Source organism: Notolepis coatsorum, assembly GCF_963971535.1.
Source record: "Notolepis coatsorum genome assembly, chromosome: 18".
In the NCBI taxonomy this organism is placed as follows: Eukaryota; Metazoa; Chordata; class Actinopteri; order Aulopiformes; family Paralepididae; genus Notolepis; species Notolepis coatsorum.
Genome location: NC_140182.1, coordinates 92,730,312 through 92,802,400, shown reverse-complemented (window position 1 = coordinate 92,802,400; position 72,089 = coordinate 92,730,312). Strand labels below are relative to the sequence as shown.

At 43.0% G+C, this 72,089-nt stretch overlaps 2 protein-coding genes across 5 annotated transcripts in view; both read right to left on the bottom strand.

Annotated features, from left to right (window-relative positions):
* celf2 (cugbp, Elav-like family member 2) overlaps positions 1-16,297 on the bottom strand; it is a 106,488-nt gene extending 90,191 nt beyond the window's left edge. For all 3 annotated transcript variants that reach the window (XM_084335412.1, XM_084335413.1, XM_084335414.1), the window contains exon 1: positions 15,987-16,297. In XM_084335412.1, the coding sequence (XP_084191538.1) occupies positions 15,987-16,063 (77 nt within the window). In that variant the 5' untranslated portion in view covers positions 16,064-16,297. The remainder of the gene's footprint in view (positions 1-15,986) is intronic.
* An 8,284-nt stretch (positions 16,298-24,581) lies between these two features.
* taf3 (TAF3 RNA polymerase II, TATA box binding protein (TBP)-associated facto) lies at positions 24,582-51,073 on the bottom strand. Of its 2 annotated transcripts, none has more exons than XM_084334342.1 (7): positions 50,737-51,073; positions 49,978-50,238; positions 46,166-47,958; positions 44,088-44,170; positions 43,349-43,625; positions 42,735-42,841; positions 24,582-26,087 (listed from the first exon to the last, which is right to left on the bottom strand). In XM_084334342.1, exons 1-7 carry the CDS (start codon positions 50,900-50,902, stop codon positions 25,973-25,975), a joined length of 2,802 nt encoding a protein of 933 aa, XP_084190468.1. In that variant the 5' UTR covers positions 50,903-51,073; the 3' UTR covers positions 24,582-25,972. The 2 variants fall into 2 exon arrangements, with proteins under 2 accessions (XP_084190468.1, XP_084190469.1); XM_084334343.1 differs by having other exon boundaries at positions 49,978-50,220.
* Between the last annotated feature and the right edge of the window lie 21,016 nt (positions 51,074-72,089).

Genomic DNA, 72,089 nt, shown 5'->3' with positions numbered 1-72,089 from the left:
GGGGACAGCTCTAAATGTAACGCACACAACCCACCACGAAAACCAAGGATGAACGCTTCTTCAGTCAAGAAGGCAGGACTGTACACTATCCGATTGCCATACCAAGTGGTGGACCGTAATCAGCACATCAGGGTTCTGATGAGGCCTCATTAAGACATTATCCTCCTGGCATTAACTCCAATTCAGCTCAATATGGCCTCATTTTATTGTTGCATTTCCCCTGATGAAGACAGACATGTTCAATCAGGCTCTGAATAGGCCCCATGTTAACAGGCAGCCAGCATCTGATGACAAGGGTCGCCCCATTAGCTCCATAATCACACCCAAGTGTCCCTGGTGGTTATGGATGAGGCGGCTGCTAAGTAAAGCTAGTGTGAATGAATAGTCAAAACTCCAGACAAGGGATCCAACCAAATCAACTCTAGTCTCACTTCTCCCAAGATGGAGCGTGAATGCAAATCCTCAGGTGGAGCTCATCGTCAGGAGCAGCAGCAATAGTAGCTACGAATGTTAAGATACAGAAACAATACAGAAGACAAAAGGCAGTGTGCCTGGCTCAACCTTGTGGGCTTGCTGCGCCAATTTAAAGCAGTCCATTATCCCAACCAGAAGTGGGTCAACATCGTGGCATTGCCAAATGAAGAGCATCCTCCCATTAGTAAACAGGAGACGAGTAATTTTTGTTTTCAGTCTATGCTTTCAAATGGCATCATTCTAGCGAGTCTTCCGCCAGGTCAGTGACCAGAGGCTTTCTGCCCCACTTAGTCTAAAAAGAGAAAGGTTAGGCTACCCGGCAACAGAAACCCTTCCTCAGGGTTTCCCATTAATTACCTAGACTGTGGCGGCCCGCACATGAACCAAAAAAAAGTTTGCCAATAGGGATGTATCAGTAGTAGGGCTTACAGATGTATGTTTATTATTTTGCAGCAATTCTTTGTCGTTGCCGCCATCTTTAATGTTACATCCCCTCACACTCCAGTTCTCAGGCTGCAGCTGGTTTAACAACGAAAGTAAACCGGCGTCTCTGCTGGCTGTGGCTCCAGGGGAGTTGAACAGTTCTGGCTCTGCTCGTTTATTTTTGATATTTTGGTGCTTTTTTGGTGGACAAACCACCGCACATGTGCACCGTGACTCGTGACGACACGGTGGTGGTGGGGCTGATCTCGGACAACGACGAGAAGGCCTACCGGGAGGAGGTTGAGGTACTGGAACGTTGGTGCCAGGACAACAGCCTGCTCCTGAACATTGGTAAAACCAAGGAGCTGATCGTGGATTATAGGAGAGGACCCTGATGTAAACAAGACGAAAGTCTTTCTCTGGTCTGCATCCCCTTAACAATTGCATGTATTGAGCCGTACTGTACTGTACCCATTCTGCAATCTGTTAAATAAAGTTTTCATTCATCACAGCTCAACTACTAGGAATGTGTGTCTGACTCTTAAGTGCAGGAAATATTCATCAGAAAGGGGGGACATGATGGAGGGAATGGAAGGAGCAGGGTTGAAGGGATTGATTGATTGAAAAGTTTATTAACAGATTGCAGAATGGGTACAGTACAGTTCAATACATACAATTGTTAAGGGGATGCAGACCAGTGAAAGACTTTCGTCTTGTTTACATCAGGGTCCCCCATTTTTAATTCATCATAACATATTGGAGTGTGGAGGAAGTGGACAAGGCATTAAGCAAACAGGACTGAAATGGGGGGACCCTGATGTAAACAAGACTAAAGTCCTTCTCTGGTCTGCATCCCCTTAACAATTGTGTGTATTGAGCTGTACTGTATTGTACCCATTCTGCAATCTGTTAATAAAGTTTTCAATCAATCAATACTGGGTTGGGCAGTGAAAGAACCAAGCATTTCACTGTAATGTAATAGCTAAATAAAACAACTTGAACTTGACTTGTTACATTTGCACTCTGGTTGTATGCCAAATGTATTCTGGTTGTACTGTACTTGTGCTGTAAGATGACAATACATTGGAACCGAATCGACAACGCTAGGGGTTCAGCAGGTGTGTTCTGAATGCCAAATATGACAACATCACCGTTGTGAAGGGCATATGGGCGAGTGGTGATATGCTGGGAAACCCGGTAATAATAAAATGTCACTCGGCTGCATTTAAACAAAGCCGCTCAGTATAGTCGTCCACTATGTTGAATGCGCGTTATGGTAGCTTGTTACATGCTAGGTAGCTAGCCGGCTAATGCTGGTTGACTTGTCATTCTCATCCGACTCGAAGGAGACGCGTCGCGTGCTGTTGTTCGCCCCCATGTCAGACCGCACCGATATCCGAAAGCGACGACTCTACATGCAATTATTTTCATCCACTCATGTGTTTTTGTAAGTTTGTCTACGTTGTCAAGCCGGCTGCCGGTGGCAGGAGTTAGTAGGTCTGCGCGCAGTGGTATGTCCACTTCCCCTAGATGGGCGTCATCTTCTAGAAAACTAGTGTTCATTGGAGGAGCTTAGAGCGCATCTGTACAACGATGACGTTCATTGGTTATGGTCTGATTATTATGTGGCGCAAATGGGAGGAATCAAGGGGGGAGTCAGAGTTCGGTTTGTGTCAGTGAGCGAATCAGCAGATTGCAGAATGATTTTTTTGTTTTGTTTTGTAATTACTAGTACTCGCCAGACTGGCGAGTGCTCTTCATGAATTACTCGCCAAATGTAAAAAATACTCGCAATTGGCGAGTAAAGTGGCCTAATTTTCTCCCCTGAATACAGTACAGCTCAATACAACAACAGTGGACTGGGGGATGAAGACCAGAAAAAGACTTTCGGCTTTTTTACATAAGGGTCCTCCATTTTCAATTCATCAAAACATTTAGAGACATACAAATATACAGTAGTTTCATAAAAATGCTAAAATGCTATTTATTGATTGATTGATTTAAAACTTTATTAACATATTGCAGAATGGGTACAGTACAGCTCAATACATACAATTGTTAAGGGGATGCAGACCAGAGAAAGTCTTTCGTCTTGTTTACATCAGGGTCCCCCATTTTCAATTAATCATATTTCATATCTAAATCATATAATATCTCATTGCTAAATATATGCAATATATAATCTAATAATCAAATAATCTAAATCTAATATATAATATAAAAATGCTAAATGCATGGGTATTTTATTTAGTCTTTAATGTTAGCTTGCAAACTCAAATACTGTCTTGGTAAGCCTCATAATGAATTGTTTGGGGAAAAAAAGAAAAACATCGTGATGTGTATCGTGTATCGCCGAAAGGTCAGAAAATATCGTGATATCATATTTAGGCCATATCGCCCAGCCCTACTATAAGGTACCTGTCACACGGCGGGCAGACCTCTCAGTGGCACATGCCAAATGTAAAAACTGCCCGCAAATGGCGGGTGGCGGGGTCCAATTTCGCTCCCTGACCGGAGGGGACTTGTGCTATGTAGAGCTGCCGCGATTACCGCATTACCGCGGTATCGCTGTTACATCACGGCCACCGCAGAGTAGGCTGAATACCGCGTCACTGCCGTTTTTTATAATAATAATAATAAATTACCCTCCTCTCGTTGGGCTTGCGGCTCTGCAGATATACCCTACTCATCTATCGAGGTTCCAAGCGACCCTATTGGGTACCAGAAAAGTCACGTGAAACATTGCAGACCACTGATTGGTCAGAAGAGAGACGCGTCACACGTTGTAGCGTCATGCAGTGTGTTACCACCAATCGGCAAGCGCATATTAGGTTTTTACTTCCTGAATGTCAGATCATCACAACACGGCTAATAACGTTAGCTTTAACCCTCCGCCGGAGTGGACTACGATCGCTCCTAAGGAGTACTAAACGAGACATAATGATTTTACTGTCTGCAACGAATGTTATAATAAAAGCCCTTCGTTCTATACACTTGTCTGATTGAAAACTTTATTAACAGACCGCAGAATGGGACAACTCAGCACGCTCTGAGCAAAGAAAGGAACTGAGATATGAATAGAGTATTGCTTGCCTTGCTATTGTCCGGTAAATACGCTGATGTTATTGAACGTATAACTATATAATGTTAATGCCACAAAACGAATGCCTTTATTATAAAGTAGTAACTTTATAGTAATAATAATAAGAAAGGGTCGGGGGGGTTAGGGGTAACCACCCCTGCCCGCGACACCGAGTGAACGGCGCACGACCAGAGGGTAAACTTCGAATCCGTGTTTCACTTTCAATAACTAATGCGTGCTTGCCGAATCCCAAACAATATTCATGCTGCAAAGTCATCCTCTAAAAATAGACATTTAGACTAGAGGCAGGCTATATGCTATAAAGAGTAGACTACTACTAAAAAAAAAATGCATTCAAACTTTTATTTTTTATTTTTTTTGTGCATGCGGTAATAACCGCGGCGGTAGGAAATATTTTGCAAATTTGTGCGGTAAGGAAATAATCAATACCGCGGCAGCTCTAGTGCTATGTATGACTTAGTCCAGGGGTTCCCAAACTTTTCAGGCCAGGGCCCAGAAAATAAGGCGTCAGAGAGCCGCGGCCCAATGCACATCGTCTGGCTTTTTTTTTTTTTTTTTTTTTTGCCAGGCGACCGATTTTTAAGCCAAATATCACTTCAATCCTATAGTTCAAGTTAGTTATTCATTTATATGTGCTATTTATGAGAGGGCTAACTTGTTGCAAAATAATAATGATAATAATAATAGCCTCATTAAAATACTATTGTTGCTTCGGTTGTTTTCAGCGTTTTATGTGCATAATCTGTTATTTAGTTTGAAATGTTCGTTGAAATAAGTAGATTTCGTTTTTGTTTATTTATTAAGTTAATATAAAACCATATAGTCACATTTTAGAATACAATAGAATAGAATTTTAGAATATAACTAGAAACACTGTCCTGGCCTGCTTCTAAGTTCAGTGGCCTGACAAAAAAAATTAAATAATTTTTTATTTATTTTTTAAATCATCTCGCAACCCATCCGTGGCTGCTCGCGGCCCACCTTTGGGTCGCGACCCCGACTTTGGGAACCACTTAGTCCACATTGCAGCCGGCTTGTGGGAGGCAAGAAAAAGCGTCCGTGACAGGGGAGGGTTGAATTGGATGATACGAAATTGGGATGGGAGAAAAATATAGAAAATGGGAGAAAAAGTGGATCAAAAAAAAAGTTGACTGGGTCATTTTGTAACGGTAGCTAAGCTAACGTTAGCTCAGGGAGACGCCGACAGTCACGCCGTCCTCCCGTGTCTCACTAGACTAGACCCGTGTTTACATGCGTGCAGGAGGGGCTGGACTCGAGAGCAGACGCCGCACCACCGGTGTCTGAGACAGAACTCAGCGACAGCGACTGAGATCGGGTTTTGACGATCGGTGAAAATAAAACATTATCACCGATCACAGATCGCATATTTATACTGAATATCGGCCGATAACGATCGGTGGCCGATCGATCGGGGCATCCCTAGTCAAATATATATCAGATATGAATTTTTTTTTAACGGTACCCAGCGTACAATTAGGGTTTCACACAGCGACTCGCTGGGGTCTGAAAGCTCGGAGTTGCTAATAAACATTTTAAATCATTGTTATAAAACGAGTGATACTCAGAGCGAGCCGTGTATTTCTGCCGTTGGTGTCACAGCGCATGCGCACCAGGCAGCCAAATAGCTGTGACACCAACGGCGGAAATACACGGCTCACTCTGAGTATCACTCGTTTTATAACAATGATTTAAAAGTTTATTAGAAACCCCGAGCTTTCAGACCCCATACTCGTATACTCGTTGGCGTTCAACGATTGGCGGCCAATAACGAGTTTAATCGTTGTTGGCAGTGAATGAGTTAAGGGAGATCCCCCCCTTGAAAGGCCCTTCTAAAGGTTTCTCTCCTCCACATTGCCTGTGGTGAATTTTTACCTATTTCTAGGTTTTAGTGAGTTCTTCCTTACCTTCGCGTGGGGTATGTCTGGGTACAATTTATTTTATTTGAATTTTTTTGGACTTCATAGTGTTTTTGTTTTGTTCTTGATTTATTGTGATGTTTCTTCTTGACTTGTTTAAAGAAGACGTGTCCGACCCATGGCAACATTAACAATTTGATTTACGAGTGGTGGAAAGAGGTGAACATGATAGGAGGAAAATAAGAGAAAAAAATAAGAGAAAAAGAGACAATGAAATGAATGAAGAGTTGGAAAGGTCAAGAAACTAAGAATTATATAGGGGAAAGTGAGAATACTAGTTGCAGATTGTAGTTGTACACATGGTTATAATGTAGCTGCTTGCGAAGCACAAATGTACAGAGACTCTCTGATGGATGAGAAATAATGCCAGTGACTGGGCATGAATGTGAATCGTCCTTGCAATCTTACCGCCGTCCAAACTACAACAAGAGGAGATGCTGGATCAATATCCTTGCTTCTGGCACAGCACAATTAAAAACACACATTTCCAGAGTCAAACACAGCTGTGAAATTGGAGCGCCAACATAACTGAACACTACTTCAACAATTAATGACATTATCCAGGTAAATGTTAATGATCACTCCAATCTTTAAGCATCCTTGACTAGTCTGATTAGCATGCTTTCCACTACATTAGTGTGTTGCTTGGCAACCATTCTGCTAAATGTCACTTAATGAAAATTATCGGCCGAAAATGGTTCAAAAAGGCACTTTTGGCCGAAAAGGGTTTTAGCACCGAAAGAATATCACCAAATGTCAAAGAACAGGGTTACGTTCGTAACCTAACGTGTTGTGATGACATAATCAAACGCGGCTTCAGTCATTACATGCGCAACGTGTAACGTGAGCTCTTCAGCTCTTCTACAGCCTGTGATAACTAGGGATGCCCTGATCGATCTGCCACCGATCGTTATCGGCCGATAATCAGTATAAATATGCGATCGGTGATAATGCTTTATTTTCGCCGATCGTCAAAACCGATCGAAAAACATGATCCAATTCTTAGCGGAGTTCTCACTCGCTGAGTTCTGTCTGAGAGCTGCGCCGTCTGCTCCTCCTCCTCCTCCAGCCCCTCCCGCACCCATGTAAACAAGCTCGGGCAATAGTCTGCTCTAACCTAGTTGCTTGCGACCTCCGTGAGCTAACGTTAGCTACCGTTACTGTTTAAACAGAATGACCCAGTCAACTATTCACTTTTAGTTTAATACACAAGGCATTGTTAACTGTATCTAGCCGGCTAGCTACTGATAGCAACAAATGCTCCAGCAAGTCTAGTAGTGCATGATAGCTCACGTTAGCTCACTGTTCAAAACGAAACGTCCCATTAAACTAAATAGTTCACTGAGGCGTTGTCTTAGCGTTATCTAGCAGTAGCTACAGATAGCTCCTGATATCAATGTCTTATAACACTGATTCGATGCGTATTCGAGCTGAGGGCATGTTGAATGTGATCAATAGGGTCCAGCTGCAGCTCCGGAGAATCCTGGCCGTAGCTGGAGGCTACTCGAGTACACACAGACAGTGGAGCTGTTTGCAGATAGCAAGCATTTTGACTTGTTGTGTGGCGGCGATGTCTCGCAGATAATACAACTACAAGTATGATTATATAATATATATATTTTATAAAAAAATTAAAATAAAATTATATAATATATATATATATATATATTTTTTTTATCAAAAACAATTGATATTTATTCCCGATACACGCCATATTAAAAAATGCAACTGTATATGATCCTATACGTTATGCATCATCATGCGCGGAGGAAAGGGGGGGGGGGTCGTTTATAATTCCGTGATAGTCAGTAAATACTAAATGCTTTATGTAGTATGGGTGATATATTGATCAGATCGGTTTGCAGTGAAATGAATAAACAATGGACCTGTCTCAAAACCCTGCCCTCTTTTCTTGATCCTCCAATCACAGCTGTCGCTTACCTCTGACTTCCTCGTACAAACAAAGTAACAAAGTTTGTACGAGGAAGTCCGAGGTAAGCGACAGCTGTGATTGGAGGATCAAGAAAAGGGGCAGGGTTTGAGATAGGTCTATTGGGCTGAAAATAACGTTAGTGTCCCCTTACCGTTCGCCGATGAGACTGGCGGTGAAATATCCCAAGTATAGGACGTCGATCGCCTAGGTCCATTTCCGGTTTGTATGTCGCATATCAATTATTAAGTTTATAAAGTGATCCATTATGTACATAGTGTCTGTCGGGAGCCTTGCGACAATGACGGCCGGATGAATTTAATTGACGCACACCTCCCACTTCCTGTTGTTCTAGTTTAACTCGCCCGACCATCCACCAGGGGGCGGTATTGAGCCGTCGTTGTATTGAGCCGTAGGGTCCAGCTGCAGCGCCGGAGGTGTATATATGAATTATGAATCCCATGGCGAAAAAATTAAATATTGATCTCAATATCGCTGTACAGCGTGGTCTGGCGGTCAAAGCATGGCGGGCAATAACGTGTTACAGCGTGAATGGCGGTGGATGTGTTAACATGCTTTATATCCTCGCCATTAATATATCCCTGTTGCGGTTAAAAACCTTTTTAACTAACGTTAGCGTTAAGCTAGCTAACAACTTCAGCTTCCGTTCCTCTTTCACTCGTCTCTCTTAGGTCGCTTTCACACTAGAGCTGTTTGGTCTGGACTATCGGACCAGAATTAGATAGTCCGCTTTTTTGGGTTTGTGAGAATGCGCGTCCAACTCGGTCCGCAGACCAAACAGGCGAACTCTGGTCCGCCAAAAAACATAGGTCTCGGTTCGCTTCATCGGACCAAACGCGGACCAAATATAGGAAGTCGCCTGATAAACTGTATCTTGGGTAGAAGGAAGAAAAAAACACCGGCTTATTATTATTACCGCGGCGCGCAGCATTCACTGCAAAACAAGCACACTGTAGCCTAAACATGTCTCCTGATAAACTGTATCTTGGGTAGAAGGAAGAAAAAAACACCGGCTTATTATTATTATTATTACTGCGGCGCACGGCATTCACTGCAAAACAAGCACACTGTAGCCTAAACATGTCTCCTGATAAACTATCTTGGGTAGAAGGAAGAAAAAACACCGGCTTATTATTATTACCGCTGCGCGCAGCATTCACTGCAAAACAAGCACACTGTAGCCTAAACATGTCTCCGATACTGTATCTTGGGTAGAAGGAAGAAAAAAACACTGGCTTATTATTATTACCGCGGCGTGCGGCATTCACTGCAAAACAAGCACACTGTACACATGGGCAGAAGACCAAATAAAACAGCTACTTGTGGGCACTCATAAAAACAATGCGGTGTACAAGTTGTTTAGCGAGAGGATGGTGGTAATGGGCTTCAATAGAACAATGGATCAATGCCACGTCAAAAAAAAAACTCTGCCTCGGCTGATCTGGAGTCAGACAGGGCTCGCAGTCCACGCGCACACACACACACATTTCCACTCTCTATTGTCCAATATTGTCAGTGTTATAAGACATTGATATCAGGAGCTATCTGTAGCTACTGCTAGCCGGATATATAACGTTAATACAACGCCTCAGTGAATTATTTAGTTCAATGGGACATTTCGTTTTGAACGGTGAACTAACTTGCGCTAACGTGAGCTAACAGGTAGCATACACGTCTCTACTAGACTTTGTGGAGCGTTTGTTGATGTCAGGAGCTATCGGTAGCTGGCCGACTAGATGTTATAAGACATTGATAAGACATTGATATAAGACATTGATATCAGGAGCTATCTGTAGCTACTGCTAGCCGGCTAGATGACGTTAAGACAACTATTTAGTTCAATCGGACATTTCGTTTTGAACCGTGAACTAACGTCAGCTAACGCAAGCTAACGCAAGCTAACGGAGATATCAACATGGGCTACTAGACTTCCTGGGGCATTTGTTGATATCCGGAGCTATCAGTAGCTAGCCGGCTAAATACCGTTAGACAATGCCTACTAAAAGTGAATAGTTGACTGGGTAATTTTGTTTAAACAGTAACGATAGCTAGGTAGCTAACGTTAGCTCAGGTCGAATGCACTATCTAGACTCAGCAGAGGAGGTCCGCCTCCTCTGTGTACTGTGTTTACAAACTCTACACGGGTACGGGCGGGGCTAGGGAGGAGGAGCAGTTTGCAGGTCCTGTGCGTCTGAGACAAGCGAGTGAGATATCCACTTGATCAGTTTCCGCGATCGGCGAATATGACTAATTATCGGAATTCCCCGATCGCATATTTATACTGATTATCGGCCGATAACGATCGGTGGCCGATCGATCGGGGCATCCCTACTTTTTTTTGGTACAGATCACCGGAGGGAAAAGAAAAATCACACCATAATCATGTAAATGGGAATAATGACGAAAAAGTTATCATTCTTTCATAAGGAAATTCACATCAGTCGCATTATCAGTTAAAAATGTTGTCACAATTAGAGCTTCTCTTTCAAATCATTCAGCCCTAGTATGAACTATGTTGGTTGTCCGTACATTTTCCGCGTATGAAGTTTCTAGTAGATTTAATCTAAACTAGAATCTGTTAAATGACTATCGTGTTCCAACACAAGTTTATTCATTGTCAGAGTGCATCATACAACATACAGAGACAAACCGTATTAGTACTCAAGTTGTGTGCTGAAGGGGGAAAAGGGTGCGTCTCTGCCAATCTAGAGAGACCAAAGATCTGGTTGGTGGCCACTGGCCAATCAATCCAGGCAGGGCCTGTGTGCTCCGTTTCAGACATTAACCAGCAGGCATGACAGTAATATAAACAGTCACACGGTATTGACAGTTTTATGAACATGCATCAGAGCTTATATAATAACGCAGAATGCCATTTGTTTGTAGAAAGTATGGATTCTGATCTCAACCTTCAACCACGCCGGGCTCCTGACAGTGGAGATAAAGGGCGTGATCATGAACACTATGTCAGTCTGGACCAGACTGCTTTCTAATTAAACACAGGGCCAGGGAGCACCGCACTAACAGCAGGTGCAGTGGAACAGGTGACAGGCCGGATCAGAGCCCTCCTGCTCCCGGCCCTCAACATCTGTCTGAATGGCGCTCTCACCGCGAGGGGAAAGAACCCAACAGCTGGCCTGCACAGCCCCTAGGACCAGGTGCCAAGAGGCCACACTTCACTCAGATCAACAGCTCCCTGTCCACAACAAAGGGATCACCACCACACTGAGCCCACATAGTGCCATGTCAACTATTGCTGCCAAAGGATCACACTTAAGCCCAGATAGTCACTCTTATGGCCGGGCTTCACGGAGTGCGTTCGCAGCCCAGATAGTCACTCTTATGGCCGGGCTTCACGGAGTGCGTTCGTGGCCCAGATAGTCACTCTTATGGCAGGGCTTCACGGAATGTGTTCGCGGCGCCATACATCTACTTATGGAATGTCGAGGATATTTTCATTATAAAATAGATGAAAAAAGCAGCTACGCCAGTGATGGGAGCCACGCATGGCGGCACGAACCTGCTCTGGGCGATGCAAGGCAGCACATTGCATGCCATTTTTATGGAGCCTCTGCATCAACAATTAAAACCTATAAACCAAGCTTTGACAATGGATTAAAAACCCATAGCATCATATTGAAACATAATTTGAGAAGCTCTTACAGCTTCCTTCAGTTTGTTTATATATTAGATATACAATATAATAAAAAGGCCAGCATAACTTGAAGTAGGCCTATGAGGTTTATCAGCAGGGAAATGGCAACACCATTTCCAGGCGCAAAGGAAGTGGCAGTTGTTATGGTGAAGTTGATCGTGATTTACAATCTAAGTGGAAAAATACCACCAAGATGTAGTGGGAGGAGCCCCACGGCCATGACTAGACTGTATCCCTATTTTACTGAACTATTAACTTTGAAGACAAAATAAATGTTTCATCTATTTTAGGTTCAGATGTGGATGTAGATGTGGCTAGTGAGGTTAGGGTAGGTTTATAAATGTTCTAGGTAAACAAAATCAACGAAATTGAAAACAAGAACGAGGTGAGATTTATCACAGAAGTGGAGAAATATCCCGAATTATATCAACCAAGTTACCCTTTCTACAAGGACAATAAAAATACAATAAAAAAACAATATGGAAGGGACTCACTTCTGTTGTTGAAGCATCAGGTGAGTGACACTTACCGATATTAAAGTCAACATTGAAAGTATGTTCAAAATATGAAATTCAGTTGAAAAGTGTATCACTAAGTCTTCAACAAACTCTCTCGTCACTTGGTACGTAACTGATGTAGCCCTGCTGGGTGCGTCACGCCGGATTTGCTGGTTCCTGCCACCGGCTGTATATGTAACTAAGGCTACACTATGTTCACTTCATATCACACAACCAGACAAATGAACATAGACTGAAATTAACTTTAGAGCTCTGAGAATGTATGTTTAGGTAATAAAATGCTTCAGAGTAAGTAAACTAAAACAACATGACATATCGTCACCTGGGAGATCTAAAGTTAATTTCAGTCTATGTTAATTTGCCTGTGTGTGACATGAAAAGCAAAGCTGTACATATACAGCCGGGAACCAGCAAGCCAGCAACATTTATTATTATTGCTTTAACCAAACTTTAAGGTGTTAATATCCACAGCCAGAAGATTTTAACTACGACTGTGCCCGTCTCTGAAATGTGCTAATGTAAACTAAACTGAATTCACTTCTTGGTATAGTGGTCTGCGATGTCGCCCGCGGCGCTGGAGACCGGGGTTCGAGACTCACTCGGGGCAATCCCTCAACAGGGGTCGAACTGTAACACAACGCAGAGATGGCAATAGGAGACCGGCTACAGTGGTGCCGATAGACCCGGATGCCCTGGGTGGACTGAGTTTAGGGGGATGAGTGTAACGGAGGTATCGCAAGTATATCCACAGAGATGGCAATAGGAGACCGGCTACACATATATAAAAACTACTATATTGCTGGCACAAATTCAAAGACACCTTTACAATCATCCTTGATTTGGAGTCACCATCATCTAACACATAGGTGTCAAACTCACGGCCCGCGGGCCAAATCCGGCCCGCCACGTCATTTGATGTGGCCCCCCAAGAGCTCAGGTAAAAAAAAAAAAAAAAAAAAAAAAAAAAAAAAAAACGTTTTTTTTTTTTTTTTTACATTAATATTGGGTTAAAAAATAGCAGTGTTAAAATAATTGTGGGTTAATGCGTTAATAAAGCTTTAACTTTGACAGCCTTAGTTATTACACATTCTTACACATACATGTATGTTGAACATCTGAGGTAACAAAGGAAAAAAGCCAAAAGCACTTACTCCTCAGACATTCTTTGACAATTTTACAGCCCAAAATACAAAAAAGATCCAGGCGGAATAGGTAACAAAGGGTTGAAGAAATATTGTCTGAACTGTCAGATGCAAACTGGCTGTGTGACATAACCGAGCATCTCGCTCAATTGAATAAGAAGCTGTAGGGACGCAAACAAATCCCACCCAAAATTTGACCAATATAGTTGTGAACTGAGCCAACCCTTATTTTGTTATTTTTGAGTACAGTTACAGTTGTGTGTTCATGCAGACACATAATAGCAATTTCATTACGAATTGAAAATGGGGGACCCTGATGTAAACAAGTCGAAAGTCTTTCTCTGGTCTGCATCCCCTTAACAATTGTGTGTATTGAGCTGTACTGTACTGTACCCATTCTGCAATCTGTTAATTAAAGTTAATTAAACTATCTTCCATTAGTTGGATGTATGGCCTCTGCAATGTTGTGTGCAGCCATTTGTTTTTGTAACATCTGCTACATCTGTCCCACGTGTTCTTTGCAGCTCACAGTTGTTAGTTCTGCCCCTCTTGACTGTGACAAAAAGGTTTTGAACAAACTTAATGTCATAGCTTGTATTTGATGATATTCTTCTTTGTTATTTACTTGACTGGTTTGATCATTGATTGGTGGAGTAATATGGGGTTCTGATAAACTAAAATTATTTGTTAAAATAACATAAGCTAACATATATTTTTACATTTATGCAAATTAATATCCAATATGTATAACTTGAATAAGTAATAAATACAGAAACACCATGTTTAACAATATGTAAATGTGTAGCTACATTTATTTTACATTACATTAACATTTATACGGTCTTTGGCCCTTTGAGGGCAACCATAATGCTGATGTGGCCCTCTGTGAAAATGAGTTTGACACCCCTGATCTAACAGGTAACTGAGACAGTCACAGTTCAGATGACTGAGGGCATAATCTTGGGTAATTGCATTGCCCAGCAATGACCCTGAACCTGCCACCTGTAGTCATGTATGCAAACTACTAGAATGTGATTTTAGGACAGACACAAAATAAAAACCAACCTGTCCATTTTAAATGGGAAGATTAACATTACATTGTGAGAATAACGTACTGCATGGTTAAAAGAAATAGGCAGACGTTAGTTTAAAATAGGATATAATGGCAGTAGCCAAATTGTATTAAACAAATGACTAAGTATTATGAAATCAAGAGACCAAGACCACTTTACTGCAAGATTAAGGAGCATTCGCAAGCAACAAGAACGCCGTGTTCCACAACTGCACAAGAAAGCGAGGTTGAATTCGCGTAACATACTATGAAATTAACTTGAGGGGCCATAACGTTACAAGCCCGTCCTGTGTCTTTTCTGGTTTGCATGCTCTGTCACAAGACTTCCATTAAAAAGCTCAATAATGTGGCCACCACGTGTTTTCGGTTGCTTAACACAAGCACCCCTCCCCACTCAACAGGAACCACCATTAGCGGAAATCTATAAGACGTAACTAGCTAACAAGCTAGCTAGCGCGCAGGGCGGTACGGAGGGAACCAGGAAAGCTGTTCCGTCTAGATGCTGGGTGATCTGTGTAGAACAGTCAAATACTTCTAAAAAATATAGAAGTTAGACGTCATATTGGCCTCACATCATGTTCAATAACATACGTACAAAGCAGAGAAACACACATCTATGAAGACTAACTAACGTTAGCAGCATTACACACCACGGATTGACGGAAATGAAACAAGGCAGCATAATGAACGTTAGCTAGCTTTAGGCGAATGAGTGAGCACAAGCTTAGCTAACGTTATCTAGCCAACGTTACTTTGAAGCGAAGATAATTATAATACCATTTCACCTAAATCAACCCCCCCCCCAGTTCCACAACACGTTGATAACAGTTTATGCTCAAAGTGCAGCATAAAACGAAGGTGTGTTTGTATAAGTAGCTACGCCTGCTTTGCCCTTAACGACACATAGCCAACTAAACGTCGACACACTAAGGTTTAGTTGAAGTTGGCCTAACGTTACTTTTAGTTTAATATAGAAAATGAACTCTGAAAGCACATGTCACTGGACTACACTGACTAGCTTTAGTCGTGGTGGTGTAACGTTAGCGAGCATACCATCCAAACCCCGCTTCGTTGTAATGTTAGCCAGAGGCTTTGGTCAAACGGAAGATAATATCGTTACGGTTTCTGTTTGTGGCGATTTCGAGACATATGCAAACAAGCAGCTTAGTGGTGACTGTTAGCTAATGTTAACCATATTGAGTTGTTAGTTACATTGGCTTTGTTGTAACGGAATATCGGCTAACGTTAGCTAGCGATAAAAAACAGTTGGACTTCACGTGGGCGTAACGTTACCACCGGGTGACTGAGCTAATGGAGCTAACTAGCGTTAGCATGTACGTTCCTTTAGCTACAGCGGCTAGCTAACGTTAGCATCTATATTCCTTTAGCTACAGCGGCTAGCTAACGTTAGCATCTATATTCCTTTAGCTACAGCGGCTAGCTAACGTTAGCATCTATATTCCTTTAGCTACAGCGGCTAGCTAACAATAGCATCTATATTCCTTTAGCTACAGCGGCTAGCTAACGTTAGCATCTATATTCCTTTAGCTACAGCGGCTAGCTAACGTTAGCATGTCTCTTCCTTTAGCTACAGCGGCTAGCTATTAGCTAACGAGAGTACAGTGTTGGTTGCGTTTCCTACTACAATGCCCCGTCGAGCCTTGGGGGGGGGGATAATGTGGGGAAATAATTGATAATTAGGGTTACTTACATTGTATCGCCCGAGCTCATTAGCCGACTTTCAGCCATGGAAGACGGATGGAAATCGAGATTGTACGCCGAAGTCATGTTCAGTCACACAACAACAACGCCGCCGTACTAAACAATGAAAAGTACGTCCACACTCGCAAGAGGTTCAACTCCTGCGAGACCGACCGCGAGAGAGACGGGGCAGGGAACAGGTGCAACGAGGTGTCTTCTTCAAAACGACAGGAACCAAGAATTCGACTCGATTCTTCTACCTCCTAAATTCTCTCTCCAATCCCCCCAAGTGAAAGAAAAGCAGTCGAGCAACTGTCACTGCACGGCGCACACTGAGCGATCTGCAGCACGGCAGAGGCGTGGTCTCTACAGAAGAAAGTCTGAACACCACGTTTGCTACTCGAGCTGTTTCACATCGAGACAATGCCATCTCAGGGGGGGGGACTATAACGTTACATTAATAACTCACGAATCTGAATTGATCATATTGTGTGCTGTTGTGAAATAATAATGAGTAAATCCATATCTGATGTGTGCGGAGAGAGAGTCCGTAAATGTCCAATATAATAGTCGTCACTGACTGTTAATTGTGTGAATCGTAATCCCACATTTGATTTTTGGATTGAACAAGAAAAGAATGTTAATCCCAATTGACTGAATATTTTATTCCAATGCACTGTATATAGATCGTCCAATCTATTCGAATCAAGGGGGGGAAACAGTGGGATAATTAAAATGCCGTTTTTGAATGTTGCCTCTCTTCCCAAAGGTCACAGGTCATGTTCCCTTTTGTGTTTTGTCTCTTGTGTCCCTTGGGGGAGGGGGAGCCTAGCTTCTTTTGTTGAGCTGGACTTGCAGGGCGAGGCCTCTGCACTGAGGGGGCTCACAGAAACCCGGTTGTCAAGTACTTCATTACCGCTCCAGCAGCTGCACAATCCAAAAATATTATTCATAGTGAGCGTTGAGAAATATCCCATTTATAAAATCCCACTTAATCCTTGTATCCATAGCAATTGCAAGGCAGGCTGGCATGAGTGTAGAGTATACTAAACAGAGTTTCAAAGAGGTTTGTATGCATAATGTGATGTGACCTATTTTACCATACATTCAGACAAGCACTGCATATAACATGCATAACCATAATAGGGCCTGCTATAAAAAGGTAGTCTCAACATCTCTCGAGAACTAGGATTCATTGAATATGGGGGGGGGGGGGGGACAATAATGCATCTCGTCTCAAGTTTCCACATATCTCTATTGACTCAGGGGATCTTATTCAGTAGATTTCTTATACAAGGAGTTTGACTCGTGTAAATAGCAGGCTCCATTTTGGTTTTGCACACCCCTGCGCAGAGACAAGGTCCTTAAACCTACCCATTTATAAAATGTGCATCTCCATGGATATTCTGAGACATGGAATGTCAGTAGTGGATTGCATAGGTCTAGTCCAAGTTGTTGCTGCCTTCCAATACTAGCCTCCCATTCTTAATCTCAGATTATTGTAATCCTCCACACATTCCATGCCTTTGTTGTTTACATCAAAGTTTTTTTCTTCCCTTCGCAGTGGAATTGTAGTCCTGCAAAATCAATTCATCCAGCATTTGATTTGCACCCCTTCCTGACCAAGTGTGGAACGGGTCATGTAAAAATAGGCCAACTGCAACACGAATGGATTACGTCACTTCTGTTTGTATATGTCGCCAGGAACTTGCTGGCATACTTTGCATCAGCTCTTCCTTTAATGACAGCATTTGCAGAATGGCGGCAGAATAATGCACCCTCAAAATGTCCCTTACAAAAAAGTATCACAGTATTTCCATAATTTTTTTGTCTCTACGATGATAGTGACTGAAGATATTACCATCTGTATCATGGTTTAAATTGGATTATACCATGGTTTTATTTAAGTACAAAACTGCTACCATGATGATACAGAACTTTTACTATGGCAGTATCACAATGAATTCTTTACACAATGGCCAGTAAACCATGATACTAGATTTTTTCGTAAGGGGGAGAAGGGGGAATTCATCTTACCCAAATACTGTAGAAGAAATTCACAGCATTACGATAACTAAGAACTAACGATAGCTACCTTCTCGGGATTTGGTACTACTGGCTTATGGAAATTCCTCAATGCTGAATGAATGTTCCTTCCTGCCCTCTTCAAAAGGTGATTCATATCCTATGTTGATTTTGACAGAGGGAGCACATTTTAGGCCTGGTTTGGGTTCACTGGGCTTCTCGGTACAGTCCATGTTCAGTCATGTCCAGTGGCCTCTGAGGGAAAACCCTGCATCGCTGACACATTCACTGCTCTCTTCATTTATAGTCCATGCAAGTACCTGTGTCCCTGTGGAACTTTGAGGAGAGGACATGGGCATGTTTAGATTTAATTACATAAACATGGAATATAATAATGACTTTGGATCCAAACACAATATGAAAACTGAGCGCTATTAAGAAATACACCACTGACTGAATAATGTTTGTTTTGTAAATATGAGTAATTTAGACAGGGACATTTTTATAGATTTACAAGATACCGTGTATGCTCTCCTCAGATGAAAGCATAGAGGTACTACACCCTATCCACACTCACAGGAAGGGAGAATGCCTCAGCTGGAAACAATACATCCTATAACAATATCCACCCCAGACAAAGAGGCATTACAAATAGGGGCTACTCCACAAAAGCCTATATTTGTGAATGAGGGGGCCAACCCCAACGTACCTCATAGACAAGTCTTCATCCCTGACAGAGACGCCGGCCGCAGAGGGGGGACAGCGCATGCTGTTGACGTACAAGCTCTGCACCAGGGCCAGCTCAGAGGAGTGTTCCAACATCGGTGCTTGGGGAAAAATCCACCTTTTTGTAACGGCCACTTTCTTCTTTTTCCCTCTCCTCTCTGTATTTCTCCCTTTCTCACTCTTGTCTCCTGCCCCCTCTTTCTCCTCAGTTTAGTGCAGCAGAGCGGTGCCCACCCCCTTCGCTGACTGGCGTGGCTGAAATAATCCTCTCTGACAGCTCATCGTGCGCTAATGCATTGTGCTGCCCACGGCAGCCCAGTGTGCAGGCTGTAAAGCTGTGGCCACATAGCACTCTTGGACTAATTGACACCCGTATTAAGAAGACTTTGGGGGAATTGGACATGAGTGATTTATTCCCAATGTCAGAGTGGGGCAAATAAGGGGAAAGATTGGCACAGTCGCCAGTCGAGCTCTTCCTCTGGTCTTGGCTCCGTAGCACACCCCTGTTCACATTTGTATGTATTTGAATCCTTCAACTGCTCCAAATAAAGGCCAGAGCCAGGTGCTCCCCCGGGAGAGGGTTTATCAAGTGTGGTGCAGTGGGACACAGCTCAACAAGCGTACCACTCATTCTCCCTTGGAATGGAGTCATGTTTGTTCTGCAGCTGTTCCCATGAAGCGCGGAACTGACTTTACCATTAAAATGACTTGATGTCAACAGTTTTGAGCTCTTTCTGGACAGTTTTCAGCAAACACCGGTTAAACATTCAGACCTAACTCCTGTCCAAACCACTCTCCAGTCATACCATAACTTCCTGTATAATCTTCTGCCAGACAGGGATGTGCATATGTCACATTCCCTACATAGCTGTCTGAAAAACCAGTGGACGAGAGAGAGAGAGTTGTCCTAGACAACCTCATGTCATTATTATACGAAAGCAGACCGGGGGGAAAGATGGTGTGCTTTTGAAACCGTGAGCAAACATTCTAGTCAGCCTGAGTACCTTTTAATAAAGGGAGGATTACACCAGTGTCTCCCTCTATGGCTTTCTGTTCGCCATCAGGCTGCAGTCAATCTGGAAGTGAAACTCCTATGATGCGAGTTACATGGCTGAAGTTGTTTCACTAATGACAAAGTCACTAGCCCACCATATTTGTGTGTCCATGTCCACGTGGTACATGGTCCATCATTATATAAATGTTCACATGTCATGTGCCTGTAACTGTAAGTACTTGTAGGTCGACTATGTAGAGTATAAAACAGGTCCCCGGACAGGGTACGCCGCTTAGTACTGAGTCTATAAACCATCAGTTGATACCAGGGTTCATAGTACTTCAAGAAACAACCCTCTGTTCTGCTATGGGCCACGTTAAATCTCCCGTTTACATTGAAAAAGACAATTTGCTTATAGTCAATACTGTTCTGGCACATGCAAAGCATTGTAGATGCTGAGCATTATGGACCACGTCCTCTCATAACTACTGCGTTTATGTTTTGCCGTAACAATAACGCCAAGCGACCGTTTGTAATGGGATTTTCCGCAACATCCTTCGCTTAAAACCCAGGGGAAATTAAATCTAGGTCTCAGTCCCTCATCTAGTCATCTCTCCTCAGAGCGACATGGTGTTAAGTGGGAAAGTCATCTGAAACCGGGTCATGTTAGTGTGTGGGTGTCATAGGGGAGGAGGCCAACGTGAAGGAGATCCTCTTCCTGTGATCTGAGCACAAATCCCCCACATTTCAGTCTTGCTCTTCGGATCTTTCCGCTGACATGAATATTTTAAACGCTGATGTTGAAATCCCATTCCTTGTGATGTGTTGCTGCTACGGTATGACTGCCAGTGCTACGGGCACCGTGTAGGCCTAGAGCGCAGCGCTGTCTTCCTGCTCTGATCACGAGAAGGAACAGATTGTGTAATAGTTCTAAAATGCTTAGTATGGGGAGTTCGATTCAATGATTCCATTCAATTTAGCCTCTCTTTACTTAGAGAGAGATAGAAATGTCCAGGAGGTAAAATAATGTATTATGGAATTGGCATGTGAATTCTACTGAAATAGATTTCTATTACAATGGATACGTTATGAACGCTGCCACTAAAAGCATAATAGACGCCTCATGGAAAGCCAATAGCAACCAGCCACATCCTGTGCACATCCGTTGTAATGTGAAAGGGGCTGTGAGTGACTCGGTTCCTCTTTTAGAGCATGCCTTGTGCAAAAATGCACCCATGCTTGTCAAGTGATAGTCTCAGTGACAGCATGTGTTTACAGAGCTGCAGGTGGTGGTGGCGGCCTCTGCAAGCAGCGACTTTCTCTTTTTAATGGCGTCTTCTCATGGGACTAATAGTGCCATCACCGCCTGGGACTCTGTACCGTGTTTTCTTCAGGGTTAAAACTGAAACCGACACGGCTCGATGCACTTTGTGTTTTTGTCCAGCGCTAAGCAGTGTTTACATGGCTTTGCAACTTTTGGTGGGGGGGGGGGGTCTGTTTACATTTGCAGAGCCTGAAATGACACCGTGCCATTCTTACAATCATTCTCTCTTATGTCATCATAAAGAAAATTGGTACTGGTACTGTGAAATGTGAGTCTAGAAAATAACATGTTTGCCCTGCCTTTGTAAACAACAACAACAACAACAACAACAACAGTGAAGCTTTCTAGCTTCAAATAGACTTCCAGGGACCCCCCCCGTTTCCTTTTTTTTCAGTTATGAAATTATGCCTTAGAATTTGTACACTACTCTGACTCAAAAACTAACTAGTACACCCTGTAGGATGCAAAAAATTAAGTAATTTCAGATATTTCACCTCCTTATTTGAATAGTATGCACTATACCTCAGTGGCCTCATATCCTGTTCAGGAATGACCTCAAATAGTTGTTCAGAACTTAGAATGTCTTGTATATGCTTGTAGTATTAAGTACTGGTCTAATCTTTACGCAAAGAATCTCTCTAAGGTCTTGTCAGCATTGGGTAATGCACCCTTGCAGGAAATATTTATGGTCTAACAGATGTTGGCGACAAGCTGTGACTTGAGACTTGACACCAACACGTGTGATTGGAGAGGGAATGAGAGTGAGTGAAAGAGAGGGAGATAACCATAAGAGGAAAAGAGATAAGACGGCCAGTCAAGATGTTTATGTCTGTAATCTTGACATCTCAATTCCCACAACTGAACTGACTATTCCTCAAGAGAATATTCCCCCCCGAACAGTTGCAAATAAGCAATGAAGAACCGACACACTACTGCAGACACGGAATGTGTAGCTACTGTGACCCCCCCCCCCCCCCCCTCCTGCTCCTACTGTTACTTCCTACTGCTTGTACTTCCACTGTGCCAAGTAATTCTGCAAGGACTGACTCTGAATGCAGTGTTGAAGGTCTGACTGCCTCCAATAAAATAAAAGACTACCGCAGAGAAATATTAAGTTTAATCACGTGTATCTTGGCCCCTGTAAGTGTAATTTTGTCATTGGCTCATTTTGCATGAGCAAGAGAAGTCATTTCACTTCCTCTTTTCTAAAGCCACAGCTTTTCACTTCCTCTTTGATAACACATTATCAGAGGATCTTTTGTACGTCTCCACTTGGGCCATCTGTGACATACAGACACACAACTATCTGTGTGTGTGAGGCAGAGATAAAGAGAGTGGGCGAGAGATCCTTTTATTTCACCAGTTTGCACCATGCACACTATTTATAATATCCACCTACACTTCTGTCTGCCGCCCACTCAGCCATCTGAGCACAGGCGATACAGCATAATGGCTGAATCACTCGGTTTTGCTTTAGCCGATGCTCCAACGACGTGAAGATTTAATCAGATAACATGATTCGAGGTGTCTGAAAATAATAAAGTTCTTACTATATCGCCTGGAGCAGTGCTTCTCAACATGGATTCCAGCAAAATGGGAAATTGTTCAATTTCACTAATATTTTATTTATTTGAGTTCGCATGAGAGAATGTATAAGTGACTCTTCGCTTCTAATATAGGTTTCACTCTCCCCTGTTATCTCCCCACCTCCTATATCATCTAACAACATATGTCCTCTCAGATGGTGGTCCCTGGGACATCTTATGAAATGGGGGGGGGGGGGTCCATCAATTTGGGGGTCTCACCTTGACATGAAAACGTTTGACGACCATTCATCTAGAGCAGTGGTTCCCTCCAGAAAAAGACTTGCTTTCACTATTTCATGTACTAAAAGTTAGCCCAATGAGAGAATATGCGTGACAACTCTAATCACAGGCTTCACTCTCTCCAATGTTATCTTGGTCTACAGTAGGCCTATAGATAACTATGAAATTCTGGACTGTCATATCTTCTTTGGATTCCCTGAGACAAAATGCTATCAAATGTGTATCAATAGTGTTAGCTGCGACTAACACACTGTTGTATTCTGTATTCTGCAAGTAACACAGTTCTGTAAAGTATCTGCAATTTTTGGAATTGGAGATGAAGCTTTTCCTGTTACTATGGAGATTAATTCCCTTATTGCAATCATTTTATTGGCACAGATGCACAATATAAAACGGTGGGAGATCTTGCAAGCAACACTTAATTTCCTGTAGAAAATACTTTCAGTTAAATGGTAACTGGAACAACAGTCAGGTTTCACTATTCATTGTTGTACTTTTGGTTCCTATACAAAGTTCAGTCTAAACGCGCCTCAGTGGTTATTATCTCATTACAGTTCAAATGACAGTTGTTGTTGTTGTTGTTGTCATGAGAACCCTGTAGCTTGATTTACAGAAGACAACACTGCAAGAGCTGACTGAGAAAGAAATCTGCTTATCTGATCTTTAATTAGAACAGTTCAAAGCATGCTGGCAAGATGAGGACTCTGCATGCATCTAGCCATAAACCTGGAGAGACATTTGTTCCCATTCTTACATTCATTCTTTGGAAGACATTCTTTTATGAGCATGCTGTGCTGAAAATGTATAGAGAACCCAGAGATGTAGAGGCAGCAACACAATCACCCTGCATGGAGACTGACACCATGTGGACATTCAGAGAAATGCAAAAATAACATGACCAGTGCTGCAAATGGAGAAACTCACGTTAAGAATATTTTATCATCTTGATTTGTTTGCAACAACTCAAAACTTGTAACAATCTTTTAAATTAACTTCACTCTGTTCACACTCTCTTCGACAGGTGTGGCAGGACACATGAGATGAGGTGTCAAGACAGCTTCCAGTAGCCTCAGAGATATCCATAATATTCTTACATCATCACTGCAGACATCATGGTGGGAAAATAACATGTGATTATAATCAATTAACAGGTGATAAGTCATTAAATAACAACCATGGCCAATTAGTTGTACATGGCATTGAGCCATATTGGCAGGAGAGGCATGACACGTCATGAGGCTGCTATGTATAGGTCAATGTACTACACAGCCCAACTGCAACAGTGGATCTACTACAGAACATGGACCAATTGACCAATCGCAAGCCCCGCCCTCATTTCTTGATCCTCCAATCACAACTGTTGCTATCAGGGGCAGGGGTTGAGATAGGTCAGTTCTGCAATTTAGAGATTACAATTACACGGAGTAGAGATGATCATATTGGTTTGTCAACAACTCGCGAATGAGAGGGAACAAATTCAACATCTCGAACCGAATGGTTTGTTAAAATATTTCCATTGAATTCTTTATGAAGTAAATGCGGTGCCTTTAAACAAAACAAAAACACTATTGGAAATTGTGAAATTGGGGTAAAAAGAGGCAAAAAGTACAAACAAGCTAACGATAACTGAATGAAAAAATTATACAGACAATCTTGTTTACAAATAAAATCTGGATACGTTATGCATGATTCACGTGCTGTCCGACATGATACAGCAGACTGTGGAGTTTAATATAGAAATATCAGCAAAATGAGATACATTACAACAAGCACAGCTACAGAGTTAACTCCAGGACAAATCCATATGAAGAAAAATAAAAAATACAAACTTTCAATTTTAAAAATGTACAGAAATTACAGAGAATCATTCAAGTTAAAAACCAATGTCCGGAAATGGATTTAACAAGTCAGAATCCTAAGAACGAAATGCACTTGGCTTGGAAGTTGGTATTTACACATTTATACACACACGTAATGCAGTCGTCTTTATATATACATGACATATGCAATGATACTGCAGGAATCCGGGGAGGGGGAGTGGGGTTGTTAAACAGGGCTCTGGCGTTCATTTTGGTGGCAAAAACTAACCGAACAGAAATAAGGACAACGGATGTAGACTGTTCTCTTTTCTTTCTCCCTGCCCTAAAGGACAGGTATACTCACTCTGCCCTAAAGGACAGGTATACTCTCTCCCTGCCCTAAAGGACAGGTATACTCACTCTGCCCTAAAGGACAGGTATACTCTCTCCCTGCCCTAAAGGACAGGTATACTCTCTCCCTGCCCTAAAGGACAGGTATACTCTCTCTGCCCTAAAGGACAGGTATACTCTCTCTGCCCTAAAGGACAGGTATACTCTCTCCCTGCCCTAAAGGACAGGTATATTCACTCTGCCCTAAAGGACAGGTATACTCACTCTGCCCTAAAGGACAGGTATACTCTCTCCCTGCCCTAAAGGACAGGTATACTCTCTCTGCCCTAAAGGACAGGTATACTCTCTCCCTGCCCTAAAGGACAGGAATACTCACTACCTGCCCTAAAGGACAGGTATACTCTCTCTGCCCTAACGGACAGGTATACTCACTCTGCCTTAAAGGACAGGTATACTCTCCCTGCCCTAAATGACAGGTATACTAACTCCCTGCCCTAAAAGACAGGTATACTCTCTCCCCCTTTGTTATAACCACAATGAAAAATAAATGATCTCCTAGAAATCATAATTGAACATTCCTGAAGACTGGGCTTTCCACAGATGACAAAAGCCTCCAAGAAAAACAAATGGGAAGGTAAACCATGGAGTCTGCAGGAGAACTGAGATTGGATATGTGCTGGTTTAAGTCTTTTTCTTTAAGTCCCCGTCCCCCGCTCTCTCTTACAAAAGTGACAATCAATCGTGGCTGATTTCATTCACTTCATTGAGTGTGAATGTCAGTCACAATTTAAATGTTGTTGTGTTGTTGTGTTTTTTTTTTTTTTTTTTTTTTTTTTTTAACTGCAGTGCCAGGAGTGTTCCAGGATGGCTTGAGTAAGCCCCCCCCCCCTCCAACCAGAAAAAGAAGAAAAAAAAGTCAAAAATATGTGCTTTTTTTGTTATTGCATAGTCTCAATGCACTTTGCGTTTCCTTTTCTTGTGTTTTTTGTCCTTCTTCTTGCTGGCACATTTGACACAGAACCACTGCTGGTCCTCAGGCGGGGCGGTAAGGATCCCAACACAAGGCCTGGGCAGGGGAGAGAACAGTCCAGTTACAGAGGGTGAAGAGATGGAGACCAAAAGAGGATTAGATTAATCCCATTTTTTCAAACCAGACAAAAACACCTATCGGTGAATAAATGCTTTAAATGCCCCTAAAAGTTGGTTATTATCGGTCAACAGTACAACTATGATCTCATAAATGAATAACATTGAGGATGTGCTGAGTAATCAACCTACAATATTGGTCAGCAGCCGATGTGCTGATTAATCAATAGTCAGCAGATGTGCTGATTAATCAACCTACAAGTCAGCAGCCGATGTGATGATTAATCAACCTACAATAGGTAGCCTATTAGTCAGCAGTCAATGGTTTGAACATTCCTGTTTCTTCTACCAATAAAATCACAACCTGTTCTATGGATTTAAAAGAATGTTCAATGGCATTGTACAATACATTTTTGTTTCTCTCCTAAAGTTGCCTTTAAACTACAAACACTATTGAACAGTCACGTTGACATTCAACAGTGCTTCTAGACCAGGGGTCAGCAACCTTTTTGACATGGAGTGCCTGTTTGAAATATAGTTGTAACTAGTGTGCCTCAACAATATTCCATGCATCGTAATATTTTTTCTCTCATAATCAGGTCTTTTTAATGATAATTTTTACATTATTACATCATTATTGTTATTGTTATTATTAACAATATTATTATGATGGTTGTATCAACCCTAAATCTGAGTTGGGGGGGGGAATGCAATGCAGACAAACAGCTGCATACAGTGCGACCATTTCACTCACATTTGCCCATTCATTTTTGGACACATCACACACCATTGGTGTGTGTACTGTACGTGTGCTGTCATAGCTCCACCTACAGGCCTAATGGAGAACACCAGGATGTGAATGGAGGGTGAATGTGAGGTATATCGTGTAAATAAGTTTTGATTGATCGCAAGACTACACTGTAAAAAAATATATAATAAGTTACCAGAACTTAAAAATATTGAGTTCAGTTACTGTGCATTAAGGTTCAGTTTTCAATCCATAATAAGTTAACAGAAAAATAAGTACACAACCACATTATTTCAACCTAATAAAACTATGTTTATTGTCATTGTTTTAAGAACACAAGTTGACTTGGCAATACTCACATTTTGAGTAAAAAAATGGCTTTTAACATGTGCAATGTTCAATGAAATAGAAAAATAAATAATACAATTTGTTGATTAATCCCACTGGTCACAATGGTGACCGTAATAATGTTTTTGTTATAAGGCTCTGCAAATGTTACTGAATGATTTAGCAATGTATTTCCAGCTAAATTGAAATAATAAACAAATAAAGGGTCTCAATTAAATATGTGGTAGTAAAAAGAACCTGTGGGAGGATTTCAACAAGATAAATGCGACAACAGTGCAAAATATTTCACTATAATATTTCAAAGCAAAAAAAAAAAATATATATATATATATCATTTTCATTTTTTTTATGCTGCCCCCTGTGCCTATGCAAATGCAGGCACGCGTGCCTAGGGTTGCCTACCCCTGTTCTAGACCATAGCTGTCAACATTGGCAGGAGACAAAACGTGTACATTTTAGCCCCGCCCCTTTCCCCGGCCCCTCCCACCCGGCCCCGCCCCCTCCCAATGGAGCTGCCTCGTCGCTGCTATCTGCTGGTCAAAACCTGTATGTACCCAGCCATTCGTTGCAGGGTAAACTTTTCCTACTTTAAGTGTAAATACTATGTAAATGATGGTTTTGTTGAACATTTGTATTTCACAGGAGAGAAACTGTATTCAAAGAAAGCTATTAAAATAGTATTTGAATCTAAATATACTTTCTTTGTGTTGATTTTACATTAATTCCATGATTTTACTCAAGTAAATATCTGTTACAAGCATCGGTTTTATGTAGAAAAATGCTGTTTTTAATCTAGATTAATCTAGATTGATTACAGAAAATTGTGAGATTGATTAGTTAATTTTTTTTTATCTATTGGCGGCGCTGGTGTATATATTATATATATATGTGTATGTGTATATATGTAATGTGTGTATATATGTCAGAGAATCAGCCCCTTGCGTCCTTAGTGTATAGCATATGACATGGTGTATGTTTGTTCATTGATGTGACAGTGTCTGGCAACATACTGTTTGTGTTATTTTTCTTTATTTTTTCTTTGTGTTTGTGATTTGTCTTGATGTGTGTTTGTGAAACTATAAAAGCTGAAAATAAAATATTATAAAGTGTAAATGCTATAAACATACAGTAAATTACATTTTATCAAAATATTAACCATTAAACAAAGGTTGTAATCTGTAAATGTATTTGATTTGACTGTAAATGTTATGAATTGAAAATGGGGGAAGTCCTTCTCTGGTCTGCATCCCCTTAACAATTGTGTATTGCGCAATACTGTATTGTACCCATTCTGCAATCTGTTAAATTTAGCAATTAATCAATGTATTACCATAGTGCCTTTATACCTTCATCACTGTAGGCTACATATTAATACTACAACTCGTTAAAGCTATAAAAAATACCTATGGTCATTAATTTAGCAGTGGGAATATCATTTTTGGAACAGTGCTACAGAGAAATGTGAGATAGAAAAAAAGCCAATGCGATTTTGTGTTTTTCCTCAATATCTCTGCAATGCCTGCGAGTTACCAGTAACTGTATTTGTCATACCATGACAATTCATGACAACTTTTAAAACGGATCAAATTTTATATTTATAAATCGCATTCAGGAAATTGGGCGTCAGAGTGAAGGCATGCTCTCCGTGGAGGAATGGGAGGAGGGGACGCGTGAACCTTACAGGGGAGGCGCAGAGCAAACGGCTGTTCACCAAGACATTTACACATTCCTGCATCACATACAGTAACTTTGTATTGTTTTATCCACAGAAGATTAGCAAACCCTTTGTTCCAGAGACAAAAGCCACAGAGTGGGCAATCAAGAGACACTGGCTAAGTTGATTTGACACCCTCTGTGCATCAGTCTCTCCCCTGAGCTCTGAGCAAATCCGCTCGCTGTTCTTTCTTCTTCGGGTCGCAACCGTCTCCCGGTCTGACTTCCTGTGATAACGTTCTAATCTACACTGCTGCCACCTGTCGTCACGGAGGGGAATTGCAGCCATTTTGTAAAAATTAATAAGTACAAAATACGTGCCACTACGTGAACCGTGAACAGGGCGTGAGGAGGGTTGAAAAAACAGGAGAATCCCGGAAAAAACGGTACCCTGATCAGGTGTTCCCAGTGTGATGTGTAATGTCTGGTTGTAGTTCCCTGTCCTGGTCTTGTAGTTCCCTGCCGTTTCCCTCCCAGGTGTATCCATCTGTAATCAACCCAGGTGTTTCTTGTCTCGTCATTCCCTTGTGTATAACTGTTCTGTTCCTCCCTGCATGTGTCGCTGATCCTGTTTGTACAGTCCTGTGTTTTGTTTGTCGTTATTTTAGGTTATTCCTTTTGGTTACAAAACCCATGGTAAATATAATTTAAAAAAAAAGTTTGTTACTTTGGCTACCGTTTCCTAATTATGTTACATTGATAAGACGACGAGCACTCCTTCAGTCAATGGTAACTTAATAAAGTTAAATGGCAACAGCGTTTTAGCTGGCATTTTTGTTTTCCTAGCGGCAAAGCTCCAAGGGTGTTTTCGTTGTCAAAAGTCCCTTGGAACGGTGCCATGTAACCTTGCGCGAGTCGTTGCCATAGTCGGGCGCGAGTGCATACCCTAGACACCAACGTCAACAACGTCCATTAGACTAGGGGTGGGACGATACATCGATCGATATATCGATCTATTATCAATTATCAAATAGGATCGATGCAACGTAAAAAGATCGATTCATATTGTGATACTCTTATTTTGAAAATCCCCTCGTGAGCATATCCGCGCGGCTGCAACAACAGTAGCTCAGCGCTCAGCATTGCTTCAGAGTCCGCCTATTTTGCCCGAAATAAGTGCCTGTTGTTTTTTCCCCCACAAGGGGTCAAATGCATCTAACATTCTTACCATCCTCGCCATTCCTTTATGCCCACGTCGCGTTAAATACTGAAATTAACGTTGCGTTAGCGTGAGCTAACTAAGCTAAGCTGATAGAGCGATAGAGAAAACAGCAGAGGTCCACTAGGGACTGGGAAGGAGGGGGGGTTACTGCATTCTCGAGATAGCCCCACTAACAGGATCTGGCCGGTACTGCACCTTCTGACTCCCAATATGCCTTTTCCAGCCAAAATACAGCGCTGTGATAGGATATTAATATCGAGAAAAAAAGAAAAACGAACCAAAAACAGTGAACAGGAGGTCTATTTGTATTAAAAACAACAGATTGTTTTTCATTTAAATGTCTGGAAGAGATCAAAAATAAAAATGTCAAATGATATTTCCATTGCCTTTTTTTGTTGTTGATTTAAATGTTACCGATTGTGTTAAATGGGCATATAATATCGTCTCATATCGATCGCAGGCAACTGAATCGAATCGTATCGTGGCAGACTTTGTGATATCGGAAAATATCGTATCGTTGTCCAAAGAATCAATATCGTATCGTGATGAAACTGGTGATTCCCACCCCTACACTAGACACTGACTGTTCCATAGCATACACCTTCAGTTGACCATGACAAATCATCTCTTACCTTGACGTTTAAAAAGCCTCCATAATATTTTTTTTATGATGCCAGCTTGTGAGAATTCGTTGTAGCCAGCCAGCTAGCGTTGATGCTATTCAATGCTATCAACATTAGCTAACCAACTAAATACAATGGTATCATGAGGTAACGTTAAATACAGATGACTTTTGATTACCAACGATAGCTAGCAAGCTAACTAAATAGCTTTGTTTGTCTGGACTATCATACTAGCTAACATACCAAACTAACGTTAATGCCATTCAGAATTTATTAACATAGCTGCAACACCCAGTAACGTTAATACAATTACATGCATCATTGTTTACAATGCACGGGTGGGGATAGTCGAAAGGACTAGACACGGACAAGTTAAACATCAATCAATTAATTTAATACAACAGGTAGTTCGTGCCTACGACCGCATTATATATATTATTATATACGGCTTTAACACACTCTCTCTCTCCTGCCGATTAAAATCAGAAGCTCTTCCTCCTCATCGATTGCCTGTAGCTGCATTTGCGTTAGCTCAAAAGCACAGAACCGGACGACACAAGTTGTTCCGCTAGCGAAAACAACGATAACACTTCCGGTCGTTTTGTACTCCAATGTAACGTCTAGCAGCAGTATCACCTCGTCGTCTGTCCAAGTAAATTGATCTTTTGTATTTTTTGCCATAGCTAGAAATCTTGTTGTTGATTACTTCTTGTTGTTCTGAACAGAGACTTGCGGACTCGTGTGTGCGCTCTGTGTTTTCTAACCCTGAGCTTGCGCTTTTGTGCATGCGATGAAACACCTCCCACGCATGCTCAGTGTTGAATTCAGTGTTGAGATCCGTTTGCCGTCTGACCACGCCAGCTTCTGACAACGAGAGAGAGTTCAGGAGACAACGCGTTGTCTAACCTGACTGTGACAACGCAACGTTGTGAAAAGTGAAAATGCAACGTTCCTGTTTTTCCCTCATGTAACCGCAGCCTGAACACTCAAGCAATAGACCAGTCACGTCATCATGATGAACCCTGGTGCAATTCTTCCCACCTATAGCAAAAATGAATGGTCTTTTCCTTTCCTGTTTACCAGTAATTATGTCCTTGATACTGCATGTGGGGTTAATGGGAAAATTGTGTTTCACCAAAGGATTTTATGTTTTGTTAACGTTCCAATTCTTAACCTCTATATTTTCTGAAAATCTGCCTAAAATATATACCTAGGTAAATGGAATATTGCTCCACTTCTACAAGGTCCATTTGCATATTCTTGGTATCTAGTGTCTATTACTAGGCTTGCTTAAATTGTGATGAAACAAAGGAGAATATGAATTATGATTTTTCTTTGCATCTTTGACAGTGAATAACACCATGCTAATAATGACCAAACATTAAAAACTGCCACTGATCTCGTTCAGTACCTTCTTGAGATCATGTGTACAAAAAATCGAAAGAAATTAATAAAGGGAAGATGATTAAACAGAAGGTTCTGTAGATACAGTACTGAATTCTCCCATCCGGACCAATGCAATTTGAAATATTATTATAGAATATAGAATAGGAGGCTTATAAATTACCTTATTATAGCCAATTCGCACATTTATATACATTATCTTTCAAATGCCAGAGTTCAATTTGGATTTAGTATCACCAGGCGTGCATAAGAACAGATAATGAAATCTACTGTAATCTACTGTACTTTTTTATTTCCCCCACAGTGCAACCGTTTTGAAACTAATTTCAGATCCAATTGTTCCTACATGTTAACAATAGGGAAGAGAAACTTGAAAGCCTTTCAATATTTGTCAAAAACGTTACCCTTTGTGGCTTATTATCCCGAATAATAACAGTTATTGAAATAATTCATACAGAACTCTGAACCTTGAACCCCATAGAATCTTCCAAGAAGTGTAGTTTTAAAAACTTTCAACGCAGAACCATATCTGTGGAACTCTGCTACAAAATGGCAGCAAAAAGACTACAATTACCATGGTTCAAAATATCCAAAATGGTCACCCTTGCGGATAGAATTGACCAAATCGAAAAGTTAAATCTATCTAATGACACTTTTAACCTATTGCTAAACTAACGTATTGATGATAACATACATTCTACATGCTGTTGTGACATGTTTATGATGTTAATACTTGAATACGTATGAAATTTAAATCGCTACTTCAAAATAAAAGAGCGACGTCTATAGCAGCGGAAATACGTTTATTTTGTACATTATCTAACGTTACAACTAACCTAAACTAACTTTAGGTTAGTTGTAACGTTAGATAATGTACAAAATAAACGTATTTCCGCTGCTATAGACGTCGCTCTTTTATTTTGAAACCCCCCCTGACCGGAAGTTATTGCCCTCGTTATTTGCATTAGTGTCCGCCCGGTTCTGTGTTTGTTGGTTAGCTCCGTTAGCTAGCAGCATATCAAGATCAGCCATGGGAATACTGTTTTCTAAATTAGGGAGGCTTTTAATCGTCAAGGTAAGAGGATTTTAAGTCATGGTATCCATAAACTTCAATCAGTTCGGATCCTTTGAATAAAATGAGAATGTAAACAAACACGGTGTCACGTTGAAATCACTGACTGCGCCCCAAGAGGAGTGGTTCGGCAATAAATAGTTCAGAGTATATTTGCTTAGAAAACGTAATTGTCGAATTCAATTATTTTTAATTTCTCCACGTGGTAAATACACAGGTCACAACATGTTTACAGGAACGTTTTGGAGTTGTATTTGGAGCGTATTTCGTGACTGTAGGGAACTCAGGGTACAAGACTGACCCACTTCCAGTGATGAAGCTAAGCTACGCTAACGGAGCGGCTGTTCCCTAAGCCTAATGCACGCACAGAGAAGAAAAAAGTATGTATCTTCTTGTCTAACTCCAGGGTAGATGGAAAATAAGCTAATTTCCCAAAATGTTGGAGTTTTCCTTTAACTCATTCAGGGCCAACAGCGCCCTCTGCTGATGGCCCTTCGGTGCCAACGCTTTAGCCAATGGAGAATAGGACTAATTTGCGAGTGCATAATAAAACATATCAAATATAATAGTAATAGATCTAAATAACACAGTGATCGTCAATGAGTTGCTTCCAGTCAACATGCACGAAACAGATAATTTTTTCATACATACAGGGCACGAAATTAACTTTTTGACTCACCGGCCAGTGGTGGGTAGATGGGACAAATCTACCCGCCAAGCATATTTCTTACCAGCCAAATTAATAATAAATAATTATTATTAAAATATATATATTATATAATCATACTTGTAGTTGTATTATCTGCGAGACATCGCCACCACGCAACAAGTCAAAATGCTCGCTATCTGCAAACAGCTCCACTGTCTGTGTGTATACTTGAGTAGCCTCCAGCTCCAGCAAGGATTCGCCCGCGCTGCAGCTGGGCCCTATACTCTACATTCAGCATGCAAGGATTCTCCGGCGCTGCAGCTGGACCCTATTCAGCATGTCCTCATGCTATGGAAGCCAGGGGCTCGAATACGCATGTTATAAGACATTGATATCAGGAGCTATCTGTAGCTACTGCTAGATAACGTTAAGACAGCGCCTCAGTGAACTATTTAGTTTACTGGGACATTTCGTAGTGACTAGTGAGCTACCTAGCCAACGGAGGTATTATGCACTAAACTATTGCTGGAGCAGCATCCTGTTGATATCAGGAGCTATCAGTAGCTAGCCGGCTGGATAACGTTACACAATGCCTCATGTATTAAACTAAGTGAATAGTTGACTGGGACCGGGTCATTTTGTAACGGTAGCTAACGTTAGCTCACGAAGGTCCCACTGACTAGACTAACGTCACGGTGACTGTCCGAGGCAATAGCCTCCGTTTACATGCAGCATACAGAAACAGGTGCGGGAGGGGTAGGAGTAGCAGTGCGCTGCATGTCTGTGCTGAGACAGCGAGTGAGAACTCCGCTAAGAATTGGATCATAATTTTCGATCGGTTTTCACATGACTATTTGATTGCCCGCCACATGCCCGCCTGTACTGAGCTCTGTTAAGGAAGGACAGGACACACTCACTGAGAAACATTGTTTTATACTGAAACCTAGGGTAAGCCATTTTAAGTTTATTAGTGAATCTTAAAAGTGAGGAATCAGCTGACTTGATTAAAGGGGCGTGTTTAAAACTGCCATTTTGTTTTGTTAAGTGCCCCCATTAAGGGCCAGGTGTTAAGACAGCACTAATTAGTGATAGTGATTTAAAGGCTTGCTGGCTTAGCGTCAGCGAAGCGTCGAGAAACGAAGAGGGACAAAGAGGAGTTTTCCTGGAGTTCTCTGAAGAGGGATCCACCGATCCACCTAGTGCTAAGTACCCCTAGTCCTATCTTTCACTCCACTCTGAAAAATTTCCCTTTCCCTCCCACTTGCTACTTCTCTACTACCTCCCTTCCTCCCTGCCACTCTTGACACCACAATGTGTCTCATACCTATATCCACAATCTGCTCCTCCATAACAGATTCAACCCACCCACGGCAGTTTGCTAGCAACCCGGCTTACAGAATGACCTCCTAGACCCTAATCAGTCTGGCTTCCGGACTGGCCACTCCACAGAAATGGCCCTCATTGCGGTCACAGAGGCACTTCACTTAGCAAAAAGCGAATCTGCAGCCTTCGACACAGTCAACCATCAGATCCTCCTCGCGGCCCTCGCAGGAATGGGAGTGGCTGGCTCTGCGCTGACATGGCTGACATCATACCTCAATGACCGCTCCTACCAAGTGTCATGGAGAGGGACCCTGTCGGCCACCCGCCCCCTGCGGACGGGTGTCCCCCAGGGCTCGGTTCTAGGACCCCTTCTCTTCTCCCTCTACACTAAATCACTGGGTAACATTATCACGTCTCATGGCTTCTCCGATCATTGTTATGCCGACGATACTCAACTCTTCCTCTCCTTCCCTCCCTCAGATATCCACGTCTCTGAGCGGATCTCGGCCTGTCTGTCCGACATCTCCGCCTGGATGACGACCAACCACCTCAAACTGAACCTAAGCCAAACAGAATTGCTTCACTTGCCGGCCAAATCCTCCCCCCTGACAAACCTTTCAATCACAGTCGAGAATGCAGCTGTGACCGTGTCCCCGACCGCCAAGAACCTTGGTGTTGTCCTCGACGACCAGTTGAACTTCTCTGCTCACATCGCAGCGACAACCAGAACCTGCAGATTCCTCCTGAGCAACGTCAGAAGGATCCGCCCCTTCCTGACAAAAGCCACCCAACTCCTCGCCAATCAACAGTCATCCCCCGCCTCGACTACTGCAACGTAGAGCTGCCGCGATTACCGCATTACCGCGGTATCGCTGTTACATCACGGCCACCGCAGAGTAGGCTGAATACCGCATCACCGCTGTTTTTTATAATAATAATAATAAAGTACCCTCCTCTCGTTGGGCTTGCGGCTCTGCAGATATACCCTACTCCTCTATCGAGGTTCCAAGCGACCCTATTGGGTACCAGAAAAGTCACGTGAAACATTGCAGACCACTGATTGGTCAGAAGAGAGACGCGTCACACATTGGGAGCGTCCTGCAGTTTTTTACGTCCTGAATGTCAGCCATTGATCAGAGCTCATCACAATACGGCTAATAACGTTAGCTTTAGCTCCCCGCCGGAGTGGACTACCATCGCTCCTCAGGAGTACTAAACGAGACATAATGATTTTACTGTCTGCAACGAATGTTATAATAAAAGCCCTTCGTTCTATACACTTGTCTGATTGAAAACTTTATTAACAGACCACAGAATGGGACAACTCAGCACGCTCTGAGCAAAGAAAGGAACTGAGATGGTCCGGTAAATACGCTGATGTTATTGAACGTATAACTATATAATGTTAATGCCACAAAACGAATGCCTTTATTATAAAGTAGTAACTTTATAGTAATAATAATAAGAAAGGGTCGGGGGGGTAACCACCCCTGCCCGCGACACCGAGTGAACGGCGCACGACCAGAGGGGAAACTTCGAATCCGTGTTTCACTTTCAATAACTAATGCGTGCTTGCCGAATCCCAAACAATATTCATGTTGCAAAGTCATCCTCTAAAGATAGACATTTAGACTAGAGGCAGGCTATATGCTATAAAGAGTAGACTACTACTAAAAAAAAAATGCATTCAAACTTTTTATTTTTTGTGTGCGTGCGGTAATAACCACGGCGGTAGGAAATATTTTGCAAATTTGTGCGGTAAGGAAAACATCAATACCGCGGCAGCTCTACTGCAACGCACTGCTCGCTGGCCTCCCGGCCACTGCCACTAAGCCTCTTCAACTCATTCAGAACGCAGCAGCCCACATGATCTCAAACCTACCAAAGTCGGCCCATGTCACCCCACTTCTTAGGGACCTGCACTGGCTCCCCATTGCTGCACGAATCCGCTTCAAGGCCCTCGACCTGGCATACCGTGCGGCAAAGGGAACCGCTCCCGCCTACCTCCGGTCAATGGTCTCTAACTACACACCCGCAAGACCCCTACGCTCTGCATCTTCTGGCCGCCTCAGACCTACTCCTATCCAAGCTCCGGGAGGGTCATCAAAGAGAAGTCGCCTATTCTCAGTCCTTGCCCCACAATGGTGGAATGAACTACCCACCCCAGTTAGGACAGCCGAAACCCATCCCGTCTAACCTTACTGTCATGCACTTGTCCTAATAAACTAACCTACACTGTAGCACTCAACACTTTATGAACATTGTTACTCAGCTGATAGAGTTGTGCCCTTCCTGATGACTTGTCGTACAGAACTTGTAAGTCGCTTTGGATAAAAGCGTCAGCTAAATGTAAATGTAGATGGCGGACAGACCTCTCAGTCTCACTCGCCAAATGTAAAATCTGGTCGCCAATGGCGGGTTCCAATTTCGGGCCCTGTCATACATACATTTCCATTTTATACCGTGATGAATATCAATATATTTCTAGGGCGTTCTGTCTCATCTCAATAAACTCCAGCAAATCGAGCTTAAATGTATTTCCTTAGAAAGCGTGCCATTTGTCGCTTGATTTATGAATCGTTTTCAAATAAACGCTCGATTATCGATAGTATGTGTGTCCTTATGCACGAAGAGAAGCGGGGCCTGAAAAATCGCTTCTCCGTACTTTGGTCGGCGTGAACCTCACACACACACGCTCCGATGGCGGAGAAAGGAACATCGGATTACCCCAAGATTCGTAACATAAAGGCCTTACCTCACACCTGATGTCATGCAAAAGGATTAATCCAATTCCTGATCGGCATTCCAAATATCGATCCCGTCCATTGATCCAATGTTATAGTCCAAAACACATAATCCAAGCTGCTCCCAGTCCATGCAATAGTATCCAGCTGCATGCCCGAGAAGTAAAACCTGGACCGGACTTGTTTTTTTTGATGCAGTCCCAGCCAATCCAATCCAATGATGTGCAATACCATTCGGGAGACGATAGGAGGCGGTATTTGCCCTTTTGCTAGCTCAGACCCATTCCCAACGATAACATCAGGTTGGATGGATGAAAATGAATGGATATCGCTAATAAAAGAAATAACGATTAAAACCCGACTATACTCGTGATTGGCACGCAAGCGATGGCGAGTTAACCCGACTATCATCGTGATTGGCACGGAATGGGTTAAGCTAGTGTTGGCTAGCGATATATATTTTTTTTAACTGCAGCTTATTCTAAACCCATTGCCTTATCAGAGAGAGAAATGTATATCAGAAGGCTTTGTTCACGGGACCACAGCTGCATGAATGACAGACGAAGCTAGGAGAGATCTATTAATAGTCCATTCATTTTCCTAGAGCTGCAGCAAAGACTGGAAACTTGGGAGCAGCTGGAATATATGTCACCCCTGAAAGGTCTATTGGGGGTTGAGTGCCTTGATCAAGGGAACTTCAATGGTGGGTGGTGAGGGACATAAATCTTAGAAAGCAGATGTTTTTATAAACCAATCGGTATTGATTGGCTAAGACCTTTCATATTGATAGTTGGTATTGGCTAAGACCTTTCATAGCGGTAGTTGGTATAGGCTAAGACCTTTCATATCAGTAGTTATTCGCTAAGACCTTTCATATCGGTAGTTGGTATTGGCTAAGACCTTTCATAGCGGTAGTTGTATTGGCTAAGACCTTTCATATCAGTAGTTGGTATAGGCTAAGACCTTTCATAGCGGTAGTTGGTATAGGCTAAGACCTTTCATATCAGTAGTTGGTATTCGCTAAGACCTTTCATATCGGTAGTTGGTATTGGCTAAGACCTTTCATAGCGGTAGTTGTATTGGCTAAGACCTTTCATATCAGTAGTTGGTATTGGCTAAGACCTTTCACATCAGTAGTTGGTATTGGCTAAGACCTTTCATATCAGTAGTTGATATTGGCTAAACCAGGGGTCGGCAACCTGCGGCTCCGGAGCCGCATGCAGCTCTTTAGCCAATCAGCTGCGGCTCCCTGGCCCAAAAAAAATATATATATATTTGTTTTGTTCTCTTATTTTGGAGATCTATGTCATACTGTGACACTGAAATGAAAAAATATTTCATCAACTAAAATATTTAGTCAACAAAAATATTTCATCAACAAAAATATACGCGCCTCTCCCTGCCGTCTGCAAGTGGCTAATCTTGAGTTTCCGACCCCACAGTAAGCTAACCATGGATAAATCCAAAAAAAGGAAAGTCTGAGGAAAATAGAGGGTTTAATTCAGCGTGGACAGATTAATTTGCTTTCACGACTAACGATGCAGGCTTACCTGTATGCCTGATATGTGGTGCGAAATTTGCGAACAACAAAAAATTTACTTTTTTTTTTATAGATTTTCCACAAATAAGGGAAGGACTCAAATAGAGCTGCATAGTTCTGTGTTTTATTTCAAAGTAGGTCTACAGATGCCAGTGTTTTTTCTCCTTTTCTGTGTTTTATTTCAAAGTAGGTCTACACATGGTAGTCTTTTTTCAAAGTGGACTACTTTTTATTTTATAAATGTTCCACAAATAAGGGTAGGACTCAAATATACCTGAATAGTTCAGAGTTTTATTTCAAAGTCGGTCTACAGACACCAGTGTTTTGTCTCCTCTTCTGTGTTTTATTTAAAAATAGGTCTACACCAGACCTGGGCATTGTACGGCCCGCGGGATGATTCTGACCGGCCCGCGAAAGATTACATGATAATGTTTTTTTTATATTAATTTTTTTTTATTTTTATTTTTAACTTTTTTATTTTCATGTCAACGTTCACACGCACAATATACGCTTACCTAGGATTTGACTTGATTCAACAACAAAGCAGTCGGGGCAAGCCGAAAACGGTCGAAAGTGTGGTTATTTGAAGTTTGGATTTATTTTTTCACAACCGAGGCAGGTAGATTAAATTTTTAGAGACTAAAGTACAGAAAAAAGGTACCGTTGGGTACCGGTATCGATTCACAGGTACCGGTACCGTATCGGTTCAAATGTGAACGGTACCCATCCCTACTGAACACACAACTGCAGGGCAAGGGCATTTTTGCTCATGAAATGCATAGCCATGTGAAAGCCTTCATGACAAAGTTGCAATTCATTTCAAGGCAACTAGGCAGCAACAATCTCAAACACATGAAAACCCTGAAAGAAGTCAAACCATCAGCTGATCACCGGCACAGGTACTCATCCATGTTGGGAGCACTGCATGATGAATTTTCAAGGCGTTTAAGATTTCAAAAAGGCTGAGGATGAAATGCAGCTGGTTTGCTCTCCCTTTACCTGCAGTGTTGATAGTGCACCCACTGATGTTCAGCTTGAACTCATTGACCTGCAGTCTGATTCACTACTGAAAGAGCACTTTAAGTCAGCATCACTGCTAGAGTTCTACTCTGCTCTCAAGGAGGAGAACTTTCCAAACATGAGGAGACATGCTCAGAAGATGTTGGTTCTCTTTGGATCCACCTATATGTGAACAGACACTCTCAGTCATGACTAGGGATGGGTACCGAATTCGGTACTTTTGAGGTACCGAACCGAAACACGTCGGTACTACCGAGTATCGAATCAAGTGAGAAACCAAAAAAAAAACAAAAAAAAATAAAATAAAAACATTTATATTAATTTTTTTTAATTTTTTTTTTAACTTTTTTCTTTTCATGTCAACGTTCACACGCACAATATATGCTTACCTAGGATTTGACTTGATTCAACAACAAAGCAGTCGGAGCAATGACAAGCCGAAAACTGTCGAAATTGTAGTTATTTGAAGTTTGGATTATTTTTTTACGACTGAGGTAGGTAAATTAAATTTCTTGAGACTAAAGTACCGAAAAAAGGTACCGTTGGGTACCGGTATCGATTCACAGGTACCGGTACCGGTTCAAATGTGAAAGGTACCCATCCCTAGTCATGACGTTTACCAAGTCCAGGTACAGATCCTCTCTCACTGATGAACATCTGGCAGCTGTGCTTCGCATCTCCACCTCAGACATGCAACCTGACTTTGATGGACTTGTTAAAGCTCAACAGACTGGATTTATCACACTGAATGAAAAAAAAAAAAGAGCTGAAGAACACTAAAATGTGGAAATATAACAAGTGAAATGGGACACTTGATATTTTTTTTCTTTTTTTGCACAGTTCTGAAAACATTAAATGTTTAATATAGGCATGTAGAGTAAAAAAGGCTACTGGGACACTTTTCATGTGTTGTTTATTTTGGCTATAAGATGATGTGATGTCTTTAGAAAGCTAAGAAAATCCTTGTTTCAATAGTATATGCAACTCAAAATAATAACTTTATTTGTATAGCACTTTTTCATACATGCCCTTTGTTATTAATGTTTCACATTTTGTTTATCATTTTGGAAATAAATTCTATTTGAATAAATGATATTTTTGAAAGCTAACCTCACCTTTTAATTGCCAAATAATAACATACACTCTTACCAGGGGTCAAAACAATGCCATTTACTGCTTTTTATATAGAAATAAAATGTATATTATGCATAATTGAGTTTGGAATTTTGGCCCGGCCCTCCAACATATTTTCAGTTGCTCATTCGGCCCCCCGGGAAAAATAATTGCCCACCCCTGGTCTACACAGTCAGTATTTTTTCTCCTCTTCATAAGAGTTTGAGGTTTTCCTTTGTTATAACAGGTAAAACAGCAATAAAAAGTCAAAACTAGGGATGTCCGATATTATCGGCCGATATTGGCATTAAAATGTGATATCAGAAAATATCGGTTTAAAAAAATATATATATATATTTTTTTTACATTTCTATAACCTTTATTTACCCAGGCAAGCAAGTAAGAACAAATTCAGATTTAATTTATTGTCAAAAGTATGCATAATAGCCAGTTTTTTGGGGGGGGAAACCCTGCATATATCGGTATCGGTTGATATCGGTATCGGAAATTAAGAGTTGGACAATATCGGTATATCGGTATCGGTAAAAAAGCCAATATCGAGCATCCCTAGTCAAAACCTTTCTTTTTGTTGCTTTATAATTCCATTAATGCAACAAACTGTGTGCTATAAGTATAAAGTATAATAAATCGCAAATTACTTTGGGTATGCAATTGTCAGGCGTTTTATGCTAAATGTGGGGTATGCTTGGGGATATATAAAACGTTATACAATGTGTTATCTTCATTTTAAGGGTAAATAGGTTGTGCGGCTCCCTGAGCATTTTATTTTGTGGGAGGGGGGAAAAGTGGCTCTTTTGATAGTAAAGGTTGCTGACCCCTGGGCTAAGCCAATCAATGCCAACTACGATATGAAAGGTCTTAGCCAATACCAACTACTGATATGAAAGGTCTTAGCCAATCAATACCAACTACGATATGAAAGGTCTTAGCCAATACCAACTACTGATATGAAAGGTCTTAGCCAATCAATACCAACTACGATATGAAAGGTCTTAGCCAATCAATACCAACTACCGATATGAAAGGTCTAAGACCTTTCATATCAGTGCGTGCATCAAGAAACAACATAATTACCCAGTGAATCAGTGCAAGAGGAAAGAAACCGCCCATACAAACTACACAGGACGAACAGATATAGAGTTCTTACCAATGGTACCAATCATCACAGTCGTCACACCCTATCATGGGACTGCCGTCATCAGGCTTGTTGCATCCGGGACAGAACCAGACCTGCTTTCCATACGCATCTCGGATCTTGTGTAAATGATAACAAACAAAAAGGTATATCAGCAACGTGGATTAATAGTATGTTCAAATGTAACGCAAAACAGAAATCTAGAGGTGGTGCGAGTGCATACGCGGGCAATGGAAAGATGCGAGTGGAGGCAAACGGATGCAGATTCGAATGGCGGTGATGAAGCAAAATATAGGTATAGACGGTTTCAAAGTGACAACAATAAGGAAATACATTTGGGTCCAAACTTGTTCCCTAGCAACAAAATTTCAGTGAAACAGTCTATATCTTAACAATGAATATGAAATAGACTATAAACGCTCTGTAGCCTATACATATTGAACAGGTTACATTTAGAAATGGTCCTGTTTTTGTAAATATCAACAATGCTACTGTTGAAACCAAATGCACTAGCATTGTCGTTACCTCAGTTTTGCTAGTGTCCAACTGCCAAACTAATGCGAAGCAATATTTCTCTCAGCGTTGTGTCTGAACGTATTGTGAGATCCAGATGGTTTAGGACTCACCACATAGGCGCTGACCGTCTCAGTCACCACGCTGCGCACAGGCGTTCTGAGAGAGCATCCGGCAGAGAAGAGCGAGGGCGGGGGCAACATCGGTGGAGGTGGAGCGGGCGGGGGGATCGGTGAGGGAGGCGGAGGCAAGGTGGGCACGACTGGGGCGAGTATCGGGGGTGTCCGGGGGCGGTTCCCAGGTCCAGATTTGGGAGCAGGTGTCTTGGGCGCTGGAGTTTTGGGCACTGGAGTTTTGGGTTCTGCGTTCGGGACCACCTTACTGATGACACTGGTCAGGATGGACAGACAAATTACAAAAAAAGTCTATGTCACTGGCAGTGATATGAGCAGGAGTGGCTATATAGCAATATATAATGCAAAAACACTATGCTGCTGCTGTTATTTTTCAGCCATCAGTGTGATTTATTTTACATATTGAAACATGATACAGAATTTTGTAAAATTAAAATAAAATAATAAAGCAAATAAGTCAAATTTGTCACAATATGATTTCTGGAAATATCTTAATTGAAAAGTACATTTTCAGTTTGATACTGTATCATACATGAATTTACTATTCTGGCCAATATCATGACTATCATTGGATTATTTAAATTATTCATGTTGTTATTATTATTCATAAGAAGACATTATATATCTATCTATCTATACCAACATTTCTTTCCTTGTGATTATTGTGATAATGGTTGTTTTTTCATATCGCCCACCCCTAACGCAACCTAACACTTACATTTTGTCCTGGCCAGCACCCACTCTGAGGGTCAGTCGGGGGATGACTGGGGATTGGACAGCAGCTGGGGTGTCCGCCTTCACCTGGGGCCATAGGAGGGACAGGGAACAACTCATTAATAACATGGCCTGGGTCATGCAAATTAGGGATGCACCAATTAGGCTTGGGCGGTATGACGGTATTAAGGTATACTGGGGTATTTAGAAATACCGACGGTATTGATTTTCAATACCGTCAAAATCAGAGTTTGGTTTAAGTTTCTATTTCCACTGAAACGGAGTTTATACAGGGACGGCATTGGGTTTCGGTTTCCATTAGTGAAACGGAGTTAACTTTCGAGTTGGTTGAAGTGCGTGCACACACACACACAGCACGGCCAGCAGAGGGCAGGGGAGGCGGCCCGTATTTCCCCGCACAGAGCTGAGCTGAGTGAGCAGATGTGCGTCACACTAACCTACCTGTATGCATTTCCTCTAACTCTGAGCAGCTGCTAAAGCTTAAGCAATAATAATATTAATAATATGATGTTATTGAACGATGAAGCGTCGAAGTTAACCACCGTCACTCCAGCCCACGATGAGCTCCCTGACCACAGAAGAGCTAAACTTGCACACACTGTCGCATTTGGACAATTAAAGGACTGCAGTCTGTTTGGATTTAAGCAAAACCCTCGCGCCATGAGTCAACTCGCCACCAGTGACTTCATCCAGCACAACGAGACTACGAGAGACGGAGGCACTTCTTTGGGAATGTAATATAAAACGGGGTGAGTGAGTGTTGACATTTTTTAATCCTAATGCAACTGGCTCACGTTGATACATGGTGCCGGGCTGCCGGCCGGGCTAACTAGCTACTGTTAGCTCACATCGATACCTGGATGGTGCCGGCAGGCGGCAGTGTCTACCTTCTGTGAGATTTGTTTACCTCGAGGTTGAAGAAAGTGCACTTTCAGGTTGAAAGAACGGCCCTAATCTCAACGTGTTTCAATATAAGCAAGCGTTATGTATGGTGATAATAACGAGTATATTGTTAGCTGCGCCCCCCCGCTGATGATAATGAATGAAAGTCATACCGTCACATACCGTGCACCGGGGTATTAGGTCATGAAGGTATAACGGTGTGAAAAAAAGCATACCGCCCAGGCCTAGCACCAATACCAATACGCAACAGCTTGTTTCAACTGCTGCCTTCCGGGAGGCTTTACCACAGCCTCAGAGCCAGGTCCAGCAGGCTCAAGGACTCGTACTATCACCAAGCCATCAGGCTCATGAATACTATTCAGTAATTCAGATTTTAACGATTGTATCTAGTATTTTAACGTTGATTTTATTCTACTGTTGCACTTTTATATCAATCACACACAGCACTGTCACTTTCTCTTACATCACTATTATGCTAGTTTTTATTCTGTTCTTGTGTATTGTATTGTTTTATTGTGTATTTTATTGCTATGCTTTAGGTCGAGGGGGCAAGACCCAATCATTTTGCTCTTTTTTGTATGTGAATATGAAGCTGGATTTGAATTTGAATACTGGAAATTAGGCCAACACCAGGCTAATAGAGGGTGTCGGTATCAAAAACATTTGCCCAATATGAAAATGTTGTACAAAGAGCCGTGTGCAACATGTCAGAAGTCAAAGCAATGCAACTTCATTTTCTGCACATACAGTAGTAGTCTCCAGTTCCTCACTAATGTAGTGACTTTTCAATTGCAAATGTTTCAAGGACAAAACTCACCCCAGTCCTTAACCAGCTATACGTGTGTTAATTACAACAGGACAGCTGTTTCAATTGCAAATTACTGGAAGCACCATTAGTGTCTCTACACAATGTGCTAGGAACTGGAGACTACTCTGTAGACTAAAACCTCTACAGGTTTTTCTTTTTACCACAATAATTTTTGTCCAAATAACCCAAAATAATGGTCTATGTCTATATGGTTAAGTAGAAGCAATGGATCAGTACATCGGTACTCTGCATCGACCAAAATACATTGCATTTAGGACTCAGAATTGGTCACCGCAATGAAAAGGTGGTACCAGTGCAATCCTACCACAGATACGCAAAAGACAAGTTACCTTCTCCAGTCGAATCCTCTCTTTCTCTTTCTCCTTCTCCTTCTCTCGCTTTTCCTTTTCCCTCTCTTTCTCTTTCCTCTTCTCCTCTTTCTCCCTCTCTTTCTCCTTGGCCTTCTCTCGCTCCTTTTCCTTCTCCTTTTCCTTCTTCTTCTTCTTCTCCTTCTTGTCCTTCTTCTTGTCCTTCTCCTTGCTCTTCACGTCTTTGTCCTGGAGGATGGGGGGCATGGATGGAAGCATGGATGGAAGCATGGGAACACGCAGGCAGGCGGGGGGGCTGAACAGCGGCGGGATGTCGCCCAGGCCTAAGAGCTTCTGCCGATCGTCCTTACCCTTGTCTTTGCTCTTGTCCCGCTTGTCTTTGTCCTTCTTGCTCTTCTCCTTATCCTTCTTCTTTTCTTTGTGTTTATCCTTCTCCTTCCGGGAACCGTCTCCATCTCTGGACTTGATCTTCAGCGAGCCTTCAGGATGGAAGAGCTCGTCGTCCTTACTGCCTAAGTTCTTCCAGGGCATCTTGCTGTCCTTGGAAAAGTCCTTGTTCTTATCCCTGTTCTTATCCTTATTCTTCTCTTTCAGTTTGCCCTTCTCCTTGTCTTTTGGCTTGTCTTTCTCCTTCTTCTTCATTTTCGTTTTCAGCTCCTTCTTTAGTTTCTTCTTGATGTCTACCGTGGACACCGTCTTGTTCTTCTCCTCGAAGGCCTTGAGGAGGGGTTCAGGGGTGGGGGGCGATGCCGATCCAGATGACATGTAATCTCCTCGGTTTTGAGGGGTGCCCGACGTGCCCCCCTGGTTTACCTTACGGATCACCTCGTTGATGGAGTCGTCCATCGTCCAGCTGCCCGGCCCTGCATTGAGGTGGAGCGGCGTTGGCGTGTCTTTAACAGAACTGTTGGCTCCGAGCATGACTTTGGGCATAGACGGCTCCATGATGGTGAGGCGCCTGGGGCTGGAGAACCCGTCACTCTCCGACTCAGAGCCTGAGGAGAAGGCGAACGGGTCAGGCTCCCGTTCAGCACACGCTCTGGCAATCACAGCATCAATGGAGTCATCAATGGCAGAGTCATCAGGTTCTATTTTCCTGAAGTGGGCCTCGGCTAACTCCCTGTCATCCATACTGTGACGCATATGGATGTTCTCCTTGCCCATCCTCTCGCTCAATGCCGACAGGGGCAGTCTATGCAAACCATCCGACTTGCCCTGGGGGTGTATAGATGGCACTTTGGCAGAGACAATCTTAGGGCTCTTGGGGCTCTTAGGACTCTTGGTCCTGCCTGGGGATTTTTTCCTCTCCTTAGATGATTTTGGAGAGCGGATGGGGCTGCCACCCATAGGCCCAGCGTTGACCCCTTTAGGGGACTTAGTCCGTGGTCTACCAGGGGAGGAAACCTTAGGCTTTCGTCCCGGTGTGCTGTGGGACTTATGCTCAGAATGTCTAGGTAATACCGGCTGAGGTCTGAAGGAGGATGGGGTGCCAGAGGGCGTTTCAGGGGACAGAGAGCCAAGGCTATCATGAGATGGTAGCATGCCTGGGGGAACGCGTTGCGGGTTGAGGGAGCTTAGGGGTTCTCTGGGCTCGACCCCCCATTCCGGGCTGAGGCCGGAGTGCATGCGTGGCCTCTTGGCGGTGGGCATCATGCCCAGAGCTGCGTCAGGGCTGTCCAGGTGCCTCTTCAACGGGTGGTTCTCATCATTGACTGCCTCGTCCTCCTCCAAGTCCTCATCTTCATCATCCAGTGGCACCTGCATAGCTTCAGCTGAGGTGCCCATGTCAGCATGGACCTCTTCCTCCTCCTCTTCTACAGAAGGGATGGAGAGAGAATAGAGTTCATCCCTTTATTCAATTGATCTACCAGACATTTGATACTTTGATTTTTGACTACTAGATGAATAAAAAATCAGTGTTAGTATGAGAAAAGGGGCCCCTAAAAGGTATGTGTAGTATACTATGTGTTATTCCAGCAGAGGATGCAGAAAAACATGCCACGATCTCTGGGATGACATAGAATACAAAAGGAGTGTACTGGGGGCATGTAAATTGATTGGATTATAATTATCCCTCAGAATCTAACAAGCTAACTATCTGTCATTCAAAGGAGGAGATTGTTACAACTTGTGCCAAGCTGAAAGTGAAACTAATATTAACAATGCAAGAGCAAAGAAAATGACGAAACTTTACTTCGCAAATGTTCTGTGGGGTAGGAAATGTATTCAGCTTGTGGATTATGGAACAACAATAGAAACTGTCTTTTTCAGTGAAAATGAGAATGTAAATGTAACCCAGGGTCCAGATTCATAACTAGCATAGGAACATAAATAGTTAATGTTAGTAGGTAAGAACTTTCTAGAAAGTAAAACATTCTAGGACCAGACTCCCCAGAACCCCATAGGATTGTGATAATGTAGTCCTGGGATAATATGCACAGGGACGTGCATTAGGATAGAAGGGGAGAATGTAACCCAGGGTTCAGATTCATTATCATAGGAACATAAATAGTTCCTGTTTATCTGTGAGCTACCACTTCCTGTTTTACCATGAGGTCCCACTTCCTGTATATAGAACGTAAAACAGTCTAGAACCAGTGTATGATGTCATGATAGAAGGTTCTGGAACCTTTGTGATGTCATCCTATGATGTCATATAGAACGTTCCGGAACATCTTGGTTTCCTATAAAAACAGCTAGCTCTCCAACAGCCAGCTCTCTTTCCGCCTCGACCTCCGAACCAGCAACATCGACCAGACAGACCGGACTAACCAACCGACTGAAAGCAGCAAGTCTCAACCAGCATCCTGGAGCAGTTCAGACCACCCATCACCAAGCGTGCTCAGCTGGATAGATACCCGATGGCGAGCCAACCCCGGAACATTTGATATACCTCCAGACTAATGCCAGCCTGAGGTGAATGCTACACCAACAGTCCGGTAGGATTGAACTGAACGAGACTACAAGGACTTCCAAGGGAGTCGATCCCGTTCATCTTGTGTTATTTTGATATTGTATTTTGTATTTTGTATTTGATTTAACTTGATATATGGATACAGATATTCTCCTATAAGAATTAGAGGGTAAATGCTACCACTGTATGTTATAATAGAACCTTCTAGAACATAGAACCTTCTAGACCGTTTGTGGTGATGTCATAATAGAACCTTCTAGATGACATCTCGATTATAGCTGACTCACTTCCTGTAAAGAAAAAGGGTTTAAAGGGCCAATTCACCTAATAAGGTATTTGCATTCCCTGATAAACTACTAGAGTTACCGATGATAACCTCAGAGACGTCTGAACGAACCCCAATGTGTTGATCCAATCGACCTAGGCCTTGATATCGACCTAACCCTCCCGCAAGGAGAGGTTACTGACCTAATCTAAAAGGGATACTTCAAAGCATAACTTGTACTTTACGTGTGTATGCATTATTACTGTTTATCTAGCGCGCTTTTAATTAAAACACCGGTTATTGTTATAACTCTGCCTCTGGTCTACTATTCTTTTAATTGTGCATATTACTCCTCGTCCCATTCGAACCTAGAACTGTGCCTGTGGCAAACCGCTGTTACTGTTATTAACACAAGTGCTACATAAACAAAAGTGAGTTGTTCACAAGGAAAACACACTTGGATATGTTAAAGGTACGAAGAGAACACTCAAATCATCAGTCAAAAAACTCAAAACACACATACACTTTCATTTAGTCACAATACTTTCGGTCTCTTGCACACACATTCATATATATATATGAATATACATATATATATACACACAGTGCAGGCAGACACACTCATAGGTCTATATAACTGTGTTGAAGATCTACCTTCTTGTAAGGAGACCATGGGTGGCAAGTAATCTGGAATGTAGTCCTTCCTCTCCTCTGCATCTCGAGCTCCAGGCTGGGGGAACTGAAAGACGTTGTTTTTGCCGACAGGGAAGAGCGGCGTTTGATGGGCAAAGCCCACTGGCTCCAGGTTGTGAACATAGTCCTCCAGCTCACTCAGACTGACCCCCAGAAGCCTGAAGGCCTGGCCAACATCATCCAGCACAGGATCTGTCCGCCCGTCTGAAAGAAGTCGTGTAGCTAAATGAAGCATGTTGCATACATGCACTACATGTTATTGAGTGTTTCAATTCCAAACCCCTCAACTATTATGTTAACTTGTCTTAAACTGTTCACATTATGCCAAAGGGTTTAAACTGCTAGTGGCATTCTGATGCTACAGCAGAGTGCAGAACATACATACATACATACAGGGACCCTGGCTAATGTTGACATCTGAGCTGAAACAAGGCATTGTGAGTTCAAGAGATATACTGATGCTGATCAGGTAAATTTGAACTTGATATAACTATACCGAGTGTAGAGTTACCAGAACAAGACATTATTTGGCAGTGTGTGTTTACTAGTTAGCAAGCTACTGTACTTTTTGACAATCAACACTCGCTGGCTGCTAGGCCTCACACTGAGGGGGCGCTAAATAGTCACAGAGCGGGATATGCTCATCATGGTTAAAAACAACGTGATCGCTTATATTCAATTACTTTGTGAACGTAATCAGGTCAAAGGAAATACACTCACAGAGCTCCGAGTATCGATGACAGCCCCTGGCCAACTGCTGGATGTATCTGTGCAAAACATCCGACAGCAGGTCGCAGGCGGTGAGCTGAACCGCATCCCAGCCCAGCGCCTGGCAGATTTGCGCCACCGAAACACGCAGCAGCGAGCGGGCATAGCTCTCGCACATCTCGCGGACTGGTAACTGTCGTATTCCGGTCAATCCCTATTCCAAAACATGCTCCCGGTCTTTGTGGTGCGTGGGAGCCGCAAAGGGGCTTGAAAAAACCGGTATGACTGTTAATTTTGACATTTACTTTAGTAAATATGTTGGCGCTTTTGCCAGAGTCGCCATCTTGATTCCACCGACAAACCCGTCCCCCGAAAACATCGATTACACATGCGCACAAGTCTGCACCACCCTACAGAACTCGGTGTATTCAAGAGAGTCATCATTGACTGTGCCGCAGTCTGTGCGCATACGTGAATGAATGAATGAAAACTTTATTTAACAGATTGCAGAATGGGTACAATACAGTACGGCCCAATACATACAATTGTTAAGGGGATGTATATACATATGCTCCCCGCCGTATGTATATTTCTCTCGCACCCACCCACCCCCTCCTAATGTACAGTCCCCTCCCCATCAATGTATATACTGGCCCCTGTAAATATCCTAACCCAATCATTCCAACCCCCTCCAATGTACAGTCATTTACCTAGTATGGTTTTGTCAATAGTTCAATGTACAATTGTGTTTGTTTGTACAGTGTCTCCTCCCCCCCCCCCTCAATGTACAGTGTTACTTGTTTATACAGTATGCCCCCCGCCCCCCCCCCCCCCCCAACCACCTCCAATGTAAATTACCCAGTATGGTTGTCAATATCCCAATGTACCCAACCCCCCCCACCCAACCTCCAATGTACAGTTTCTACGTCAAATGTATATACTCCCTTTTCTTGACTCCTTCTGTATCACAAACAGTACTGTATTTGCAAATCTGGTATGTCATAAATGTATAGATGTAGCAGTACTGACTATCTGTATGTCATGTATGTCATATATGTCTATATGAATTGAAAATGGGGGACCCTGATGGAAACAAGACAAACGTCTTTCTCAGGTCTGCATCCCCTTAACAATTGTATGTATTGAGCCGTACTGTATTGTACCCATTCTGCAATCTGTTAAATAAAGTTTTCATTCATTCATTCATTCATTCATTCATTCATTCATTCACTCTGTCAGGATCTATGGGTAACAGTACTGTATATTTGAATACCGTTTATGTCACAAATGTATCAGTACTAAATACCTGTATGTCCCTATGCCATAAATGTCATGTATGTTGTGTATGTCATAATTGTCAATATGAATTGGAAATGGGGGACCCTGATGTAAACAAGACAAACATCTTTCTCTGGTCTGCATCCCCTTAAGCACAGAAATACAACATGCTACTGCTACGTTGCTTGCAGTCGACTGACTGAGAGAATTGCCGCATACATTATATACATACACAAATGTTCTAGAACATTGGTCATGACATCATACGGTGACATCACCCATGTTCTAGAACGTTCGGCTATGACATCACCACAAATGTTCCAGAATGTTCGGCTATGACATCATCACAAATGTTCCACAATGTTCGGGTGGAGGTGAATTATGTACCATTACAATCACTGTCTACAATATGCAAATATACAGTACTGTTACCCATAGATCCTGACAGATAGTATGATGGGGAGGAGACTGTACATTAGGAGGGGGTGGGTGGGTGGGAGAGAAATATACATACAGTGGGGAGTGAATATATACATACGGAGGGGAGGAGACTGTCTATTAGGAGGGGGTGGGGGGGTTTGGACATTTACGGTGGCCAGTTTAGAATTGCAGCCTCCCATAGGTTTTGAATGTGGGTAGGGATTCACATTCCTTTACAGCTTTGGGTAGGGCGTTCCACATTGATGTGGCATAATTGCGAAACGTGTTTAGTCCCTTGTTTGAGCCGAATCTGGGTTTAACATGATTTGTTGAGCTTCCTCTGGTGTTGTGGTCGTGGTATTCACTGACCTTTGGGAAGTATTTTGACATGTACATGGGTACCTTAGTCGTATAGTGTATCTTGTAGACCAGGCCCATTGCAAGATATAGATATAAATATAACGGAATTATTTGCATTAAAACTACGCCGGCCCAGGCCAGAATATTGTGTCATTATTAAATCTTCCATTACAAAAGTAACATTACAAGGGCGGCTAGGTGGCGCAGTGGGCAAGGCGCTCGCCACCAACGCAGGAGATGCTGGGTTCGAGCCCAGCTCTCGGCGTTGCTACCAGCTTGGCTGGTCGTTCATACTAATACAATTGGCAGTATTAGGGGGTGGGAAGCTGGTGGGTGGGGATCGGACGTTGTGGACAGCGACTCCTACAGGTCGGTTGGTGCGCCTGCGCAGTAGAATCAGGAAGCGACGAGGGCGGCGTGTCCCTCCCACGCAGACCCTTGCCGCTGAGAGATCGCGCTGTGCAGGTGAAAAGATGCGACGGTTGCCTCCTCGAGCACCGGAGGGGACACGTGATGTAAGGCTTCGTCCACATTGCAGCCGGCTTGTGGGAGGTATGGCCTAACAACGTTCGAGACAGGGGAGGGTAGAATTGGACAATACAAAATTGGGGAGGGGAGAAAAATGGGGAGAAAAAGTAGATACAAAAATAAAATAAAAAAGTAACATTACAAGAAAACTGGATCATAACGTTATTTGTAGTATTTCATGTACTTTGAATATTCACTTTTTTAAATTCTGAACTTTTCATTTAAATTTGTAAAGTATGTAATTACTATTGTATAAACAATGTTATTTAACTTATTTGCATCCATGTTGATATTTGCATTTATGGTACATTACAATACAGAAATCTGTGGATACAGAAAATGGGACGTGAATGCCAGTGGATATGAACTTTTATCAAGAATTACTGCGTTATTATATTGTGTGCAAGTGATACTTGGGACTCTCATGAAGGAGCCCCAAAGAGACCCATATAGATTATCATTAAATACTAGCCCTGTTTCCAGGCTATTTTGGGCCCATACACACACGGTTCCGGTGTCAGAAAACATCATCAATTGGTGAGGTTGGTATAGAGAATGAAAAACCTGGGCATGGTCATGCTGGATCTACAAAAGGCCTTCGACACTGTCAATCACACCATTCTGATTGACAAGCTAAAAGCAATTGGTTTTGATAGTCTATCAGTGAGCTGGATACAATCCTACCTGGAGGGGAGAGAACAGATGGTGGAGGTAAACTGTACCCTATCCCCCCCCCTCCCAGTGAGCTGTGGTGTTCCACAAGAAAGCATACTAGGACCGCTACTGTTCCTAATTTATGCAAATTACATGTCGTCAGCTTGTGACTGCAACTTGTTCCTGTTTGCGGACGACTCAGCCCTGCTGGTCTCTGACAAGAACAAGTTACAGGTTGAAAAAACCCTCAGCTCGGAACTAGGCAAAATCTGCATATGGCTCGCCGACAACAAACTATCATTACACATGGGCAAAACAGAGTCCATTCTCTTCGGTTCAAATAACAAACTCAGCAAGACAGACGGCTTCTCAGTTAAAGTGGGTGACAATATTGTCACAAGGAAAGATGAAATTACCTACCTGGGTTCCATCCTAGAGGCTAATCTTTCCTGTGACAAAATGGCATCCAATGTAATAAAAAAAGTCAACCAACGAACTCGATTCTTGTACCGGATCTCCTCTCTGGTAAACAAGAATACCCTGAAGACTCTCAGGAGCACTCATTCAAGGGTACTACGACTATGCTTGCACCTCATGGTACCAAAGCACCTCAAAGGCACTAAAAACCAAATTACAAACATCTCAAAACAAACTAGTCAGACTACTGCTTGACCTGAACCCACCTCACCCCTGCCCACTTTGACAACCTAGGATGGCTTAGAGTAGACGACAGAGTACAGCAACTTGCAATGGGCCTGGTCTACAAGATACACTACACAACCAAGGTACCCATGTACATGTAAAAATACTTCCCAAAGGTCAGTGAATACCACGATCACAATACCAGAGGGAGCTCCACAAATCATGTTAAACCCAGATTCGGCTCAAACAAGGGACTAAACACGTTTCGCAATTATGCCACATCAATGTGGAACGCCCTACCCAAAACTGTAAAGGAATGTGAATCACTACCCACTTTCAAAAACACTCTCAAAGAACACTGCAATTCGAAACTGGCCCCTACAAATGTCCTAACCCAGTTGTACAGCAAATGACCAAGTATGGCTTTGTCAGTATTCCAATGTACAGTGTACAGTGTCCCCCCCCCCCCCACCTCCAATGTACAGCCCCCCCCCCCCCTACCCAACCTCCTCCAATGTACAGTTTCTACGTCAAATGTATATACACTCTTTTTCTGGACACTTTTTGTATCACAAACAGTACTGTATTTGCAAATCTGGTATGTCATAAATGTATAGATGTAGCAGTAGGGCCTACTGTCTATCTGTATGTTGTGTGTGTCGTATATTATGATGAATTGAAAATGGGGGACCCTGATGTAAACAAGACGAAAGTCTTTCTCTGGTCTGCATCCCCTTAACAATTGTATGTATTGAGCTGTACTGTACTGTACCCATTCTGCAATATGTTAATAAACTTTTCAATCAATCAATCAATCAATCAATCAATCAATCAATCAATGGTTAGGTTACTTCAAAAACAAACAATAGTAAACTAACTGCTAATTAATTGAGCCAGAATTATGAGATACTTGAGTCACGTAGATAGAGATTCCTACAGAGGGCATCCCACACCACCACATTGCAAATCACAGTATCAAAATCCCAGTAGGCAAAGGAGTATGCAGTATGCAGGTGTTGTATATCTGGTGTTAAACTTCGAAGTATGTACACCGTACAAAAACACTTACAGTGAATAAATGGACTGTTGTCACTTTTCAAATGCATTATGCATGAAGTTTAAAGTCAATGCTATCACCACTATTGTTAGGGCAGGGGTTGGTGGAGCCCAATAGCAGAACACAGGAGGAGAGAGAATGGAGCGTTTTAGGTTGGTTTTAATGTTTACCCCCAAGCAGACAGGTTTACAGGTACAGAATGTGCAACAGGTACATGAATGTGCAATAGACGAGAGCAGGTGCACTCCTTGTGCAGCACGAGACGTCCAGGTGGGTGGTGTCTCGGAGCGGTGGTCCTGGGCACAGAGAGAACAAGATTAGGACAAGGTATTTAAAAAAGGATAGAGTAGCAAGGCTAGGGTTTGTCGTCGTACCTAGGAAGGTAGGTTAACACTGCGACGAGGGTAGCTTAGCATAAGGACTGGAAGCAGTAGGGAGTAACTAGCCTAGCTTAGCACAAGGATTGGAAGCAGTAGGGAGCAGCTAGCCTAGCTTAGCACAATGACTGGAAGCAGCAGGGACCAGCTAGCCAGCCTAGCTTAGCACAAGGACTGGAAGCAGTAGGGAGCAGCTAGCCTAGCTTAGCACAAGGACTGGAAGCAGTAGGGAGCAGCTAGCCTAGCTTAGCACAAGGGCTGGAAGCAGTAGGGACCAGCTAGCCTACCTAGCTTAGCACAAGGACTGGAAGCAGTAAGTAGCAGCTAGCCTATAGCTTAGCACAAGTGCTGGAAGCAGTAGGGACCAGCTAGCCTACCTAGCTTAGCACAAGGACTGGAAGCAGTAGGGAGCAACTAGCCTAGCTTAGCACAAGGACTGGAAGCAGTAGGAAGCAGCTAGCCTAGCTTAGCACAAGAGCTGGATGCAGTAGGGACCAGCTAGCCTAGCTTAGCACAAGGACTGGAAGCAGTAGGGAGCAACTAGCCTAGCTTAGCACAAGGACTGGAAGCAGTAGGGAGCAGCTAGCCTAGCTTAGCACAAGGGCTGGAAGCAGTAGGGACCAGCTAGCCTAGCTTAGCACAAGGACTGGAAGCAGTAGGGAGCAACTAGCCTAGCTTAGCACAAGGAATGGAAGCAGTAGGGAGCAGCTAGCCTAGCTTAGCACAAGGGCTGGAAGCAGTAGGGACCAGCTAGCCTACCTAGCTTAGCACAAGAACTGGAAGCAGTAGGGAGCAGCTAGCCTAGCTTAGCACAAGGGCTGGAAGCAGTAGGGACCAGCTAGCCTAGCTTAGCACAAGGGCTGGAAGCAGTAGGGACCAGCTAGCCTAGCTTAGCACAAGGACTGGAAGCAGTAGGTAGCAACTAGCCTAGCTTAGCACAAGGAATGGAAGCAGTAGGGAGCAGCTAGCCTAGCTTAGCACAAGGGCTGGAAGCAGTAGGGACCAGCTAGCCTACCTAGCTTAGCACAAGGACTGGAAGCAGTAGGGAGCAGCTAGCCTAGCTTAGCACAAGGGCTGGAAGCAGTAGGGACCAGCTAGCCTAGCTTAGCACAAGGACTGGAAGCAGTAGGGAGCAACTAGCCTAGCTTAGCACAAGGACTGGAAGCAGTAGGAAGCAGCTAGCCTAGCTTAGCACAAGAGCTGGATGCAGTAGGGACCAGCTAGCCTAGCTTAGCACAAGGACTGGAAGCAGTAGGGAGCAACTAGCCTAGCTTAGCACAAGGACTGGAAGCAGTAGGGAGCAGCTAGCCTAGCTTAGCACAAGGGCTGGAAGCAGTAGGGACCAGCTAGCCTAGCTTAGCACAAGGACTGGAAGCAGTAGGGAGCAACTAGCCTAGCTTAGCACAAGGAATGGAAGCAGTAGGGAGCAGCTAGCCTAGCTTAGCACAAGGGCTGGAAGCAGTAGGGACCAGCTAGCCTACCTAGCTTAGCACAAGAACTGGAAGCAGTAGGGAGCAGCTAGCCTAGCTTAGCACAAGGGCTGGAAGCAGTAGGGACCAGCTAGCCTAGCTTAGCACAAGGGCTGGAAGCAGTAGGGACCAGCTAGCCTAGCTTAGCACAAGGACTGGAAGCAGTAGGGAGCAACTAGCCTAGCTTAGCACAAGGAATGGAAGCAGTAGGGAGCAGCTAGCCTAGCTTAGCACAAGGGCTGGAAGCAGTAGGGACCAGCTAGCCTACCTAGCTTAGCACAAGGACTGGAAGCAGTAGGGAGCAGCTAGCCTAGCTTAGCACAAGGGCTGGAAGCAGTAGGGACCAGCTAGCCTAGCTTAGCACAAGGACTGGAAGCAGTAGGGAGCAACTAGCCTAGCTTAGCACAAGGACTGGAAGCAGTAGGGAGCAGCTAGCCTAGCTTAGCACAAGGGCTGGAAGCAGTAGGGACCAGCTAGCCTAGCTTAGCACAAGGACTGGAAGCAGTAGGGAGCAACTAGCCTAGCTTAGCACAAGGAATGGAAGCAGTAGGGAGCAGCTAGCCTAGCTTAGCACAAGGGCTGGAAGCAGTAGGGACCAGCTAGCCTACCTAGCTTAGCACAAGGACTGGAAGCAGTAGGGAGCAGCTAGCCTAGCTTAGCACAAGGGCTGGAAGCAGTAGGGACCAGCTAGCCTAGCTTAGCACAAGGACTGGAAGCAGTAGGGAGCAACTAGCCTAGCTTAGCACAAGGACTGGAAGCAGTAGGGAGCAGCTAGCCTAGCTTAGCACAAGGAATGGAAGCAGTAGGGAGCAGCTAGCCTAGCTTAGCACAAGGGCTGGAAGCAGTAGGGACCAGCTAGCCTAGCTTAGCACAAGGGCTGGAAGCAGTAGGGACCAGCTAGCCTAGCTTAGCACAAGTTGCAGTTTGCATACCAGCTAGCCTAGCTTAGCACAAGCTGCAGTTTGCATATCAGCAGAACATCGGTGTGGAGGATGCCATAATCTACATGGTCCACAAGGCCTATCTACATCTGGAGAAGCCGGGCAGGTCAGTGAGGGTAACATTCTTTGACTTTTCTAGTGCCTTCAACACTATTCAGCCTCCACTACTGACTGAGAAGCTGTCAGTGATGGGGGTGGAGGACGACTTGGTGGCCTGGATCTTCAACTACCTCACTGGCAGACCACAGTCTGTCAAACTGCAGGGGTGCCACTCCGACGTGCTGATCTGCAACACTGGAGCCCCCCAGGGAACTATATTGGCACCCTTTTTATTCACCCTGTACACCTCAGACTTCCGCTTCAGCTCCGGGAACTGCCATCTCCAAAAGTTTTCTGATGACTCCTCCATCGTTGGATACATCACCAACGACAACGAGGAGGAGTACAGAGCTGTGGTGGAGAGATTCACAGAGTGGAGCAAGGAAAACCACCTACAGCTCAACATCAGCAAGACGAATGAGATGGTGGTGGACCATCGGCGGAGCAAGAGGAAGCCCTCAACTCCCATCATCATCCAGGGGGAGGAGGTGGAAAGGGTGGCGAATTACAAATTCCTGGGTGTTCTCATGAACAACAAACTGGACTGGACGGACAACACAGAGGCCCTCTACAGGAAGGGACAGAGCAGACTGTTCTTCCTGAGAGGGCTCAGGTCTTTTAATGTCTGCAGCAAACTGCTGCAGATGTTCTACCAGTCTGTGGTGGCGGGTGCCCTCTTTTTCGCTGTGGTATGCTGGGGGGGCAACACCAACACAGACAAAATAAACAAACTGGTAAAAAAAAAGCAAGCTCTGTGGTGGGAGCGGACCTGGACCGTCTGCAGGTGGTGGCAGAGGGGAGGACGAGGAGGAAGCTGCATGCTATCCTTGAGAACCCCTGCCACCCCCTCTATGATGAGCTGACCGCAATGCGGTCCACGTTTAGCCACAGACTCATCCCCCCCCCGACATACCACAAAGCGCTTTGGGCAGTCCTTTGTGCCGGTGGCAATCAGGCTCCACAACCAAGCAGGGCCAGGATGGGCCAACTGCTGTGAACTGGACGAGCTGGGTTGTGGACTGTAACAAATTAATTTAATTATTTAACAACACATTCATGATTGGACTTGTTTCTTTTTTACCACTTTTTAGCTATTTTTTGTCCTATTTTAGCTATTTCTATCCCTGTGTACTTGTCCGTCTTGTTTTTAACACATGTATGTTATGTATAAACTGTTTTTTAATTTCTGTTTTTAAATTGCTGTTACGCTGCTTATGCTGTAAATTACATCTTAATCTCCCCTCTGGGATAAATAAAGGTTTTCAATTCAATTCAGTAGGGACCAGCTAGCCTACCTAGCTTAGCACAAGGGCTGGAAGCAGTAGGGACCAGCTAGCCTACCTAGCTTAGCACAAGGACTGGAAGCAGTAGGGAGCAGCTAGCCTAGCTTAGCACAAGGGCTGGAAGCAGTAGGGAGCAGCTAGCCTAGCTTAGCACAAGGGCTGGAAGCAGTAGGGACCAGCTATCCTAGCTTAGCACAAGGACTGGAAGCAGTAGGGAGCAGCTAGCCTAGCTTAGCACAAGGGCTGGAAGCAGTAGGGAGCAGCTAGCCTAGCTTAGCACAAGGGCTGGAAGCAGTAGGGACCAGCTAGCCTACCTAGCTTAGCACAAGGACTGGAAGCAGTAGGGACCAGCTAGCCTAGCTTAGCACAAGCTGCAGTTTGCATACCAGCTAGCCTATAGCTTAGCACAAGCTGCAGTTTGCATATCAGCAGAACATCGGTGTGGAGGATGCCATAATCTACATGGTCCACAAGGCCTATCTACATCTGGAGAAGCCGGGCAGCTCAGTGAGGGTAACATTCTTTGACTTTTCTAGTGCCTTCAACACTATTCAGCCTCAGATTCAGGCCCCTCTAGGCCCCAGATTCAGATTCAGATTCAGATTCCTTTATTTAGCCATTTGTGTAAAACACATTGGTAATTGTTGCAGCAATACAGTGAATGCATTTCCTTTCTTTTTTCACAGAAAACAACACCAACACAGACAAGAAACGAAACAGTGCAGTGGGGGATCAATCAATAAATACATATATATATATAAAGTGAAGAGTGCAGGGATCCAGTACGGACTAGTGCAGTGCAGTCAGTGTCATTGTGCCAGTGTCACTTGGGGGCAGAGGGGGGGAGGGGGGGGGGGGGGTACCGAGGGGGGGGGGGGGGCCTGAGGCATTGATCAGCCTGGCGGCTGAGGGGAAGAAGCTCAGTCTGTGTCGAGCTTTCACAGCCTTTGGGATCCTCAGCCTTCTCCCAGAGGGGAGCAGGGTGAAGAGGCTGTGACCCTCTGCTAAAGCTCCACTCCTGCACTAAAGTCGGGGATTCAGTTGGACTCAGATCTGCTGCGTTCCCCCCTACCGCTGGTGACAGTGTGTACATCGATCTACTCTCATAAAGTAGGGAATCCACCCTGCTACACAAACATAACAAAACACACTGGTCAGACTACTGCTTGACCTTACTCCTAGAACCCACCTTGCCCCTGCCCACGTGACAACCTAGGATGGCTTAGAGTAGACGACAGAGTACAGCAACTTGCAATGGGCCTGTCTACAAGATACATACACGACCAAGGTATGTGTACATGTCAAAATACTTCCCAAAGGTCAGTGAATACCACGACCACAACACCATGGGAGCTCCACAAATCATGTTAAACCCAGATTCGGCTCAAACAGGGACTAAACACGTTTCGCAATTATGCCACATCAATGTGGAACGCCCTACCCAAAGATGTAAAGGAATGTGAATCACTACCCACTTTCAAAACCACTCTCAAAGAACACCTACGGGAGACTGCAATTCGAAACTGGCCCCTGTAAATGTCCTAACCCAACCCCCTCCAATGTACAGTAAAGTATCAAACATGGTTTTGTCAATATTCCAATGTACAGTTGTGCTTGTGCAGTTGTACAGTGTGTCCCCCCCCCCCCACCTATAATGTACGGTTCTACGTCAAATATATACTCTCTTTTCTAGACTCTTTTTGTATCACAAACAGTAGGCCCTACTGTATTTGCAAATCTGGTATGTCATAAATGTATAGAAGTGTCTATCTGTATGTCACATGTCATGTTATGTTATGATGAATTGAAAATGGGGGACCCTGATGTAAACAAGATGAAAGTCTTTCTCTGGTCTGCATGCCCTTAACAATTGTATGTATTGAGCTGTACTGTATTGTACCCATTCTGCAATCTGTTAACAAAGTTTTCAATCAATCAATCTGGCAACACTGATGCGTTGCATTGTGGGGGATCCCGGTTTGAAATTTGAATTGAAGCACGTTACAGACAGAGCCTGCACCACGCCGTGAGCAACTGTTGCATCTTCTCCTCAGGTAATTTATTGGAGATCATACTATTGGGTAATTGTGCAACACATATATTTTATTATTTATAAGTAATGCGTGCCGCTGATATAAATGAGTGCTGTTTAGTCTGTGTTTCAGTGAGTGTAGCGCAAGCTCACGTTAGCTACTAGGCTACATACACTGTAGCGCGAGCTCACGTTACTACTAGGCTACATACACTGCGTGCGAGCTCACGTTAGCTACTAGGCTACATACACTGTAGCGCGAGCTCACGTTACTACTAGGCTACATACACTGTAGCGCGAGCTCACGTTACTACTAGGCTACATACACTGCGCGCGAGCTCACGTTACTACTAGGCTACATACACTGCGCGCGAGCTCACGTTACTACTAGGCTACATACACTGTAGCGCGAGCTCACGTTACTACTAGGCTACATACACTGTAGCGCGAGCTCACGTTACTACTAGGCTACATACACTAGCGCGAGCTCACGTTACTACTAGGCTACATACACTGTAGCGCGAGCTCAAGTGCTACTAGGCTACATACACTGTAGCGCGAGCTCACGTGCTACTAGGCTACATACACTGCTACAGGCAGAGCCTCACATCGTCACCAACTGTTCTCATCTCAGGTAATTGTGCAACACATATATTTTATTATTTATAAGTAATGCATGCTGCTGATATAAATGCTGTTTAGTCTGTGTTTCAGTGACTAGTCTACTATAATGTTATTTGCTCGATATTATGAAACTGGTGGGATCTGTAAACTACAGTAGCACTACTGCTAGCAGGCCTAGACTGCAGAATACTGACGTTAGCTAACCAATGCATATCACGCAGATCTTTCATGGTTTAATTTAATTGTAAAATATATAATTTCACAGCAAATACTGTTACAGTGCTGGATCTCAACAATGACATGAAAGCAGAAGACAGCTCAATAACAACTACCGGTATACTTCAAGTGGTCGTAAGTGATGTATAAATTTTTTTTATTGTGTGTGTGACTGTATATATAATATATACTTTTTAATCTGGGACATTTTCAAAGAGTCATCCTGTAATGCCTTCTCTCTCTCTCTCTCCCAAGACGGTCAAGATCTACCAAGTCTTCAAGATCTTCAAGTGGTCATGCTTGTAAGTGATGTATAAAATGTTTTATTGTGTGTGACTGTGTATATATATACTTTTCAATCTGGGACTTTCATTTCAACAGCTGGAAAGAGTCATCCTGTAAATGCCTATACTGACTGTTGAATGTCCTTACTTTTAGCTATTCTGCAAGGAATTCTTACAAATCAAGAAGTGTTGATGGATGCTACAGTATATTTTATGTAGATGTGCATGACGTGGACTAAATTAGAGGTCCTAGATATGGAAGTTTGAAGATGGCGGTGTTTCAAGAGACTGGCTAGGCTACTGCATGCTGTAGAGTGGTGAGTTAACTTGTTCCATGTGCCGCAAGTATGTCAAAAAGAAAAACAGAAACCACGTTTGTCATTGTCATGTTAACAGTTACTTCACAGTACAAATACGTGAGTCCCCTGTTGTGGTTGTGAGTCACCTTTATTAGCTTAACTCCGTAGCACCGTATATTCTCTCCCCACCGTATGTATCTTTTTTTCTACCACCCCCTCCTAATGTACAGTCTCCTCCCCATCATAATGTATATATTCTCTGTTAGGATCTATGGGTAACATTGATTACTGTATATTTGCATATCATATATGTCACAAATGTAACATTACTATATACCTGTAGTATGTCCCTACTATGCCATAAATGTCATGATGTCAATGTTGTGTAATGTCATAAATGTCACTATGAATTGAAAATGGGGGACCCTGATGATGTAAACAAGACGAAAGTCTTTCTCTGCTCTGCATCCCCTTAACAATTGTGTGTATTGAGCCGTACTGTATTGTACCCATTCTGCAATCTGTTAAATATTGATTGATTGAACATTTTATTAACAGATTGCAGAATGGGTACAATACAGTACAGCTCAATACACACTTGTTAAGGGGATGCAGACCAGAGAAATACTTTCATCTTGTTTACATCAGGGTCCCCCATTTTCAATTCATCATAACATACACGACATACAGATAGACAGTACTGTCTGCTACATCTATACATTTATGACATACCAGATTTACAAATACAGTATTGTTTGTGATACAAAAATAGTCTAAAAAAGAGAGTATATATACATTTGACGAAGAAACTGTACATTGGAGGAGGTGGGGTGGGGGGACTGTACATTGGAGGTGGTTGGGTAGGAGGGGTGGGGGGGGGGGGACTGTACATTGGATTATCGACGAAACCTTACTTGGTCCCAAGAAGAGGGTCTTGTGTATTAAATAAAGTTTTTATTCATTCATTCACTCTGGATCTGGTAAATCCAGTAGCAATACACACAATTGTTAAGGGGATACAGACCAGAGAAAGATGTGTGTCTTGTTTACATCATCAGCGTCCCCCATTTTCAATTCATAGTGACATTTATGACATACACAACATACATGACATCATGACATTTATGACATAGGGACATACATGACTTACAGGTATACCTGTAAGTCATGTATGTCCCTATGTCATAAATGTCATCATATGTATATATTTACTGTTAGGATCTCTGGGTAACAGTACTGTATATTTGCATATCGTATATGTGTAACAGTACTATATATATATTATAGTACTGTTACATTTGTCACATATACGATATGCAAATATACAGTACTGTTACCCAGAGATCCTAACAGTAAATATATACATATGATGAGGAGGCGACTGTACATTAGGAGACTATGTTAGGACTGTACTTAAAAGGAGAATTTCTTTTGCTTTAATCCCTGGAATCACTGGCCTTAGACTATCTACTAACGTATTCTCTATCTCTCTCTCTAGGTTCATGGCCACTAATGGCTTCAGAAGGACAGTATGCTGGATGAGGAAGGTCTTGGCCATGCTGTGATGACTCCTAGAGGACAAGAACGGAGGTGCAGGACCTGGCTGTCAAATGGTTTGTAATGCTACAGTATATTGTATGTAGATGTGCATGACATGGACTAAATTAGAGGTCCTAGATATGCTAAATAATATTGAGAATCACTGGCCTTAGACTATCTACTAACGTATTCTCGCTCTCTCTCTAGGTTCATGACCACTAATGACTTCAGAGCTTCAGAAGGACAATATGCTGGATGAGGAAGGTCTTGGCCATGCTGCGATGGCTCCTAGAGGACAAGAACGGAGGTGCAGGACCTGGCTGTCAAATGGTTTGTAATGCTACAGTATAAATTATTGTATTACCCATCACACTCACCATCAATGACTCCACCATCACCCCCTCCCCCCTAGTCCGCAACCTCTGTGTCATCCTCGACCCCACCCTCTCATTTGACCCCCATATCCGCTCCATTGTCAAAACTTCATATTTTTACCTCCGCAACATTGCCAAAATCCGTCACTGCCTCTACCCCCTGCTGCTGAATCCCTCATACACGCCTTCATCTCATCCCTCCTGGACTACTGTAACTCCCTCCTCACTGGCATCACCTCCCGCTCCCTCCATAAACTGCAGATGGTCCAAAACTCAGCCGCCCGCCTCCTCACTAACACCCGGTCCCGCGAACACATCACTCCTGTCCTCCACTCCCTCCACTGGCTCCCGATCAAGGAACGCATTAACTTCAAAACACTACTCCTCACCTTCAAAGCCCTCCATAGCCTGGCCTCACCCTGGTCTCAAACTTTTTACACCAAGTACCACCTGAGAACGTAGCTGGCTCTCCAAGTACCACCATATGACCGACGTTAAAATACAGTATTCAGCTATGCACAGTTCACGCAGGAGGCAAATGTATTCCTAATACCATTATTTTGTTACAAAGACTTAATTTCCTGCATTCTGGTGCAGGAATGTTTGAATTTTTACCATTTAAATGCCTGTGTTTGTGATGGGCATCACAAAGTATTGTATATATAAAAAAAAAAAGAAAAACACATATTCAATACATTTTGAATTGTAACCCTTTAAATGCCAGTTTGTGTGATGGCATCACAAATTATTGTTAAAAATTATTATTATTGTTGTTGTGGTATGGAAGCAAATGAGTGACAGAAGTATTTGAATTTTATCAGACCGAATTTATAGCATTGAAAATAATTACTTTGAAAACGCGTATCTGAATTGAATTTATAGCATTGAAAATAATTACTTTGAAAACATGTATCTGAATTTTTTCAGACACCGAATTTATAGCATTGAAAATAATTACTTTGAAAACATGTATCTGTTTTTTTTTTCAGACACCGAATTTATAGCATTGAAAAGAATTACTTTGAAAATCATGTATCTGAATTTTTTTGCTCCAAATTTACCTTATGTGAAATAAAAATTCAGTGTTTAAAATTCAATGTAAAAAATTCGAATGCATAATCAAATTCAATGTAAAAAAATTCGATGCATAATTGCGGTGTATAAAATTCAATGTAAAAAATTCGATGCATAATTGCGGTGTATAAAATTCTATATAAAAAATTCGATGCATAATTGCGGTGTATAAAATTCGATGTAAAAAAACATCATCCGGGCTGCGTGAATCCTTTCAGCAACTGGCTTGTCCTTCCGCGTTCCCGTTTGGCGCTCTGATTGGCCAGGTCATGTGACATGAGCGCCAATCGTGGGACGGCAAGTTTTTGCCGTCCCACGCTCTCTGATTGGCCACTGACGCGTTTGCCCAATCCGTGACGAGCTGTGTCTTTGCCCATTTCCACGTCAAACAGCCTGCAAACTACCTGGCATTCTATCGCCATGCTCTAAGACAAACTCTAACCTTAACCAACTTCGAAAGAGTGCCTAAGCTTAACCGTCGAAAGAACTTGCCGTCACGCACTAAGACAAACTCGAACCTTAACCAACTTCGAAGAGTGCCTAAGCTTAACCAGTGTAAAAACAGGCGTCGGCCAATCAGAGAGCGTCTCCGAGAAATGCGGCTTGGTTTGGTATTCACGCATCCGGGCTACCCAGACAGGATAAGCAATCGAGCCTGGATGCAATCGAACTGACTTCTGGCCTATCACTGCACGGCTTTGTCAGTCATGTGATCACACCAACCCGGGAGAAAGATGGCGGTATATACATACGGTGGGGAGAGAAATATACATACGGTGGGGAGAGAATATATACATACGGTGGGGAGGAGACTGTACATTAGGAGGGGGTGGGAGAGAAATATACATACGGTGGGGAGAGAATATATACATACGGTGGGGAGGAGACTACATTAGGAGGGGGTGGGTGGGAGAGAAATATACATATGGTGGGGACTGGGGAGAGAATATATACATACGGTGGGGAGTCTCCTTACATCCATCTCGAAAGTCATGGAAAAAATAGTATACGAACAGATCGAAAAGTACCTCGCGGAAAAAAATCTAATCTACGAATTCCAATCTGGCTTCAGAACATCCCACTCCACTGACACATGCCTTCTCTACTTGAACGACCACATCAAACAAGAGGTGGACGCGGGCAAATACTGCGGCATGGTCATGCTGGACCTACAAAAGGCCTTCGACACTGTCAATCACACCATTCTGATTGACAAGCTAAAAGCAATTGGTTTTGATAGTTTATCAGTGAGCTGGATACAATCCTACCTGGAGGGGAGGGAACAGATGGTGGAAGTAAACGGTACCCTATCCCCCCCCCTCACAGTGAACTGTGGTGTTCCACAAGGAAGCATACTAGGACCGCTACTATTCCTAATTTATGCAAATGACATGTCGTCAGCTTGTGACTGCAACTTGTTCCTGTTTGCGGACGACTCAGCCCTGCTGGTCTCTGACAAGAACAAGTTACAGGTTGAAAAAGCCCTCAGCTCGGAACTAGGCAAAATCTGCATATGGCTCGCCGACAACAAACTATCATTACACATGGGCAAAACAGAGTCCATTCTCTTCGGTTCAAATAACAAACTCAGCAAGACCGACGGCTTCTCGGTTACAGTGGGTGACAATATTATCACAAGGAAAGATGAAATTACCTACCTGGGTTCCATCCTAGAGGCTAATCTTTCCTGTGACAAAATGGCATCCAATGTAATAAAAAAAGTCAACCAACGAACGCGATTCTTGTACCGGATCTCCTCTCTGGTAAACAAGAATACCCTGAAGACTCTAGCAGGAGCACTCATTCAAGGGTACTACGACTATGCTTGCACCTCATGGTACCAAAGCACCTCAAAGGCACTAAAAAACAAATTACAAACATCTCAAAACAAGCTAGTCAGACTACTACTTGACCTGACTCCTAGAACCCACCTCACCCCTGCCCACTTTGACAACCTAGGATGGCTTAGAGTAGACGACAGAGTACAGCAACTTGCAATGGGCCTGGTCTACAAGATACACTACGCGACCAAGGTACCCATGTACATGTCAAAATACTTCCCAAAGGTCAGTGAATACCACGATCACAACACCAGAGGGAGCTCCACAAATCATGTAAAACCCAGATTCGGCTCAAACAAGGGACTAAACACGTTTCGCAATTATGCCACATCAATGTGGAACGCCCTGCCTAAAGCTGTAAAGGAATGTGAATCACTACCCACCTTCAAAAACACTCTCAAAAAACACCTACGTGAGACTGCAATTCGAAACTGGCCCCTACAAATGTCCTAACCTAGTTGTACAGTAAATGACCAAGTAAGGCTTTGTCAACATTCCAATGTACAGTGTAAAATGTGTGTATGTCCCCTACCCAACCCCCCCCCCCCCCCCCACCTCCAATGTACAGCCCTCACCCAACCCACCCAACCCCACCCCACCAACCTCCTCCAATGTACAGTTTCTACGCCAAATGTATATACACTCCTTTTCTGGACACTTTTGTATCACAAACAGTACTGTATTTGCAAATCTGATATGTCATAAATGTATAGATGTAGCAGTACTGTCTATCTGTATGTCATGTATGTCATATATGTTATGATGAATTGAAAATGGGGGACCCTGGTGGAAACAAGACGAAAGTCTTTCTCTGGTCTGCATCCCCTTAACAATTGTATGTATTGAGATGTACTGTACTGTACCCATTCTGCAATCTGTTAATAAACTTTTCAATCAATCAATCAAAGACTGTACATTAGGAGGGGGTGGGTGGGAGAGAAATATACATACGGTGGGGAGAGAATATATTCATATGATGGGGAGAGAATATATACATACGGTGGGGAGGAGACTGTACATTAGGAGGGGGTGGGTGGGAGAGAAATATACATACGGTGGGGAGAGAATATATACATATGATGGGGAGAGAATATATACATACGGTGGGGAGGAGACTGTACATTAGGAGGGGGTGGGTTGGAGAGAAATATACATATAATAGACAGTCTCCTCCCCACCATATGTATATATTCTCTCCCCACCATATGTATATTTCTCTCCCACCCCCTCCTAATGTACAGTCTTCTCCCCACCGTATATGTATATATTCTCTCCCACCCCCTCCCAATAGTTACATAAGCATTGTTGTAACTAGTGTTAACAAATACTTTATTATAGTTCAATTGTGTTAAACTTGGGACACAGCCATGGCTCTATTTTATTTCGTTTTGTATGTGAGGTATTTTAGCTTGCAGTTGTTGTGTTGCATTGTGGGTCTTCAGCACAAAGTAATCCCTTGCTGAGGGTAAGATGGTTTTCTGTCTGCTCAGACTCAGAATACTTAATTAACATGATCTGTGCTTCATAAAAAACAGATATTATTTATCTGGTTTTGGTTATTTTGCACAGTAAATACTTATTCAGGCCTACCTGCAATTCAGAATTTAATCCAGCAGGGCGGCAGTGATGTTCATTCTGCCTTTTGTTATATATAAAAAATGGGGCTTTGAAAGACTGACATATTTGAACTTCTAGCTCCTGCTACTCTAAACATATATATATATATATAATATACACAGTCTTGATAAATTGCATACAAGGTTTTTTGAATATTTTGATCGTCTTCTTTTTAGAATTCGCTGGCAATCATCGCCGCTATCAAGGTGAGTTAACTAACACATTCTCAAATCATGTTTTGTTTTTACCACCAGACATGCGCTAGGTATATGGAGCTAGGTACACTTGCTACTGTAGGTTATATGGTGCTCATTGATAACTACTTTGATGGTGCTTATTTTTTCCTTATTTTGTTAATTATGTTGCTCTTTCTCTAGGAATGCCAATGTATAACTCCAGCCCCTATTACCACACTGCCATTGATTCAGCTCAGTAAGTATTATCTTTCAATTCAATATTGTCTGTCTCTCTCACCCCACTTCAAACTTCACACCTTTATCTGTGTTTTCATCTCTGTCTTTCTGTCTCTCTCACCTCGACCCCCTCCACTTCACACAACACCTACATTGCCAAAGCCTTTGTCATTTGATGACACAGCAGTGCTATGTCTGTCTCTCCCTCTATCTCCGTCTCCCTCTCTCACTGGCATAACATTTTTATTGTCGTATTCAATATTTCAGAGATTCTTCGCCAGAGGAACTTGAAGCCATTCCTGAATTACCACCAGAGACCAGCAGTTGCACGCAGGCAGAGACTGCCTGTAGCGTGAGTTGAATTTTATACACAAGTTCACTGGTGTTTATTCTTATATAAAACGTCTCTAAAGACGTATGTTTACCTTTGCATTGATTGGTGGATTTTTGACTGAAGACATTGGATCTTTCCTGCTCTCCCATCCAAGTCCCAGGTTGTAATGACGTAATCATGACACTTAGTTGATTTTGAGTAGACAATTACTCGTTGCATCTGGGCTCATAGTCATAGTGTGGTCAATTCCCACAGAACTCTACAATAATTTGAGGTTATTGTAGTACAGTACAATGAGATTGATTATCTGGAAGGAGGAGAAAGGGATCATATTGATAGAATTTGTTGATCTCTTCATCTGACTTAAAGCAGATTGAAGAATTAAACGTGTAGCCAGACAAAACCATGAACTATAGTCCAATTCAACATTTATTTGATCAGAGCCAGAGGCCAAGGTGAATAGGACAAAAGATTATCAGAAAACATTAACAGGGCTGTCTGTGTACAGAAATCACAATCAGGTTTGCATTCTCAAACCTCAATAATGTACATAAACAGTCACTTGGTAACATAATTTGAACATACATAATTTACTGTAGGCCCCTTTTTATATGAGTAAGCCTGGTTTCTAAGATAAGTATCTTTACATTCTATTCTAACCAACCATGGGTCCATGATTTACTCACATAAAAAGCAGCACAGTCTCTCTGGTGGTGTAGCGGTGGAGCCCACAGACCCCTGGGGTCGGTTTGGTCTGGGGCTCCCGAACTACCATTTTGTCTCCTCTTATATACTATAATTTCTAGCCAATAATAGAATACAGTTGGTCCGATCATGAGTCTCCTGTGGGCGATCTCCTGTGGGGGCTGGCAGCCCCCACCTCTGGGTTGTGGCGACGTGATGGGACAGAGATGGAGGGGGCCTGTCGGTGGCCCCCGTCGGTGTGGTCTTTTGCTGAGTACAGAGGGGTTCTGCTGGTGGCCCCCGTCCGTGTGGTTGCTGTGTGAGTCTTCTTTCAGTAAACAGAGGGGGGTCTTGGTGGCCCCCCTCCTTGGTGTGGCCGTGTGAATACGCTTTGACCCTTTGGGCCAGATTACCATACAGTCTAATCTGGTCACAGTAGGTGTGACCTTTGTCTATTCAACTGTCCCTGCATCTCGTTCCTCATTTAGCCCTGCAGCCACTTCTGCTAAACAGTATACAAGGCATAATGTTATGGTTTCCTAATTATTCACACCTATTATTTATGAAATTCAACTCAATATTTACCACAATAGCCATATAGGAATGACCGCTACACCGTCGCGCCAATAGCGGCCGAGGGAGGGAGAGTTAAGCGATTTCTTTGTCATTCAGACAGATTCTCCTATCTGCACCTATCTGACACGTATAGCCACTGATGGTGGAGAAGTGCTGTCCAATTAGCCATTTTGGGGAAATTCAGGCATAAAATAATATTCTGTTGTGTGTCACTGTCAAACAATCCAATATTTCAGAGATTCTTCGCCAGTTGCGGGAAGTATGTCACCACCTGAAGACGCAGACCACCACCTGAAGCCCATGTAGAATTGTGAGTTGAATTTTATACATGATAGATCAGTGGTTCTCAA

Coding starts and splice junctions, on each gene's coding strand:
- taf3 (XM_084334342.1), bottom strand. CDS start 50,902: ATGTGCGAGAGCTATGCCCGCTCGCTGCTGCGTGTTTCGGTGGCGCAA. Junction 43,626..44,087: donor GGTGCTGGCCAGGACAAAAT/GTAAGTGTTAGG, acceptor CATCCTGACCAG/TGTCATCAGTAAGGTGGTCC. Junction 42,842..43,348: donor AGACGGTCAGCGCCTATGTG/GTGAGTCCTAAA, acceptor CATTTACACAAG/ATCCGAGATGCGTATGGAAA.